Here is a 72,089-nt window from a genome sequence, read left to right on the forward strand (position 1 = left end):
AAACTGGATGAATGAAGATAATGAGACTGATATAGCTTAATTCATCCAGTTTTCCGTATCTGTTAGAGTAATTTTTATTACGGGATTATTTTAAGGAAAAAAAACACGTCATTTAACGTGTCTTTAACAGTAATGATCAGAAAATAACGTTATTTTTAGGGCGCAAAATGGCGTAAACATTGAATATCATGATTTTTGTTTCATAAAACAACATTAGTTCTGTACGTGGCAGCATCTGGTATATATTAGGGAATATATGATATACTATAAATTATGAATAATTTTCAATATTTCAATAACTATATTCATCAAATATTCATATTGGGTAGATAGCATTCTTAAAATGCGAAACTCTCCATTATAAAATAATAAAAAATCGAATTCGATAAGATTAATTGAAAAATCCAGTATGTTATGCGGGATACTTTACAAAGAATACTGTAAGACATGATTAATGAGTGCTACGCGCGTATTATTTCCTTCTATGGGCCCAGGGTCTACGCGCGAGTCGAATATTTAACTTTCTAACCTAGCTGATTGATTTGTTTTAAAATGATTACATAATTACATTTTTGACAAGTCAAATCAAAGCTTATTTTGGCATCAGCCATACAATGGCATCAACCAAAACAAAAGTCATCTCTACGACTTTTTTCTGCCGTTAATAATAATGATGACAAAATAACGTAATTTTTCGGTTACAAAATGACGTAACCATTGAATGTCATGAGTTGTCATTGAATGTTCATAAATTAACGTCAGTTTCATAAATACGAACACATTTGATGATACTCGAATATTTCGAATATATGATCCAATAAAAATTATGAATAATTTCCAAAATCTCAATATCGTATTTCTAAAATAATCATATTGGATAGAAAGCATGAATAAGGTGCGAAAATCATCATTATTAAAATCATTTAAAATTATATTCGATAAAATTAATTGAAAACCCAGTATGTGATCTGGAAATTATTAAAAAAAACAGAATTATACTAATTTACTGTGTGTAATAGAATTGTATGTGTTAGCGCTACTTATAAGATTTGCTTCTATGGTCGGACTCAAGGCCTACAAATCAAAGAGTGAACGCACTTCCCGGAAAGTGAAAGGATGTGGGTTCGATTCCCCGCAAGGGCAGTTGAATTTTATCTCTTTCCTAAATATATCTTCGCATCAGCCAGCTGTTGCAAACCTTCGTATGGAGAGCGGAGAGTGATATCATCCTCGATTGATTGTATCACCTCGAGTTGTAACCTCGAGAAAGATTGCATATACATGGTAAAATACTTATTATACAATGCCCATTATTATCTAAGAATGGATAGTTTTTGATTTACCCATGAAAAATTGTTTACTAAATGTTTATCGTATTTCTTTTTAAACGTAACAATTGCATTAGAATTCACTCCCCTCGGGTGTAAGCTATTCCATTTATTAACAACCTTATTAGAGAACAATTCTCTGCTACACCACAACCTAGAATTTCCCTTGCCAATCGATGCTGGTGGCTCCTTGTCAAAGCAGTCGATTGACTGCGTATTAATATATAATTCATGGTCCATCCGTCCCTTTGAAAATTTTGAACACTTCGATCATAACCCCCACCCCGACAGCCGCGTTCTTCCAATGTAAACATGTTCAAAATATGAAGTCTCTTCATAACTCAAGCTCCGTGTGTCATCAAAGACACACGTAGTTCTTCTATGCACCCCTTCCAACAAGTCTATGTCCGTTTGTTGGTATGATCTCCAAAACTTTGTAGCATACTCCTGTACACGACGAACTATTCCTCGAAAAAGCGGAAGAATGGCTTAGGACAACACGGAGGGACCTTTTTCAAAATGAAACCGAGCATTCAATTCTATTTTTTCACCACCGCTGAACAATGTCCAGAAATCCTGAGCTGCTCCCCAATTAGAATTCCTAAATCGGTGATCCCAGTTGCATCCAGAATAGTGAGTATTCATAAGATACAGTTCTATGACTGGGCTCAGAGCCCACGCATCCAGTTTTTAGCTATCATGACCTGGCTTACTGTCAACGTGAAACAGATTTTGAAAAAATATATATTTATTTGGGATTATTAAAATCAATCATTTTGTTACAATGACATTGATCGGGGAAAAAACTTCATGTCAACGTCTTCTCTTCTGTCTATAATATGAATAATTAGAAAATAACGTCATTTTTTGGTCAAAAATGCCATAAAACTTGAATATCATATTTTTTTAGTTCACAAAAGGGCATTAGTTCATGTTGCATATATGATGATATACGATATTCGAATATATATGATCAAGTAAGAAATAAATTAAAACCAATTTTCAAAAATTCAATACGTATTTGTAACACATTCGTGTTATATAGTTAAGGCGCAAAAATAATCATCATCAACAACATTGCCAGTATGTGAGAGACGAGAACTGAGTATAAAAAACACGATTTATATTGACCTTATCCATTTTTTTCCGTGATAAAACACGTTAAACCAACAGGTCAGAGAAAACAATACTTTCTCCCTCTTCTTTTTTTTTTTAGGGGATATAAAAAAAAAAATAGAAAATCTGGAAAAATTCCCAATCTATTTCACATCCTCCCTTCCAGTTCCCGTTTCCCACCACATACTCTATTTCTAACTCGTATCCCATCAGATGGTTGATAGCGAGTACAGAGAAAGAGAGAGCGAGAGGAACAAATCCCTCCAGCAACATCGCGTGCTTGAAGATGTGTGAACAAGTCGGATGGGAAGCAACGGGTACCGATTCCCTAAAAATATAAAAAAAATATATATTAAAAAAAAAAAATTGTGCTCCACCCACTGTTGATCATATAGCATTTTTTTTTTTTTTAATATTTTTTAAGCTCTTTTCTCTTATCCTTTGCTATTGGTGCATCAGCGATATACACGCGTGTACATTCTTTTCTCTCTGATTTTTTTTTTTTCTTTTTGCTTTTACATTTCATCTCTCTCATCCCACTCTCTTATTTAAAAAAAAAATGGTAAAAATAGAGATAGGGCAGCAGCGATTTGCGGTGACGGGAGTAAAGAAGCAATGGCAAGAGAGAGAGAGAGAGAGAGGGGATACTGTTATAATCGTAAGGCAACATGATTTGCAGATTATAGGGATAAAAAGAAACATCTGCTGATGCTAGAGATGAATGTTATTTTGAAAAGAGGAGGTGAGAACATGGAGAAGAAAAACAGCGAATACTTTTGGCTCTGTTTTTTTGCTATATTTTTGAAGTCCACGAAAAGAATGAAGATGCCTTCTTTTTTTTTATATAAAAAGGATATGAACATTACAACATTTTATTTTCTTTATATATCCTATACTCTCTATTTTTTTCTATGATGTTGAAAATGCTTTCACACGAGATATCTTTTGACAATATAATAACGGGGAATGCGGTAGAAGAAGTAAAAATAAAGTGATGTCATTTATTTCTTTGGTTTGTTAGCAACATTATCTAGAAATCATAGTTTTTTAGTAATTTTAACGACAGTCGTTAGCTGTACAGATATGATATCTACATTGATGTTGAATAAATATAAATTTGAGCTTTGATTTCAGCTGTGTTTAGCTATTGTTAGTGCTCTAAAATGAAAAAAAAAGAAGAGATATACATCATATTTTTTTGTCTAAATGTTATGGAAATTATTCATCATTATTATAAAGACGTATTTAGAATGGAAATATATTCGGAAGAATCCAAATAAAAGGGACATCTACGTTATTGCATTTCTGCATGCATGAAAAAATAATCTTTAATGTTTTTGCTCTAAATTTGTTTTCTGTGCTTTCTTTTAGACCAGCGGTTCTCAACCGGGGCTCCGTGTGCACTCCCCAGCGGCTCGGCGGCCTCTAGAGGAAAATTAAAAAAAGTAAATTAAAAGAAAATAATTATAAATATTCTTTAATAATAAAAGTAAATCAGTAACTTTAATAAATAAATAAAAAATAGGCCTACGCGGCTCCGCCATAGAAATTGTATACCAAAAAGGGCTCCGTGAATCAAGAAAAGTTAAGAACCGCTGCTCTAGACGTTCTTCGAGATCGACAGCTTTCTGTGTCATAGGTATCTATTATTTCAATAAGTTTATGCTCCAACTCTGATGCGAGTAACGTTCTAATCTCTATAAACAACGAAAGTAGCAATAAAACTTTATTTATTGTTTTTATTGTTTATGTAGGTGAGAAATGCAGTATTTATAGAAAATAAATAAAAATATATCTCCTTATTCATTTAATGAAACAAATTTTCGAAATATTTTCTTATAAAATATTTTATTTTACATACATATTTCTGTTTGCCTCTTATCATAATGAAAACGATGCAAAAACCAAGCCACTGAAGTTTTCCTATAATACATGAAGTACTTTTAAGAAATACGTATAGTTTTTGATGGCTTTTTCTTGAAAGCTTAATATGCAATATTTCAGTGAATTATGAATAATATAATATCCACATTCATTTTAATGAAAATTATGAATAATACATTATTCCTAATAATCATATTATTAATTTAATGAATAATCCCCAAACATTTCCATCGATCTAAATCCTGATCATTGAGGAATATATTTATTATTATTATTATTTTTCCAAAAGTGAAATAGGTATTTATTTCAATTACACGTTCATAATTTGTTTATATGATCAATAATACGAACATTATAAATTTTATTTTACATTCCTGATACGAAAATATTATTTATTAAAAATATACATTTCAAATTCAAAATTTCAATAAAAATTCGTTTATTGAAGAAAAATTAAAAAAATATAAATATAAAACTAAACCAAATTCCTTTTATAATTAGTTTTTAAAATCGAAAACAACTAAGTATGTATTTTTTTAGGAAATTTATAGATTGGGTCAATATTCTAACGTCCAATATTAGTATAAAAAATGGGTTTCAATATTATCGGTCGACAGCAATTGTCATAGATAACAGGTTCCGATAAATATTTAGCTATATTTTTTATGTACAGTTCAATGCGGGGTAAGATTAGGGAATGTGTGGCAATTCCATCATGAAAAATTCACTCTCAGATATTTAAAGGGAAGTTTTTTCTCCCTTGTTAATGAAAAAATAGGGAAAAAACGCCCCACCCTAAATCAAATCCGATTGCGTGCTCAGTTCATTGAGATCAAGAACAGGCTTTGAAAAGGCTTTGCTGCTTTTTTTTTGTTAAGGCATAAGTTATAACATCGCTGCAGATGTTTCTATCCCAATAATGCTCAAACAAATGGCTAATACACACAGATAAAAAATTGTCCAATATTCTTCTAATTCGAAGCTGCAATAAATTCTTATTCGCACTATATTTCTATGAAAACAATCGAAAATAATATCTAGAGAATGCCTTCATTTGAATTTGAAACAATCATTTAGAAAATATAATGATTAATTGGAGAATATATATATATATATATATATATATACAGTGGAATCCCGTTTTAACGAATACCGTTATAGCGAAAATCTCGTTTTAACGAACACTTTTCTAATCCCCCAAATACGTTTGCATAGGAACAATGCAAAAATCTGGAATTCCTTTATAACGAAGCGATTTCTCCGGTATCTTGGAGTTCACTATAACGGGATTCGACTGTATATATATATATATATATTAGCTTAATGTAATTAGCAGTGGTGAATAATTTCCGTAATTTCCGTTGTCATATTTCAAATGAGATCAAGTAGAAAAGAAATTTTAAATGATTTTTTTATGCTATTTTGTATTTAAAATTTAATGCATAAAAAGAATGGTTTCATGAATGAAAGATGGAATTATTGTATCAGAATGAACTTAAATATTAAAAAAATGAACTTAAATATTAAAAAAATGAACTTAAATATTAAAAAAATGCACTTAAATATTAAAAAAATGCACTTAAATATTAAAAAAATTCACTTAAATATTAAAAAAATTCACTTAAATATTAAAAAAATGAACTTAAATATTAAAAAAATGAACTTAAATATTAAAAAAATGCACTTAAATATTAAAAAAATTCACTTAAATATTAAAAAAATTCACTTAAATATTAAAAAAATGAACTTAAATATTAAAAAAATGAATTTGAATATTAAAAAAATAAATTACATTAAATAAATGAAATTATCAATAAATGAATTGATAAATTAAATTTACAACAACAAAATTACTCAAAAACTAAACTTTTTACCACAAAATTTCTAATTATAACCTATTTCTTTTAAGAATTAAGCAAAGATTTATATCAAACTTGATGAAAAATTCCTATCATATCAGTCGCAATCGTTTTTGGCCTTCAAAATGAACGTAAAACTGAAATTAAATATCAAATCTATTTTAAATATGAATATACAGAAAATTTGATGAATAGACTGGAATCAATATTTGTCTCCAAGATCGATGCACGTGAAAATTATTCCTCTTTCATGTAAAACGCATATTTGAAACAGCTACTATCTGAGAAACTCATCTTGATATCATTATTTCAAGGAGCTCTTCAGACCATATATAAAAATGAAGTTTCTACTCATCCTGTCATTTCAACTTCGTATAAATCTTGATGTATACAATATACGTGGGCTCTTCGAAATGCAAAGCAGATAAGAACCACATGAGGGGGAAAAAACATAGAGCACCGTGATAAAGATGTTTGCCTTTTTGTAAAATATGCGGACGGTTTCAAAAATATTACTTTTGCATTTAAAGTATCGAAGCCATAACTTCGAAGATACGATGAACTATTAGATTTTTCTTCTTTTTGCTTAGAAAGAGAGAGAGAGAGAGCGATGGGAATTTATTTTATTACTTCTTAGATGTTAGAGACGTACGAAAAATGAGAGATACGTCCGTTTTTCGTATTATTGTTATTGCTGAAATGCCGATATCATGCCATCCAGCAATTTTTGTAATCAAAAATGGGTGCGTATATACCTCTGTTACTACAACCGGAGAAGCTCGGTAATTAATTAATAAAGTACACGCCGCTTAATTAAATCACATTGAGATTTGGTGTTTCTAATAACAATAACCGAAAGCTAACTATATCCGAGTCCCTAACTATATAAAGTCCCGTTTTCAAGTATGTTGGCCATACATCCGTTTAGTTGAATGGGAAGTATAGTAAATGAGTATTGGTAAAACAGGGGAGACAACTCTGTTTCTCTTTTCCACATAATTGGTTGCAAACTGATCAATCGTTCTATTGTTTTTTTATTATATTCTAACGCAGGGCATTTTTGGACTAAAAAACTTTTTTGTTATTTAGTCATTGTGAGGTGTTAGAATGGAACTGTCTAATGTATATCAAGAATTTATTCAATGTTCATCACGTTTATTTAATATTTTAATGTACAATGAGTTTTACACATCCCTTGAGAAAAAGAAATTTGTATCTGGTCAACTGAAAGAAAGTGAAAAAGAACTGAAGGAATTTTTTTTTCGCCCTTCATATGCCTTCGCTATTGGAAAGTTATTGATAAAGTGGTTACACACGTAAATGGATAACAAGAAAACTGATTATGACATTAAGTACGGAGATGTTAACAAGGGAGAGGAAAGAGAACACCTTCTAGCCTTCTGCATATTCTTGTAGGCTGATAACAATATCTCACAGGTAAAATAAAAAGCTTGGTTAAACCTTAGCTTCAGAATTCGTCAAAAAAAACAACTTTCGACGGAAAATAAAAATTGATAACATTTTGCTAAGTCCCGATCGAATATAAACATTTTCCCCCTATGTTATGATATCAGTCTGTCCAGTTCTTTGCAAAAGCGATAACAATACCCAAATGATAACATTATCCGTGATTCTGATAGGAGGCGTCGACATCATAATAATACAAATTTATCATTCTGAATTTTTGGCTCAATATCGATTTAAATTCATCCTGAAATCTAATTTCATTTTATAATGAAAATATAAATAAATATATATGGTAGTTTTAATACAACTTTTTTAATGAATTCAATTAAAAGTAATGGGTAGTTCAAAAAACTGTTATAAGTTTTGCATAAAAATATAAATAAATTCAATTAATCTTTATAACCCTGAGTATAAATGAATGAATAAACATGGCAAATACATGGTAAAAAGAAACATTATACCAATTTCTTTTCCCAATTTTATTGTCACTTTGGAAATATCTTGCTTTTTAGAGTCATTTCAGTATAAATTTAGCATCATTAAGTTCTTTTTGTGTAAATTATTTTAGCTTCATTTCATGTAAGTATAATACTTTTTTTTCATCTAGAAAGAGTTGATTCTTTATGGTTGCCATTTCTTGAGAGCTGCTGAAATTTTACGTGCTAAGATATTTATAAGACCGCAACAAATGAAGTAAAGTAAGTAAATGAAATTTATATAAAGCATAAATTATTCAGCTTTGCCAAGCAAGAATTTATCACTTTGTGGAGAACAGTAAAATAAATTTAAACTCTTATCTTTTTTCCTTAATTGGCCATTGTAAGTACTTATAAGAAATCCACTCGAATTAATTACAATTCTGTGTTCATACTTGTTTCACTCAAAAATATGCTAACAGTCTAAATTTACATTCGCATTTGTGAAAACAAAAATATTTCAGTACGTTTTGTTATGTGTATAAACCATAGTAGGTTAATTGGGTTATTGTTGTTCATGCCTTACAGACGTAAAACCTGATCGATAGCCTGTTTTATAATATGGTGTATTACTTCAATTTGAAATATCTTTTTGGTAAATACTTTTGGTAAATAAAAATAAACATCTAAATTCAAACAAAAAAATTGGACGTATTAAGTTCAGAATTTTTAAAATAAAAATCCAGTTATTTTTACCAGATTTAAATCTAAAAAAAAATTGTATATTCTACGTGGATGACTCTATAACCTAAACTTGAGAAAAATATATTAAACTCGTTTATATATCTCACTTAACGTTAACTATATGAATTTATGTAACACATAATTATAGTGTGCAAAAACATTTTGTTTTAAAAAATTGGAGTATCTTTTCAAAAATTTTCCCCAATATATATTTTAAATATTAAATATTTATACGTATTTGTTTCATTACGTTATCTGAAAACATTCGTTGCTACATAATCTGTTACACAATTTTTATCTACTTTTCCTCTACTTGATGCATTATTCACAATAATAATTTTAATATAGTTTAAAAAAAACATAAAAAAGCTCAGATATAAAACGATAGACGCAAACAGACATCGGGTGGCAAAATTTTATTTGAAACAATTTGTACAAATCGGTATATCTTTCAACATTCGTTGTACTAGTATTTCTAAAAAGCAAGTAAATGTAGATTTTCATTACCAATATATATCATTATTAATCATATATATATATATATATGTCATTTTTCGGTGATGATATTTTCAATAATTTATTTCATCAGCTTATAATTTACATACCGCATAGAAAGAGCGTTTGCATCAAATAAAACGAGACAACTGAACGTTTCCGCTAATCACCGTGATTGGGAACGAAGATTGCTCATACAATTAGAGTAATTGTTATTATTGCTCTTATTACCATTGCTATTATTATTATTATTATTATTGCTCTTATTACCATTGCTATTATTATTATTATTGCTCTTTATTTAACAAATTAGACCCATCTCAGGAATCTAAACAACAATTGGTTCGTTTCAAAGAAAGTTAATGTCATGATAATCGTTGTTTCCAAGTTTCGAAAATGGCAATCGTTTTGTAGCTTCATGGACATAACTTCTAATAAAAATGTATTTTTATGCATCGAAATAAATGTTTGAGGCACGAACGACGGCATTTCCTATTGATAGCGTTTTATGATACACGATGAAATAAAAAAAATGCCCCATTTTTCATTGGTTTCGTTGCTTTATGGCACAAATGAAATCGAATATCGAATCATGAGCAAAACAGTCAAAAAATGTTTTGAGTAAATAATTCTATGAGCTAGTTTGAAATTCGGGTAAGTTGTTCTTTGAAGGAAAAAACAGAAACAAAATAATTGCACAAGTATTATTATAATTCACAAACAAATGCAATAATCAAACTAGATGAAGTTTCACAGATGAAGAAGATATCAAATTAAAATATTTCGAAAATATAGACACAATATCTTCGAATATCATACACAATATACATGGCAATTCTGTTCTAACAGCAATAAAACCTTGCGAAATAATTGAAATTCATTTTGATTACAGCTGTTTATCGATAACCAGCAGACTTTAGAGGACGATGGGGATTCGAGCCCCACCGTCGCAACAGTAGTTGTCACCTTAAGTTGGTTTTATGGGGTTCCCAACTTCGACGCGTAAATGCGAGCCGATCCCTCCGTTAGAAGGAGAAACAGGCCGAAACCGGTACAAATATTCAATAATTACACTTCACTCATAGTTAGAAAAATTGATGGCAGATGGCAGCACTACACTTAACATATATTAAACAGAAGTTAGGTACACAATACGTAACGCACATTCCGGCACGTACCAATTCGTTAGAACTTCGGTACAAGAATGTGTACGAGCTGCACAAACGGTTATGTAGTAGTAGTAATAGCAGACTTTAAAGAAATGAAAACAAAACATTGACTAGCGAAAAAAACCCAACAAAAAAATAAATAGTTCATTAAAATAGTCATCTCTAAAACTACTGGTATATATAAAAAAAGAAAAGTCATTCGATGATTCGTAATCAACAAATGGCGAAAGATTTTTATTCACATTATTGCTTGTGATACAATTCCGTTATTATCTCGGAAATCTTAGATATCTATTGCTCTGAACATTGAGCATCGAAACACTACATCGCATGAATCGGAAAACAAATTACTCTTATTCTATGTGTATAACAGAAATATATTCAATTTACATAATACCATATTTTGTATATATATATAATATATGCAATCCGGTATATAAATATTGTATATATTTACATAATTACATAATATCGATTCGGATGTGAACTTATTTCTCTACGTTTTTCTTAACTTTTTCTCAAAAAGTTTAATTTTAAATTTTTTCAGAAATTTAAATAATAGGTTTGAATAATTCAGTTTTTACATTTTATTGAATTCATATTTCGAATAACGATATAAGTTTTTAGTGCTTTCGTTCTGTTGAGGATTTTGTGAGTAAAAATAGTTTTTTTTAATTTTTCAGAATCATCCATTAAAATGGTAAATTTATCTTTAATGATTTTATATTGTGTTCAGGTATTTGTATAAGAAATACTCTCAAATAATTTTTATGAAACTTTGCGTATTATGAGCTGTAATGATTATTGCTATTTTATTCATGGTATGGAATGATATCATTTCAATTTTCAATGATTTCCTTTGAATATCATATTTGATTATTAGAGATCAAGTATGTCTTTGTAAGGAATGTAAGTAAGATGAATGCAAAAAATATTAAAATAATAAAACAAATCCAGGAATTATATTAATTTTAGCTATGTAATAAGATGATGTTGATTGCATAGTTTATCGTCTCACTTGCTTAAATAAGAAACTGATGGCAAATTCTGATTATTCGCGACGACATTCTTACGGGAATATGGTCGGGTGTAATATTTACTCACAACAGAATTTTCTGGCCTTGAAAAATTCGTGCCCTCGTGCCCATGTTAAGAGTGGACGGAAGAAATTTAAATCCATGTCTATATGTAAAATTGAGTTATTGCTTTTTCTATATACAGGATGTCCTGTAAGTGTTAATGCGTCCATTATCTTATCAGCCGTTTTTCGTAGAGGTATGGTTCAAATTTAAAAAAATGTTCAACATGTGTTCAAAAAGTTATTCTGCAGCAGTTTTTTGTGAGAGAGAAATTCAGTAAAAAAAAGTGAAAATTCAGTGTGTTACAAAATAAAAAAATCTAAGTTTTTATACGGTCCCCCTGTGTTTTACTTCCAATCAGGAAGTTATTGCCCTGTTTCTTCTGAGTCCAAAAAAGGAGATAAATTGTTTTCAACTGCAATATTCACAGTGATATTTGAATTAAAAAATCTGAGAAAAATTGAGAAAAGACAGCATAAATGAGAAAAAGGAGCGTGTTTTCCGTTACTTTTGAATTAAAATATCTCAGTTAATATTGCAAATGAAAGCATGACATTTTTTTATTAGGCTCAGAAGAGACAGGAAAAAAACTTTTTAATTGGAAGTTAGAGGACAGGGGAATCGTTTAAAAATTCAGAATTTTTATTGTCACTCTCAAAACTGGTGCAGGATAATTTTTGAATGCCTTTTTAGCATTTTTTAATGTGGAATCACACCTCTACGACGGACCGATGACGAGATAAAAGGCGAAATAGTACTTACAGAGCACCCTGTATATATATATACTGGACAGAACTCTTTCGAATGACTACGCTTTTGTTTGTGGACGTTTCAAGATTGGTGATCTACTAATGAGACAAAAGTTCTGCTGTTAATTGAATTACATATTTTCTAAATTTATTTTAGAAAGAAGAAAAATTATAAATTTACTTCGCACAGGCTATCATGAATTGATTGCACAGCGGATATCTTTGCAACAGCCGACTATACAAACAGGCTTTCAATAGTAACGAATCAATTTCAATTCAGTATGGACATTTTTGCTAACTCTCTGTGGCGTTATATACCACATAACGTGATTTGTTTTGTTTATGAATTGATAAAGGAAGGTAACTGGAAAAGAATATCTTCCGTAAGATGAGAATACAGAGCGTGAGTTGGAATACAGGCTTCCGCCCTGGAAAGTTGTGTTTTGTGAGAGGTGCAGTAAAATAAAGACGTTTCATTCAGTTTCTCTGGTTATCATGTGAAATATTGTTAGAGATCCCACCAACAGTTAGTGACCAGAAGTGTTCCACCTTCTAGCCGAAAAAAGGACTTGGCTATACTTTCACAATTTCCAAAAAGTGTGCGGTTACTCGAAATGTCTTAAATTTCCCCAGTAGTCACTCAAGTTACAAGTACAAGTACAACGCCACAACAGGCAAATTGCCCAACGAGGTGGCTGACTTAAGACCCTCATAGATCCCCTAGCCATTTCCCCCCCCCCCGGAACCCCCAATGAATCGGTACATGCGGGAATGTGCGTGTACGTGTAGTGCAACCTGACGTAAAGTTTTTTTTTGTTTCTGTGTAATGCTTGTTATGTGTAGTGCTGCCATCTGCCATCAGTTTTTCTAACTATGAGTGAAGTGTTATGATTGAATGATTTATCGTTGTAGGACTGTTGCTCTCTGTGGCGAGACTTTTTAACGGGGAGATCGGCTCGCATTTGCGCCTTGAAGTTGGGAACCACAGAAAACCAACTTCAGCCGACCGCCACTGTGGGGTTCGAACCCGGATCCTCGCATCGCGAGTCCGTCACTATAACCGTATAGTCGTATACATAAAAAAAAAATAGAAAAAAAATTAACTTTTCATTTAGATTCCGTGTGCTAAAAAATGTGAATGCTGCTGTGAAAAGTCATTTACAAAAATTGCATATTTTTAAACGCGATACCAACGGAGATATTTGACTTTTCAAGTTTTCTCAGCTTTTGTCGCCAATGATTGAGAGGGTGGTACACAAATAGTTACCAAAACATAGTAAACTTTATACATTTAATATTCTGTTAAATACTGCATTTAGAAATATGCAAATGACTTTTCAGAGCAGGATCCAAATTGTGTAATGGGAAGTTCAAGCACATGGTGACTGTATAAAAATTTTATTTTTTGTTTTCTAAAACAGATTTTATGATTGTTAGTAACTGCAAGTCATTTTAAAACTTTTTGTTATAGAAAGTATGTTTCTGAAGTCAACCTTTGTAGAGATATCTCCTGTGCAAAATACTTTGAACATCCTGTGTACATTTTGTATGTACCTAAAAACATTTTTAAAAAACCGAATAATATAATAATCATATATTTGAAAATGAGCAATTTCACTGCTTATGTATTTCTGGCAATTTATTTATGTACGAGTACGTAACTACGTAAAACTAGTAACAAAATAAATTATATTTTCTTATGAATATTTTCACCTTTTCTTTTCAGACGAAAAAAAAATTATGTAAAATTATTAATGGACTATATTAATTTTATATTATTCGTTATTAATTTATTTGAAACATATGTGTTTGTTTCAAATTTTTTATAAGCTTTTAAATATACCACATGCTATTCTGAATTATTGACTAGTGATGCTCACACAAAGACATTTTCTTATTTTTATTTATAAATATCATTTACTCCAGCACTGAATCTAATAATGAATGATCACAAACCGCTTTCTTGAATACTGTTTCTGCTTTAGTGTATAATAAATGTTGAATATTAGGAAAAAGTCATTCGAAATATTATCGAAATTGACGCTGCGAAACTAGCAATATTCTCGAGTAAGTTAAATTGGGTAATTTCTTTTATGGCGATTGCTCTTTGGGACGAAAAATGAGTGATTTCCGGTAAATTCTACCTCGAGGAAATATTTGAAGAGCGGCTCATTATCACTACTATACCGAACGCCGATGGTCTTTGGGGAAAGTTATTCATGGCAATTGCGGGAAATAAGATTCGACATTATTCCAAATTTAACAGAGGAACATAACGTAGCACTTCATACAATTTTTTTAAATAATTTATTTCAGAATTTTTCAGTTTCGAAAATGGATTTTCTCTGAGACGAAAACACCACAAAGGACTATTACTATAATGTAACGATTTATCACATCAATCTGATCTTTGCATATTTTGAAGATTTGTGAATCGAGGCACTAAAAGAATTCCTTTTAAACCACTTCCGAATTACAAACCAGATACCGCCATTGAAAACTGTAAAGTGGACCACTAAATAGTGCTATTTCTATCAAAGACATCATTATTATTGATGCACGTCCACAATTTTGTTGAGACTTTTGTTGATAAAGAGATGCATTGATCTTCGTTTAAACAGAAATTCGGTGTATTTAATTCTAGTAATTAGGTTCATTAGAAGTTAGTTGAAATAGGTATTTGACTATCACAGAGGTATTTCGCGAATAATATGTTTCGTTTGCCTCATTTGTATGTTACCAAATATTTTTACTTACAAAAAATATTTAAAGATGTTACCACTTTTAAATTTAAAATGTCACCATTTCCATTAAAAATGTCACCATTTCCATTAAAAATGTCAAATCGTAATTTTAGAGATTTTAACTGTTCAAATTAGTAATACTTTATAGTTAAATTATTCAGTATTTTTACGATTTGAATTAGAAGAATTTGTCAATTTACGTTATAAACATTTAACGATTTAAATTATCGATATTTCTCGATTTAAATTATCAATATACAGTATATTTATCGATTTAAATTATTAATAATTCACAGTTTAGTTATTAATAATTCACAGTTTAGTTATTAATAATTCACAGTTTAGTTATTAATAATTCATAGTTTAGTTATTAATAATTCACGATACAAGCTAATGCTATTTCGCAGTTTAAATTTTCACTATTTCAGGACATGAATTATCAATGAGTTTCACGATTTAAATTACGAATATTTCATCGTTTAAATTATTAAGAGTCACGAAATAAATTACGAATATTTCATCGTTTAAATTATTGATGAGTCACGAAATAAATTACTAATATTTCGTAGATTAAGTTTTTATTATTTCACGGTTTATTGCAATGGGATTTTTATTCAAGGAATTTCTCAAATTACGTAGTTTAAATTTCTAACTCTGGCTATTGCTCGATTCCAAGTCATATATAGATCAAAACTGTTCAGTAATAATCTCCATGTCACAATACTGTAACCAATGAAAGAGAAGCCGCCACGGGACATATAATGATCATTAGACACGTAATGGTTGATTGATGAACAAGGTTTGATCTGGAATAATATTATCAATTTTTAAAATTGAAATAAACGATTAACAACCATTTCTTTCACCAGGTTCAAACATAAAATCGTTGTTTAAAAATGTCTGTTTTTGTCAATCAAGACTATCTCACATCACGCACATGACTTGAACCCGGGTAGAAATTTGAAACTAATAAATACATTTGTGCTCGACGTGTATTATCTACTACAATTATTTACACTGAAAAAATTGTTTCTATAAGAAAACTTAATGAAAATGAGAGGAGCGACGAGCTTGTATAAATTTCTATAGAAAAGAAGAAAAGCCTACGAACTCACACGCTGTTATGATTAAAAATATGCGAAATGTTTGCGGTAGAACATTATGCTCTAGGCAGCAACGATCTTAGATGGAATAAAATTTCTTAAGAAAATAGTGTGGCGAATAGAATCTTTTCTTCACTTTTGTACAGTCACCGACTACGCAATTACGTTCTCTTATGTACAGCTGCACTGAAGGCTTACGAATGTCTGGTAGGTAAAAAGTAGCTATTGAGAAAAATTCTAAGATATTCTAAATGCACTCTTTTTCGTTTTAAATAGGAGAAATAGCCATTTTTTGTGTTTTCTTTCTACAAATACTATATTTTAATATTTTCATTTACAATTATATATAGAAGACTCTAGTCATCTATGTATATTGCTTTTAGAAATAGGATTGAAAATATGAAAAGGGAAAATTTATATTTCTCTCTTTCATTACAATTATTGCTTTCATAAAATATAGAAAAAAAATGCACGAGATTTCAATTATTTCAGCTTGATTTTCTCGTATTTTTTATACAAATTATTTCGTTTTGTCCCTTTTTTCCCCCCAAATAATTATTCGAGTAAATTATTGCTCGGGAATTGTTTGAAAGCATCTTCATGTTTCATGGAAACTAATTTCTTTGGTGCCGACTTTCAGTGCCGAATCGTAGAACAGCGTAGAGACCATCTTTTCGGGTCTCTACGTTGTCCCTAGCATGAGTCTCGGTTCTGGTTTCAGTGGCGTTGGCGATAGTGGCAAAGCCAAAGCTCCGGCTATGCCGGGATCCTTGAAACAGGACGACTCGTAATGTTTGTTGAGGTAGGATTTGAGTGCGAAGGACTTGTGGCATCGGGTGCAAGTGTAATGCTTGAAAGCCGAGTGCGTCTGCATGTGGGCTCTCAAGTTGGACCTATCGGCGAAGGCCTTGCCGCAGTGCGCGCAGCCGAACGGTTTCTCACCGGTGTGGGACCTCATGTGGCCCTGGAGTAGCCAGGGTCTCGAGAACGCTTTCCCGCAGAGGTTGCACTTGTGACTTAGGTTGTGCGTGAGGAGGTGCATGGACAGCGCCGGCATGCTCACGTACACCTTGCCACATGTCGGGCACTTCTTGGCCTGTTGGGAGTCCGGGCTTCGGTGAGTCTGCTTATGCCGCGACAGGTTCGAAGAAGTAGCGTAGTGCTTCCCGCAGTCCCCACAGGTGTATCTTTGTCGATCTCTTGTCTGTTCCGGGATCCCTAGTGCGTTCCGTCTCCTGGACCTCCCGTCGGAAACGAAAAATGCGTCGTATGTGTAGTTCACAGTCACGCCACCGCTGTAAATGCGTAATGGATGTTCGTTCCTCGGGGATCTGGATCTACTTCTTTCGATGGGTCTGTTGTGTAGATGGACTGCATTACCAGGCGGACCGGTAGAAACTGGTGTCGGAGGTCTCGTTGGAATCCTTGGGCTCAAACTGTTCTCGGATACTCGACTGGAAATGGAAGAGGAATCGTCTATATAATTGTCGACGTGACGGTCGTCGTTCTTGATGATGCGACTATTGCTTAGGTCGAGTTCTTTATCCGTGAAGTCTGGGCTACTGGACCTGAACGGGAAGCTCTCGCAACTGATATAGTTCGTTGATGTCACGCTGTCGTTCGTATAGCCTGGGAAAAAATTGCAAAAGAAAAATACAGCATGATTATATACTTATTATACTAAGAGAGTTATGCATTTAGTATGGACAAGACTGCATAGCGGATTTCTTATGTTACAGAAACAATTTTAATAAAATCCAAGTGTGCTGCAATAAAGTTAAAGAGAATAAATAATTTCTAGATCTTAGATATGGAATATGTTTTTTCCTGTTTATTTTTCAGGGAAATCAGCGGAAATAGAATCCAAAAATTCGTTAGTGAGGGCTCTAGAAAATCCCGGCCAATGATTCCGATTCGGGATTCACAAAGCTAAGGACATATTACCATAATTAGAGAAACAACGTCGGTAAACCTAAAATAAGAAGAGAACAGTTCACTTCTTAATTTGAGTTTACCGACGTTGTTTCTCCAGTATATTGTCTCACCCAAACGGCAATTTATTTCTACATATCTCCATCCTTGTTTTACACATAGCAATACACCCATTGGCTTACAGACTTCACTTCGTATGAAGTAGACTCGTCCTCTCAACCCCGCACGTGGGCTTTATTTTTTCAGTTGCCGCGTCCAAGTCTATTAACCGTTTGTTTCAAAATAATTATTCCGATGAGGAAAATGAATTGGAGTATTTGGAACCCCATATCTCTTTATTACGCGTAATTTACAAAGTGTCTCAAAAGAGAAAGATTTTATGTTTTTCCGACCTTCAAACCAAGAGATTTTCTGGATATTAATGTCGAAATAAACTTCTGAAAGAAGTTCAAGGTTTCAAGTTTTCTGGTATATTGGATAGCACGCTTGTTTAAATGCCAGTGAACCCGGGTTCGGTTCCCGGTCGAGACAAACAACTTTTCTTTCCAAAGTTTATCTTGCCACTAAATCCAGAAAATCTCCTTCTTTGAAGAATCGACTCAAAAATTTGACTCTGAGAAAATTACTGGTCGAGGAGGAATGTGAAATTTAGGAGAGCTAAGCAGTCGCAAGTGGTCTGGAGGGAAACACGTTATCGAAGACAACGCTGCAGTCCTTTACACCGGCCAAGACACTGATATGTGTCTACAAGATTGGAGAGCCAGTGAAGAGAATGAAGCAAACAGTTTGAACGAAGACAACTTCTCTCTCTCTCTCTCTCTCTCTTTGGATACGTTTGTTTAAATTCCTTTCGAATAAAAAATAATCACTCAAATGCACTTTAGTATCTATGGACCTCACGTGTGTCCTCGAGTCTGCACGTGCGCAGTTATTAAAGAGTTATTTAAGTCACAATATTAGACTGTGGACAAACATTTTTTTTTCATACATTTCCGTGTGGAAGTTCTTATAGAGTTTTCAATTTTCACAATGTATCTACTGTTTTTTAGATTTTCTCAAAACCGACTTCATGAACAATCACTAAAGCTGAACATGGCCGTATAATTTCAAATACTTTAATTCATAAGTCAGCGCGTAAATTTTTTAGTAGATTTGGGCGTGTATGCGGTCTTTCCCATGATACCGTATACCAAAATGACTTGTTAAAAAAATCTATATCTGTTTATAAAAATGTGTTTTTGTACATAATTTTATGGGATATACAATATTGATAACATTGACAGAAAATGGGGTGAAAAAATGAAACCGATAAAATTCAAAGGAAACATCTTTTCACGTGATTTTGAATACGTATTCCGTTTGATCCAGCCACTTTACGAGTGGAGACGAGTTTCGTGGAATGATGAGATGGACAATTAGGGTTGGGAACAAATATGTGTCTGTCTGTATGTGCCTCGTCTTTTTCCCCCAAGGAGTGTCACAACTCCCACTCTCTCTCTATTTCTCTCTCTCTCTTTTGAATACCGTGTATTCTCCCAGCCACACAGTTGGGAACCATTACATACGTACATTTCAAACTCCCTCTCCCAATCGGTTTTAATGGCGAAGTAGAGATTAGAATGGTGGATTACTCATAACAAATGATGTGAACGGATGGTGGTGGTGTTGGTTCGGTAAGTGGCACTCACACACACACACACACACACAGAGAGAGAGAGAGAAAGAAAAAAATCGACGCAAAATCGTGTTTAGGAATCGAGTTTTTGAAAAACAGGGCACGCATATTATACTTGGGAATGGGTTTTTACAGGAGACGGAGGGTGGAAAGTATTTTTGTATTGTAGGTTGAAAGAGGTATTCATAGATCTATGGATCGTTTTGGAAGGAGACGATAATGGTACCTGTGCATCGTACAGATTCCGATGTGATTTATCGTGAGTTTGACTCGATGGCGAGAAAGGGACGAATTTTACGATCGGCTCTCTCTCTCTCTCTTTCTCCCTTAATATTTCGGGGGATTGTCCATCAAGTTTTCTGGTGCACATGAATAGGGCAAGTCTTTAACTAGTCAAAGACACAAATCATGTAGATGCAGTCTTAATATTTAGAGTCAATCAAGTTTTTTGTGCGTTTTATATGTATGAAGAGAGAGTTAAGTGCTTCTCCAAAAAAAATGGAAATGCTGTGACTGAAAATAGTAGCGTGGAGTAAAAGTGAATTAACACCTTCATGTAGAAACTTGGACCCAACGATCACTCAAATGCGAAACAATTGAAACACAAAAAGCCGTTTAAGGCTAATATCCCGTAAGCTCATTCTCGTCACTGTAAAATGGTCTGATATAGCTTAGATGGCTGGCTAATCTAAAAGCATGTGGCCGGGACGCGCGATGGTAATAATGATATATTTTTCACTGAGAAAAGGGCTATATTTGCTTTGAAATGGTTGTTTGGTGTTTTAATTTTTTTCGTATTTTGAGCGATAACCGTTGGATTTTATTTTCCACGCTGTTAGAACAGTATTTTCCTTATAACATCCCACTGAGTAACGTGCAAAATTTGGATAAAATTGGTAAATATAGGCCTATTCTATTCCAAACTCACATTAAAAAATTCAAATTTGCTCAGAGAGAGGATATACTTGAAAGTTTTCATGAGAAAATCAGGTGTTTTTCTGGTAAATTCATATAATGTAGAAATTTTAATATTTTTCTGATAACATTAATTCCATTAATTTCGGTAGTTATCTTCTCTTTCAATCACCATGATCGTTGTTCAAGCGAATACGTTTTTATAAAATATTGCTTTCTAAAAAATATCTAAAGAAAGTAGCCTAAATTCCGAAAACAAAAATTCTTAAAACTCATAAAATTGATAAATCAAGTACAATATTGGAACTTTATTGTCTATAAAATCGGTATTTTAAGTCAACACCGGTTTATGAACACGTTTGTTCTCAAACAGAGACATGACATTAATTCATCAAAGGTTATTATGTTAGGGATATATAGATTTGCATGCACACCTCGTAAATATTGGGGAACATTTCGATAAACTGGGTATGCCAGAAAGTTGTATATTATGAGTAGCTCCAACAGTAAATTTGTGATGTCAAAGTTACGTCTATTTGAGAGGTGTTGCCATCTCTGTCTTACACATTGGAAGTGAAAGCTGCAGATGCCTAAATTGTCATGTTTATGATAGAATAATCTCGAAGGTCTGCTTGCTCTCTTTCATGGTATATATTATCTTATTATCTATTATCTCATCACTTTGGGGACCAGATAATAATCTTTCATAAACCTACGACTTACTTTAGAACAAAAAGTGATTATAGATTAGTGTAAATTATAAATTTGCGTATACAGTAAATTCTCTCTGTTCGATGCAGCCAATAAAATCAAAAGTACATTGCTGCGAATTTCACTAAATTCGTATTTATAAAAAAACCATGTTAAATACTACCACGACGATAAGAACTGATAATATACCAACATGTGACAGATTTTGAGAATTTTTTTATTGCCATCACAGGATAAAATTTATACGCAATATTAGAATTCAATTTGAAAAAAATTCAGTTTTTTTTTAAATTTCTGAACAAATCCTGTTTCAGGAAAATTTCTTGGATTTTTCAACTTGATAAAAAAGAATTTATCCATCAGTGAATTTCAAGATGTCAATCTTATTGGTCACTTGTGCTATTAGATTGTCGTCACCACAATTTTTCGACAGAAATTAATTGGTCGTGTAATATGAGAACACATGTACATATATTTTATTTTACATGCTGGTTGGATATGTGAACTTTTCTTCTAATATCGGCTTTAAAGACGCATTGCTGTATAAATATGTCTTCGTTCGTATACTCGGAAATTTCAGACGGAATTTCTATAACGAAGGGTGTCCCATAATTTTGTACAAAATAGTATAAAATAATACAAAAATTCATAAAAATTGAAGGTATATATATTGGTACATATGAATGCGGTTTGCAAAAAAAGTTTTTCTAGTGAATCTCTCTTTTTTTTTGAAGGGGAAAAAATTAGCTCAAACTTTTGTCTATGGAAGCAGTGTTGTTCCAAAATATAATTTTGAATGATATAAGGTGCCGCACGAAAACAACCAACATTTAGAGCTGAACCTTCCTTCAATCTCTTGTGTGTCTAGGACGTTCATAAAGTTTCAGCCGGAGATTCCGCGTTGGGAAAGTGGGGCGGGAGGGTTAGACAACTTCGCTACTATAATAATGGAATTACTTTTTTAGCAATGTAGAACGCAAAAAATCCAAAAAATGTTAGCTAAAAATATACTCGGTAACTTCACCACTAGTGCAACATTCACCAATGTGGACATCACAATTATAAACCTATGTATGAGCAGAGTAACAGAAAAATTCAGAAACGAGCTGCCGATCGTACATCCTGCTTTTTATAGGTCTCTGATTTACATATTTCCAGTGATTTCCTTTCGTTTTACCTCAACTACGAATCACTGCAGCTGAAGCTTTACGAACATTTTGGACACAGAAGAGATACAAAAAAGGTTTAGATCTAAAATTCTGGAATTGCTCTCGTGCAGCGCACGAAAAAAAACTAAAACGAAATTTTTTCTATACTAATCTCAATTCCCTTTCGAGTGAATACATTTTTCGTGAATAGCATTCCAAAGTCTAGTTCGTTTAGTTTTTAAGAATTTTTAAACTATTTACGAATTTGCGGGACACTGTGTACAACAGCGCTAAACATAACATCTTTGAATTTCTCTCCGTCTCATTAGCATGCTGCTGCTGGCGGAAATATGTTCCACATAACCATCGTCTCAGTACTCCAGATTCACATGAATACAAAATCTACTAAACTTAAGTTGTTATTATTATTATTGAATCTGAAAACCATCAGATATAGACGAGCATTGAAAGCTTTACAGCTATTAATTGGATTAGTCACCGCAGGTTGATTAATTTCGAATTAAATATTACATAGCAACTCAATTCCGTAAATTGTATCGAATGTATTATCGAACATGAGGAAGAGTTATCTGTGTTAAAAGTACTCAACGGATGTTAATGTCCCGAATCCGTACATTTCTGATATCGTACATCGATGTTATGGGGAACTGTAACTAATGGGATAAGGTAATGATCGGGCGTGGTGTTTATTGCGTCAACCTCCTCTTCGTGAGTATGTACGTGATGAAAGTTAGATGCATTTAATTTACTTTAAGGGCCGTATATAAATGGACAGGCCTAATACTTGACTATGGAACAATACGTAGTTTCACGTGCTGGAGCAAGGGTGTTGAACCTTTAGGAGAGTGCGGTCCACTTCAGTGATTTGAAAACGTGTCGCGTCCCACTTAACTGAGGGATCTTTAAATGTGCCGTAGGCCACTCGAGTCACTTAAACGATCTGGAACTGTGCCGCAGGCCACTTTAATCATCTAAAACTGTATCATGGGTCACTCGATCCATTTTTGACCGCTCTTGATGTTCTTGACCAAATTGCACAATCAGCATTAATTTAGCATGTAGTTCTTTGTAATTAATATAACTTTCAAACAAATTAATTAATATAAATTAATTAACTTAGTTTGATAAAAAATAATCAGTAGTTATGATTTTGACAATTTGGATCTTATGATTAAGAAAAAACTGGAATTTTTTTTTGAAAAATTTATTTCCGTTCATGAAAAAGAAAATTCAGAAAATCAAGATAAAAATTCTTAAAATTTCTTCTTTGAAAAGTCATGAGAAATAAAATTTTTCAAAATGCTTTGACACACATTACACTTTTTTTAAATTCACAAAAATGTTAATTTCATCCAAAAATTATGCACGAAAATTACTCAATTTTTTCTTTAAACAAAGCGTTTCTAAAATACAACGTCAGTCAAAAATGGATGATTCTGAAAATGTGTGAAGGGCACTTAAACGACTTTGAAACTGCCGCGGGCCACTTGAGTGAATTGGAACAGCACATCATTTCATTTTAGTGATCTAAATGTGTTGCTTACGAATTTAGGTTTGAGGTCACAGGCCACATCAGATGACTTCGAGAACCACATTTGGCCCGCGGGTCATGGGTTGAGAATGTATGTGCCAGAGGAACCTTACAACATATCTGAAAGTTTGTAGACATTATAATGCTCTGCCCTGCATTTCCGTGCCCAATTCGACCTGTGGAGTCATCATATGAAGCTCGTGCTTTCAAAACTCATATAAATATAAATTAATGAAAAATCTGAATATTTTAACACGTGAGATATAATCATTTCAAATATATATTCTCATACCTTTTTTTCATATTTTAAGAACTTTAAAATGGTTTAAAAACTTTCACGAGCATCAATGTTGATTACAGATTGAATGTCAAATTGTGATCATTTGTATTACATTTTCAACTGTGTCTGATTCTACAAAAAATGCTGATTCTTATCGTTTTTTGAATAATTATGTTATTAAACATTGAAGTTTAATAGCATGCAATATGCAAGAGTACAATTCCTTTGGTCCTGCTGGAAGGATTTTCCAGTCCCTTTGGGTCACAGAGTGTGTGTTTTGTGTAGCTTTACTGTTGTTTTGTAACGTGTATTTATTTGCGTAGTCATGTCTGCGTATGTATGATGGACGCCGTTTGCAACGTTTTTTTTTTTTTAAAAGCCTTTCATGAAAAAATTTAGTAAGTGGGAAAACACATTAAACGGGAAATCTCGATAAGAGTTAGTATAGGTAGAGACTACGAAAATGAGTCGTGCTTTGAAACATTCTAAGCTGGAGCGTTATAAGTGGGATCCGTTTTATATTCTAGTATGTTCAATTAAAATACAATTATTTTGTGCGTAAAAACGGGATGTATGGTCTTAGTATAAAAATGTATATTGATAAGTTTATCATATATTGTTCTGATACAGGCACGGCTTCCAAAACAGCTGGACTCTCCAGGACTCAACTAAGAGCCAAGCCTAGGCTATAGACGTAACCAACAGAAAGACTAAGCATTCCTGTTATAAAAGTTGGAACACATTAACAAATGTTTTAATGTACAAATGTTTTAATGTACAAATGTTTTAATGTACAAATGTTTTAATGTACAAATGTTTTAATGTACAAATGTTTTAATGTACAAATGTTTTAATATGCAAATGTTTTAATTATGCACAAAAATATATAAAAAGATCCCGCAGAATTAATATTGGTCACTCAAAAAAAAGTGTAAATATTAAAATTTTCTACTCTCGCAATAGAAGCCAAGAACGAATTTAGAAATTCCTCAACCATACAGTGTTAGAATGATGTCATTCGAACAACACTTGATCCTACCGGCAAAGAAAGAGAAAAATAGGAATAAAGAGCTAGTTTCTAGAGAAAAACTGGAGAAAAGAAAGAAAAAGAGTTCACTGTATAGATATCGCCAACATGTACGACAGGCGATAAGTGGCTGACTGTTATAATTTTTAATAACTTTTTGCGTCTTTAATCATTTTATTTCACTGCTATTTTTTTTTTCTTTCGTTTGTTTCTGGGTGAGATGAATGTACCTCAAATATTTTCATAATTTTTTGAAAGCGACACCTTGGGACCTTTTCCTTGTAAGTAAGATAATACGAGAGAGAGAGAGAGAAGCCATAGACAGACAGTCTTCAAAATCTAAAATAATCATATTATAGAAATGCGACAGCTGTTTGGAGTAACATGAACAATTTCTCTTCATATTCGTTTCAAGTTACATATTCATAGACTTTTACATTGCATTGTAATTACTCATCGATACTTCGTGTTCATCAGTACACATCCACGGGATCCACTCTTGATGAATTTGTTTCATTATTATGTGCTATTTCATCATGTTAAATAAAGTTTCAAAAAAAAAGTGTTTCAAATTCACAGAACTTTCATCAACTCACGCTGATCACTTCCACTATGAAGGAGACAAACTTATGAGAATTATGGTATACGCGTTGAAGAGTAATGTATATTGCTGTTTGAATGATTACCAAAAACGATCCCCTTCATGAGTTAATTCTTACAGAAATCACCATTAAGGTCAATATAGGATTAGATTTAATTACATCTGAAAGTATTCACACGTGCTGACACCACAATAGCTGCCAATCTGTGCATGACAAGGAAAGATAACTCTAGAGATATCTCCACACGTCTTTGTGATGTAACTGTGAATAACACTCTCATAAATAACTAAATGAATATTCACTTAACCAGATTGCTGATCCTCGAGCTAAATTAAAATTTACCAAACCAGTAATTACTAACACACAAGGTAAATCATATTCCGTATATCAATGCAGTAATAATCACCGCACTTGTTAATCGCGGCGTGGCTCGTCCAAAAAACCAAACCTCTCTCTCTCTCTCTCGCCAATAATGTTTCCTAAAAAGCATTTCCATGCATTTTTCATTTCTGCATTTGTAGAAGGTTTCGCGTCCTCTCTCTCTCTCTCTCTCTCTCTCTCTCTTTCTAGCCACCAAACCTCCTCGACCTTTCCACCAATGATATGACGATAGCGTAGGAAAAGAACAGTGGTGGGTAAGGCGGGAACGCGGCAATATTTCAAACGCATTAGCAAGAAGCAATTTGTCTAGCTGTTCGGAAAGAATGCAACAGTACGCTCAGGGGAACAGGCCACACATTTATGTCGAATGCTCAATGGTTCTTGAGCGATAAGAGTGAAAGTAGTCAGAGGAGGAGCATTAGAGGGTAGGGGTGGGATGCTTGTATGTTATAGCTAGTTGGATGGTGTCTGGTGTAGGGTGGCAGTTTGGCAGCAGAGTAATAGAGAGCAAGGTAGACGTGGTAGAAAAGAGAGGGTGTGACCGAGTTCGATTCCTAGATCCGATGGTCTTGTGGGACATTTTTCACGCTTTCCAAATCATAGCACTTCAGTTGGCACTGAAAAATTCTCGTTGGCAAAAGCTTTTTTTCCCCTCTCCCTCTCTCTTTCGTTCTGCTAATCAGAACTGAGGGAAGTTCCATGTTGCAGAGCGTCGAAAATTATGGGTGCCAAGTCCCAAGGAAATTCCAGTCCTATGGACACGTTGATATTCCTGCGGTAAAAAGTTACGATGTGTACTTCTACACTCTGTATCTTTTTTTATATATTTTTATTCTTCTTTCTTTTTCCCTACATTGAATTCTATTTCTTTTTTCTGCCTCCCCCTCGCTTCATCATTATGACCATTTACAGCAACTTGTACTTGTTGGAATGTGCACAAAATACCACCGATTGATGGTTTGTTTCATTTATTCATCTTTTTTATTTTTTTGTGTTCATGATATCCATTTGTATCGTGGAAAATATTTTTGTACCCACGAATCAATAAAATAATAGCACGACTAGAGTGTCATTTTTTCACACGTATTCGATATGTAGTGGTATGTACGTACGTCTATGCCGTATATATTCTGAATAAAACCTACGAGCTGGAAAATGTTGGTGAATTTTGCCATAGAAAAACATCAAAGAAAATTTCAAAAATATTTGCCTTGGGGAGCAAAGGTAGTTTTGGCAATATTCGTAAAATCTAAAAACTTTTTTAAAGTCTGTAATTAGAATATAATTCATTGCTGAATCCTCCAAAGTTTTTCGTTGGGTTCCTCGCTGTTCAAAAATATTCCAACACTTCATTCTCAAATCTCTGCTGTGTAAAAATTACCCAGAGTTCCGTTAGATGTGTTTAAGAACAAAGCAGGAATTTCAATGAAAATGTATCAACTATGACATAGCGAAGTTTGAAATCCACACATAACACAACAGGTAAAACTACCCGCCGAGTTGTTTACTTACAAATTCGCTAGAAAACGTCAGTACTTCTTGGAAAAGACATAACGGGCATTCCTCAAAAAACAAACTTCAGGTTAGATACAAAGCACATACATAGCACACTCCAACATGCATCAATTCATCAATTAGAATTTTCTCAGAAGAATATTTACGAGGTGCGTGTACGGTTCAGTATTAGTTGTAACCATGACATAGCCTTGGTGGTCCTCGTTAGTCAATTCCCTCGGTATTCGATCAAAAGAAGTCCTCGTGCTAACTGCAAAAACACTGGTCTAGAAAGCCATGAAAATTATATCCATGTGTTTTATATTTTCTCTAATATTTATTATTATTATTCGTGGAACTCCACATTGATGTCTGATGCATCGAAGAACTCCAATTAATGCTATGCTCTGTACCCGTGTTCTTCAAAAACGCTGGTCTATGGAACATTTCGACAAATTCTTAAAGCAACTACATGATTAGGAAGCTGCATTGTTGAGGGGTGAGTAAGATATTTTGAAAATGTCTATTCATGGGAGACAAATTTGTTCAGTCTTGTTAATAATGAAAACCAAACAGAGGAATCGAATGGAGTTTTTTGCAGCGCTTTATATCTCAGAAACAGCGCTAAAGCTTTGAATAAAAAAATTTTTAAACAAAAACACAAGAATGTTCGACTACTAAAAAAACTGCACCGTTAACCATATTCCATATATCGGGGTAGCGTAGTTGAACCTATAACAGCTTATATCACTATAGATCATAGTTTCCCAACCTTTTTTGTCCCACATCGCCCCCTTCTTTAGAAATTTTTTTCTCCCATCGCCCCCAACGCAATCTAGTCCATAGGATCCTATGTTATACCCGTAGCTTCTACCGCCCTCCCTGGAGCATTCCATCACCCTCAAGGGGACGCTAACACCCACGTTGGGAATCACTGTTCTAGATCATAACTCTGCTAATTAATTACAGAAATGCATATTGAAGCAGTGCTGTAATTAATTAGATAGGGATAATGACGATCTCGGTCATTTCACATCATCAAATGATGATGAAAATTAATGAGAAATCAGAATTTGAAAATGGCTGAAAGTACATTTAACCACGGGAGTTACCAGAACCACCACCTCGAACTAAATCAAAAAACATGGAACAATGAAAGTGGGGATATTCATGCAACATGAATAAAATGATGATAATTAGAATGATAAACTATGTTGAACATTGATGAATGAATTCGAATTTTCCTTGTTTTTCCAGTCTGATATTTTTCTATAGAAAAAAAAGCGCGCATAAATAGTTGAATCCCGTTTTAACGAATACCGTTATAGCGAAAATCTCGTTTTAACGAACAATTTTCTAATATCCCAGATACATTTACATAGGAAATGAAAATACATTTTTAAAACACCTGGAATTCCTTTATAACGAAAATTCGTTATAACGAAATGATTTCTACGGTCTCTTGGAGTTCGTCATAATGGGATTCAACTGTATTGATAAAAATTTAAAAAATTTTGCTCTGGGTTCCTGCTGCCACCTATTAAATAAAAGCAAAACTAATCAAAAACTAAACTCAAATAAAATCGACTGTTGGTTTTTATACCTGTGTGCAGCTGGAAAATGAACATTACATGGTATGATATATCACATATTGTTAACGATGTAAATCTTTTGTGCCATATATAATACCAATTAATAAATTTTTACGTTTCTTGCAAATTTATTTTATGATATGGTATAATAAAAAAATAAAGAAAGCGTATGTTACCATAAACCATGTACTATATATTTGTATGTTGCACACCATTCACGACGAACAATCACTTTTACTTGAAAAGTTATACAAATTTGTGTTTATTTCATGGAAGGCAGCAAGTCTATATGCACAATCTGGTTTTTTTCCCTCATGTGTAAAAATATCTACCTAAAAGCATAGTAACCGGTATTTATGACGCATAAAACTTACACCGATATTCATCATGAAAATGAAAAAAATATGGAAGCATCCCATATGTATATACGTATATGTATATACGGTGGGCATTTACATACTGCCCACCGTTTCAAATAACAAATAATGTATTTTTTATTTGAAGAATTATAACAAACAGTTTTGTTTTTAATTCATAGGTAGCAGCCGAGGTCCTTGCCAAACGATGTTTGTTTCTCGCACAATAAAATATAATAAGTTAGAAGGTTATGAAATTTTCCTCCTATATTGCTTTTTATATCGCCAATTAAAAAAAAATTATTTCTCATGTTTTTGCCGGTCAGCGAAAAATAGTTATCTTAACCTCACCTCACCGGTCCGCAAGTTGAAATAGGTTGAAGGACACTTGCATATATTACTGAAGATATGCATGCCGTTTGCAATGATGTATCACAGTCTCAGATACCTGTTGCTGGCCATTTTTGAAGAGTCGATAAATACTGTGATATACTGATATTACATTATATGCATAACTCGGACTGCTATCGCAATGTTTCATGTTGGATTATTCTGAAGAGATTGGTGTGCTATAGAATTCATGGAAGTGACAGATAAAAATCCCCTTTTACATTGAACATGCCCGACATTGTTACGAGCACTGCAGCACAACTTGTATATCGAACGAAAAAATATCACGCATTAGTTTTTTGTACAATGAACCAAGCACGTATTTATAGTGCAAGGATCATAAAAAAAAAACCAATAAAATAATTTCTGCTATAGAAGCAGTGGAGTGTTGTCGATCAACGAGCTTTAACAACAGCCACTAACCATAATTTGGAAACAATCTCAGTCCATGGAACACATATTTTTCTGAGCTATTTCTTCAGCAAGGTATCATTTTACGCTCATGTGTGGATTCAAACAGAAAATTCCAATTAACTTGATACAAAAATTATAGTTCATCGCGAAAATGATAATATGTAAATCGTGGAATGAAATATATAATAAGTGCAAAATGGAAAGCTGAGATCAGAATTTATTTCTGGAGAAACGACTCTTTTTTTTTTTTTTTTAAACAAGGTCATGCCCCGATCGGACTAAACGCTCGAATGCGCGACATGAAAATACGCAAGCGAAAATGGTTTCGCCTTAAACGTCACGGGGTGCTAAACACTTTAATGGCGCATTAGACAGAATCTCACCTCTTCCAATCGGTTTTATTATGGCTATTTGATTTATTGAAGGGAAGAAGACATCCGCAAAAACCATGTTGAGCAGAGAATCCGCTTCACCGTGGTGTCATAAATGGACAGCGTAACCCTCAATTACTGAAAATTATTTTTAAGCGACTGGATGCAGGCACATCGCATTATCCCGAAAGAAATAGCACCATTATGTTGCTATTTCTACAATAATTATCCATACAACACAGTGTTGCAGGAAGACATGTTACACGTAATGGAAGCGGTATCGGCTAGCCATTGAAATTTTGCATCATGTATTAATTAGTAGACGATTTTACTGGTTTTAAACCGACAGTTGATGCGTGGAAAAATACTATATAAAATATACAATGCAAAAATAAGTATACGATCTACACTGCAGAAAAGGTCCCTTCAGATAAACTAAATTGGCGAGCTTATTTGATGATGTTTAACCTTACTAAAGATTGACATTGACGTATGATGAGAACTATTGCTATTGGTCTTTGTATACAGGGTGTCCCGTAAGTCCTAATCCGGCCTTTATCTCATCAACCCTTCGCCTTAGACGTATGGTTTCAGTGTGAAAAATGCTCAGAATGTGTTCAAAAGTCGCCCTGTACTACCAGTGTGGAAATTTGGGAGTGAAAATACATTCTGGCATAAAATCAAAAATCTAAATTTTTATACGGTCCACCTGTCCTCTAAGTTTCAATTGAAAAATTGTTGCACTGAGACCAACAAAACAAATTCCACGTTTTTAAGTCAAATATTTGCTGTGATATTGAATCCAAAAATCTGAGAAAAGTTGGAAAGACAGCATAAACTAACGGACAGCTCTTCTTTCCCCATTTATGCCGTTCTTCCCCAACTTCCCTCTGATTTTTTGAATTCAAATATCTCAGCGAACCCCCCGCCCCCCCCCCCCAAGCACATGGGATTTCTTTCGTTGGGCTCAGAAGAGACAAAACAACAACTTTTCAATTAGAAATTAAAATACTGGGAGATCGAATAAAAATTTAGATTTTTATTTTGTGTAACACCGTGTTTTTACTTTCAAAAATTGATGCAGGATAAAAATTTGGGCATTTCACCTGTGTTGTGGCCTTGTATTCATATTTTTGTTTGTGTATTTGCATTTCTGAACACATTTTGAGCATTTTTTAAACAGAAACCATACCTCTATAACAAACGGGGGTGTGATGAGATATACTCCGAATTAGGGACTTACAGAACACCCTGCATAATGTAGTTTAGAAACATGGAATTTTTTTGTTGGCATCTAGAGAGACAGGGCAACAACTTTCTAATTCAAACTTGGAGCAAAAGGGACCGTATAAAAATTTAATTTTTTTTATTTTGTTACACACTGTATTTTCATACTCAAAACTGGTACAGGGTGATTTTTGAACACCTGCTGAACATTTTCCAAACGGGAATCATATCTCTACGATGGACGGCTGATGAGGTAAAGGCCGGGCTAGCACTTACAGGACATCCTGTATATCAAGCCTCCTTCTCCCTGTTGAACTACCGACTTATTTATAGTTATTTTTTGGACTAAGTAACTGGATCTTGATTCTTGTGATTTTCACAGCAGAAAGTTTGGCTCAACATGAACTATTATCATTCTGATAGATTTCATGACCAAGTACATGAAAAAACATAATTAAAAAAATAATAATCTACCAATTGACGTTGGAAAAAGTGGAGTTTGCACTAAAGCATCACGATGAAATGATAAATTTTGTGATAAATTAAAAAAAAATAAGTTTGAATTTTCATTCTCAGGTCACGCTGCATCACGAAAAAAACGCGTCATGATAAAATGAGACACAAACAATGCATTATTTGTGTTTTTTTCGATTTGTGTTTCATAAAACAATGCTATGTTAATATATATGAACACCTTCGTAGCTCAGACTACATATAACCGATACTGAATACCAAACCAAGTATCTGCTAACATCGATCGCAGAAAAGTCCCGATCACTCTTTCGTGAATCTTGCTTTCATTTCTGAACTCGTGAGGGGTATTAACATTGTCTTTTACACATCTTCACAAGAAGAAATGAAATCAGGCAAGGAGGTGGGTGAATACAGAGACCGAGTTGCCTTAACAGGAGCCCATCACGTCTAATCCATCGGCCCACTGTTTATTCCGCTGTGCGGTTATGTGGTTATAGTGATGGACACGTATCACGAGGACCCGGGTTCGAACCCCATCGGCAGGACAGTTGGTGGTAAGCTGAAGCAACACTATCTACAGCAGAAGGCCTCCATGCTAAGCTTGTGACGTCACTGAAGAAGATCATGTCACCTACAGCCATTGGATATTGCAGGCCGACGCATACACCATCTTCACCCCATTTTGCAGCGTATGCAATCGCTACAGGTGAGATGGGCTTCTTCAACGACGTCACAAGCATCGCGTGGATGTCTATAGATGGGTTTTGGCTAAAGTGAGTTTTCTGTGGTTCCTACGAGGAACGAAAGCGACTCAATTTCCTCGTTAAGAAGTCACTACAGAGAGCAGCAGGCCCGCAATGGTACAGATATCCATCCAATCATCACACTTCTCTCATAGTTCGAAAAATAGATGACAGCATTAACAAAAAATCACGCATAACACTAGATATGCACTCAAACTTTAAGCTACACACACGCGCGCATTTCCGAAGCAACTGTCTGGTAGTAAATTGTCCATGGCGATAGACTGGATCTGTGCTATACACCAATCATGCCGCTTTATATGTATTTTGAGATTTTGTTTTTGTGGCACAGCGGCATCTGTGAGTGAAATTGCGAACTATTCTTTATTCTATCAAAAAAATTCTACGTTATTAAAACGTATTAAAATGCAAGCCAATTTTTTTCACGTGGATTTTTTTTTATTAACTTTTTTAAGTGTGCCGTGGGATTTCTTCCCCCTGTATATGTGTTGAGGTAAATTCGGAAAACCAGTTCAACAGTTGTAACCTAGGATTTACCGACGAGAGCTAGTAAATGTCCAAAAAACGCTCTGGAACGTCTTTATTTCGATCTTTTTCTTGACCAATTATCAAAACCAAACGGAGAGAGTCCATTTCGTTCCATCGGTGAATCAGCCAGAACGCATTTTTGCGGATCTATTACGAATTAACTCATTTACGATCAAGGACGTACTATTGCGTTCGAACACCAGTGGAATAAATTCAAACAAGTTCTCTTTGTTTTCTTACCTCTGTCCTCATCATTGCGAAAAGCTTTTGTTGCAACCCTGTAATATATTTTCCTCTCGGTTTTTTTTTGTATACCCCGATGGTGATTTTTTTCCACATACGATGTATCTTATAAGGCGAAAGAGAGAAGAGTGAAAGAGAATAGGTGTAGGGTGAAGGGGAAAAGTGAAATCTAATTTTGCACCTACATTCCTATCAACTTATCTATTACAATGTTTTATGCTTTGATTTGGTTTTTTTTTTCCCCTTCTGTTCTACTTTTTTTTCCAACCTGCTGTCAGGTTAGGACATAGTTACCATATTTATCGCCGATTCATCAAATATAGGGAGAATTCGAATTTCTTGCCAATCGTTTGCAAGAGAAGGTGTTGATCATCAATGCTTAATTGGTAATGATGACTATTTATGTATTGATTATAGTTATTAGTTGAGTACGCATTCTCTGAATGGTGGGTTCCACGTGTTCCAAATATTTTATTATTTCTAAATTAATAATAAAGATGCTTATAAACATTTTCGTTTCGAGCTTCTACCAGTTAACTTCGGTAAATCCTAGATTTCACCGACTAAAACTTAGGAATTACCGCAAACTTCAGACTTTTACTATGACGTATTGGCATTACACATATCTCGATCGTATAGAAATAACTGTGACATAACCTAAAAAATAACAAGACTGTTAAGATATTGCCTTTGTCCTCAACTACACTTTTTTTTACGTCAATTGATTGATTTTTTTATTAATTTTTAATAAATGCATCATGGACTTCTACCCTACCCTGTATCTATTACGGCAAATTCCCGAAGAAAATGAAAACCATCGGATATTACCAAATAAAATTGGTAAAATTTCAATGAACGCTCCTGAACGATCTTAGTTTGGTCTTTTACTCAACCAAGTAGCAAAACGAGTAAGTGAAAGCCCATTGCGTTTTATCAGTGATTGAACCATCACGCGTTTTTACGAAAATGTCAATTATTAATCACTAATTTTTTATAAATGATTATCATAAATTTTAATACTATTAATTAATCATATCTGTTTATCGCACTTACTAATAGATAATGCATTTTCTGAATTGTACAGCTCATATGTTTAAAAAATTTTATTATCTATAAATTAATAATAATGCTTATAAACCCTACCGTTAAAAATTCTAAGCCAGTTCGCTTCGATAAATCCAATAAAACATAGGATTCTCATCAATCATCAGGCTTTTATCTTGACTTATCTAGGTTATACCACTCTTGATCGTATAAAAATATCCGTGAAAAACCCTGAAAAATGATTCAATATTCTGGGATAAAGCTTTTGGCGGAGAATTTCGATAAGGGTCAAATTTTCAGTTTGTGTAACACGCACCACCTGTGCAGAAAAGTAACACGTGACATCAATGTAACAGCTTATTAAAATGAAAGGCGTGATTATCGTGCAATCGGATGCTAAGTGAGTCACAAATTCATGCACTGGAAGTTCGCAGAGAATATTACCATATTTTTTTACACCATGAGCCACCATAATTTTTTTTTCCCTGTTGCCGACCATTTTTTAAACATTTCGCGTCATGATGGAACCCTTAACAAACTTTCTTTCAGGCCGGAACCCATGAAAAGTACGACTTAAACTGCTTGAGTTTATGTTGATGAACAACTCAATTTTTTATTCCACCCTCCTCGTAATTCCTGACTAATAAGGCGGAATTTATTCTCCACGGTGGGAATTACGGTCCCGAAGCAAACGCTAATATTGCCGTTATGAGGGCATTAAGCAAATTTACAGCTCCGTACCGCTCCTGTTACAGATCTTTTCGTACAAAATATGATTTTATTTGAACTCTCTACCGAGACGCAGAGAGAGCTACTAAAATTAGTGCTACGGTGTATGCCGGAGCATTTCTAAAACTTCTCTCTCCGAGGCCTTTTCTCCCGTCTCAGACTCTAAAAGTCTACACACACACCCACACACAATCGTGTATAGATATCTTCTTCTCCAGAGCCCTGTTTAAACAGTTTGTTTCGGTGGTGAAAAGTGTGCGGTGGCAAGTGTTTGTTCAAGGTCTTGCAGCATTCTATGTCCACAAACTCTACTCCTAAAGGTGTAAAACTGTAATAAAACAGAGGTAGTAAAGAACGTGGAAGCAGAGAAGGAGTTGGAGGAATATGAAGATACAAGAGGGTTCAGAGGGTTCTATGTTTGTGGGTTGCGTGGACCTCTTTCCAGCCTTCTTCCCTTCAGACTTTGTATATGTTTGAAGAGTTTCACATCTCTCTCATATATATTCTTCTACTAGGTGGTTGCTCTTTCCCCTGGTTCTCGGTGTACATTACTTCAATGCCAAACTGGAAGGGATATAGCTACAGTCAAAATAAAAGGATAAATGTTATCTAAGTTAATAAAATAAAATCCCCTGCAATAACTTTGTCTCACTTTGTTAGTCTGGATGTTGCAGTGAATTTTGTTGAAACTCAAAGTCACTAGTTTCGCGAGAACTTCGTGACTTCGAATTCTTTACTGCTGTTCATAAGAATTCAGTTTTACTGGATTCCAATAAGAATTTCCAACCTATTTGTTGTTCACATATTTCTTCTATCAGGCAGATTGAGGTAAATCTAGCAACGTGATGTCCACAATAAAACTACTGTCAATGCCCAGAAGTGAAGTTTATAATTTTCTCAACGCTATTAACCTATAACTCCGTTTCTGAATTTTCCCTTTATTTTAGAGCAACGTAGTGGAAAGATGTCTGAGTGACTGACTGGTACATGACATCAGCTAATTTCTACCAATTCTTTTTAGCAAATTACATGAAATCTATGAAAGCCTAAATTTTTGAGGGGGGGAATGTGTTGAACATTGGGCAGCTAAAATGACTACTACTCAAAAAAACCAAAATGGCAGTTTAATCTAATTTAACCATTCTATCCCCTTTTATTGCCCCTCCCATGTGATGTGGCTACTTTTGTGGACATTGCTAGAACTGGAGAAATCATCACTGCTCAGTATCTTTAGTGTTCCACCTAAAATACATTACTGCGATACATTCCAAACAGATGACGAGATACTGTAGTACATAGCCTTTCAAGCAACTAGAGCAGTGGTACATCCAAACACTACATATTTGAAGTAGTACAGACGTCACAGTAAGGCTTTCATTTCAGAGGATGTGAAAATGTGAGTAGAACTAATAAATCCTCTTCCTACCATTAGATAGCTCCGACCGTTTGCTACGCAGTGAAATGATCACCAGCAATAGTGAAAACCCCGATGCCTCACACGATGTAAGCAATAAATCCCTTCAACCTACTTTCCATACAAATGAATCCAATATAAAATAACGAAAGTCAGCCGGGTTAAGAAATAGAATATACACCGTTATGCTTCAAAGCTGTGTTTTCAGAATCTCGGTACGCTAACCATGTCACTTGAAACGCTATCGATTGAGGAAAAACGTTCCCGGCCAGATTCACTCTCAGCACATATTCACTAGAACTCGATAAGAAATCGTTCCTTCATATAAATATTCTTCCAATATTTTTACCACTCGAGGATTCAGCGCAGCGTAAAAGACCTGTCCCGACACCACAAAATCACCTGAAAGATCTCACCGTTCAGTAAACCGCACGAATTGTGTGTCAACACTGACGCAGCAAATTGGAAAAGGCTTAGCGGCACATCGGATTATGTGTTCTGGGGTGCTTGTATAACAATACCCTGAAGGGATATGAGGGGAAAACCGAAAGGCACCTTATTAGACATAGACACGTTCGTAGATGCTTGTTAGAGGGGCATTAGAGGGGGTTCTGCTACTCCTCCTCCTCCTACTCCTCTTACTCCTCCCGCTACACCTTTTTGTGCCTACCATGGCTACATGTGCTCACACATGCGAACATGTCTTGCTTCATCACATTTTCTGTGTGTATAGCTCTCTCTTTTCCTTGTAACCTCCTTTTCTCTCTCTTTTCTGATCCTTTTAATCAAGGCTGCCATGCGTTGCTTTTGGCGCTCTTTTCCCAGGATCTATAATATTTACTGCTTCACTCAGCTGTTGCTTTCTACTCTTCTTAAGCTCTTTTCGCCCAAACACACACACATAACATACATACAGCAAGCAAGCAAGCAGCCTTTCATCCTCCTTTCCACGCTCAGAGCTTTCATCTTTCTTTTTTGGCTTTCCTCTCTCTCTCTCTCTTCGCCTCATAAAGCCGTGGAATATAATTGCTGTTCATTACTGGGCCATCAAACAAAAGTGACGTCTCAATTTCAGGGTTTCGGGGGTTCAGACTTGTTGTTTCCAAAACAGCGAGTGCTGTCACTATTGATACCGGTTTTATTGGCATGTTTCAGAGATGGCACCTACATGGTTTTGAATATTATATCGGCTCATTCCGCGTATTTGTCAAAAATGGCAATAAAACAATTATTATAATTTTCTTGGTCTTTTTTTTTGTGTCAATAAAATGATTATTTTGTACATGATCATTCTTTTGCATTTATTGATTATTTTCTGGATTTTTAAATATACTTTCTCTAACGTTCAATGTACAAATTTGTGAGTTAGTAAATGAAACCCATTGATTGAAATTCATTTCATAGTGATGCCTGCCAAGTAAATATTGGTTTTTCTTCTTTAAAGACACTATATTTTCCTGCTATAGTTCGCGCCTATGAAAATTTCTCTACTTTCACAAAAAAATTAATAGCATACCTTCAGCGGAATATAACTCGTATCTGGGAATTTCATTTATCAACAATGACATTTGAGCATGGTTTGAAATGCATGGCTTTCAATACGTGCAATGGGTTCTTCAGACGTCCATTACTGCAGCCAGTTTGAAGATAAAAATCTAGAGTTGATTTTGCGCATATAATTTGAGGTCCTATTCTTTTTCATTTTATATTTGGAATTTGCTGGTAGATGTCCAAATTATCGCCAACAACTCTTTGTTTCAGAGGGTGTATGTCTGTGATTCCGTGATTTCGCTAATTTGTTAAAATGTTTTGCCTACATTCCTTTGATTTTACCTTGAAATTTGCAATCCGAATTTTTTTCCTACGGTAGATTGAGTGACGAAAAATGTAGCTAAATATTTGAATGTAATATTACTCCAATATATTTATTTTATGGCCGATTTTTTAACCCTCTGTGTGGCTTTTTAATAATCCTGCTGTACTCTTTAAGGCGCTGTCTTAACAACACAATTCGAAATAGATTTTTTTCATGATTTTTCCGGCTTTCTACATACGTGTCATCAACTATGAAAAAAATTTTCAGCTCAAAAAATTAATTCTGTAATTAAGAGTTAAGAAATGGAAAGGATTTTTTTGCGTCATGCATAACATCTCTTAGAAAAATTATTTTTTTAAATATTTATTTCTATTTCAGCCTTTCAGGAAAAAAAAATGTGACCGATACTCATTGTGTGCGGGGACCTGGGTTCAAATCCCTATACCGCCACAATGGTGGTCGGCTGAAGTTGGTCTTCTGTGGTTCCCAACTTCACGGAACGAACGTGTGTCCATCTTCCCGTTATAAAGTGTCGCCAAAGAGAGCAACATGCCTACAGCGGTACATATATTCAGACATCACACTTCACACAGAATTTGTAATATTGATGGCACCCCAAAGAGATTCACACACAGCACTATAGACACACTCAAAACCGTTAGGTACCGATACCCGCACTAGCGGTGCAAGTCAATCGGTAGTAAATTGCCCATGGTGATAGACCGGAGTTGCACTCGGTTTGAAAGAGAAAAAGAAAAAAAACTATGCAGAGAGAATAGCAATATATGCTGCTTTACTATTCGCACTAAGAACTTCCGATGTTTTTCTATATACATTAATCAACGGATTTTATTCATAAAAAATGGTGAATGGTTAGAAAAAAAATCTAAGAAAGCTTGTACTTTTTAGGATGTTCTGCTCGATAATCTTTATACGGCCTATTTAAAAATTGTTGGAGTTGGCTACGATTTTAATGTAAGCACATTGTTGGACACATGAGCTATAAACTTTAACACTACAAGAGTAAAATCTGGGGAATTAGGAGAGCATAACAGCAGCCGGTGATCATCGTTCCAAATATGACCAATCTGATCTTGGAGAATAATTGACGAATATCCCGATAGGAATGGGATGGAACATCACGTCAGATGAAATTTTGAGTCTCCTACTTGAAGGATGGTGAGCTTTGCAACGCGCTTAGTTACGTAGTGGTTCACCGCACTGAAAACAAACCACTTCTCACTATTTGATGTCATTTTACCTGCCTCATTGTCGTCTTGCTGTCAGTGTAAAAATTAAACAAAATTTGAAACGATACTTTTCTTGTAACATAAAATTCTATATCTTCGATCAGCCACTATATCTTCGATACTGTGGTCATAGGAAAAAACTGTGGAACACGACTGCAATCATTTGTAAACATCCTGTGCTGCAGAATACAATGATTCCGAACGCATAAAAAAAGTGAGAGCACAGAATCTCGCTGATTCACTCAGGCTAATCTCCTCGATGCAAAGCTCGGAGCCATCGCACATCAAATCAACATGTTTCCTCTCACCGAATCGAAGTCAAGTTCGCACCAAATGGCATTATAATCATCGAGCCCGTCCCGATTAGAATCCATCATTTTTATTAAAACGGTTTGCAACTTTCGCTAAGGTTCAGTCCACCGCTCATTATCGAATAATGAGCTCGACTCATTACTATTGGGGGGGGAGGAAGAAGGTTGTTGGCAGCACCGGCGAAGATAAAAGTGATTGAATGCTGGCTGATGAATGTGAAATCTGTATTATCTCCCATAATTATATGGTTGCTGCTGCAGCAGAAAGCTCTTGAAAGTACTCGCACGATGGCAATAAATAATATCCTTTGTTAATGACAGCTGAACGTTTCCGACTCGAGAGCCTTCCAAGTAGGTATCGTCCTGTTTCTCTCTCTGCCTGTGTCTTTTCTCCAAACGAAAAGATTTTCACCATATTTCGTTCACTAAAGAGATGCGAGATGATGTGTCTTAGAGGAAGTATCCTTCCGAGAAAGAGGCAGGAAACGTATGTACCTAACCTCCCTCCATTTTCTCTCTATAAAATCCGCTTTTGAAAATTCAGTTTTCCGCAAACATTTCAAATGTTCAACTCGGCAAAAGGTAACTAACGATTTTCGTAAGTGGAATCAACGAATGGGAGGCGAACGGGAAATGAATACTTTCAGCTCCAATTCAAAAGTTAAGCGTTAAAAGTGCAAAGATAGCAAACTACACAATATATATTCATATATATATATACCCGCTTGTGTGTGTCGTGTACGTTAGCACATATTTCCACGAGGAGGTAATTATTTTGGATACCGTATGAAAAGAGCGCGTCTTATCTCGTTCTCTGAGAAGATTAGCGGTCGTCTAAGTATTTGATTGTATTGAGCTCATTCGCGAAATCGATGTGGAAACAATATTTATTGAATATGCAGTGTGGAAACTTATAGTATCCGACTACGTTGAAAACGTAATTTTAGAAGGAAATTATCCATTTGCATTTTTGTATTCAATATGAAAGCCCTATTTTTGTGATTCTATACCAGACCTTGTTCTCTATATGATGCTCAGAACCGAAATTATGTCCACTTTAGTATTGCGTTTTTACGTACAACTGATGTGCGAATAATAAATTAAAACTTGTTTACTTTTACGAAGAATGACATTTTTGACATTTTACTTGAGTTTGAAACATGATTTTCAAACATCTGCTCATTGAATCATTAAAAGATTTTGATATGATAGTTTGCTACATCATTTGATCATTTTTGTCGCACCACGGTCATTTTCTGCACACGAGGGCTAATTTTTTATAGAGCGGGATCTACAATTTATTGCCGATTCCGAACGGCAGGCTTGTTTTTTCATACTCATCGAAAGATTGGTGCGCTAATCCCTCGATGGGGGACTCCCTGCGGTAGCAGTTTTTTCTGTGGTCATGTCGCCGTTTCTGTTGCAACCCTGTGCAGGAACGTTTTCTGACAAGGACGAACCGGGTCTATCGTACATAGTTGTTGTCTAATTACAGCGTTTTATACACGCTATGTAGAATGAAATTTAAAAACTTTTCATGTACATTAACAGATTTGAGTAACTCATGTGAGCATACTACCCAATCCTTCCGATTTTGGTTCATAACAAAACATTTCATTCATAAGAATTTTTTGTAACTGTGTTTCGATTATTGCATGAATTTGGCTTAAAATTTGACATAAAAATGACTTTTTCATATAAAATGGCATGGGTAGTACAAACTTTGTTGTTATTTTCACCATTTTGGTTCACTTTCTATCAACAAATTTTATTAAATCTCACTCCAGTTCCATTTTATGGAAAAGTGCTGTCGAACGTAGTTGGATACCTTTCTTTGAGTCCGTTTCCCTCAAATAAATCTTAAACCGTCGACTAAATAGAAACATGCTTTTAGGTACAAAAAGCATTTAAAAAACGTGCATCTCAGATGATCTCTTACATTTTATTAAGGGCCGCATACGGAATTTAATTTTTAATACGTTCCTCCTGTCCTCTATCTACTAATTGAAAAGTTGTTGCCCCATATTTCCTGAGCTCAATAAAAAAGCCTATGTTTTTGAATGCCATATTCGCTCAGATATTTGAATTTAAAAATCACTGTAAATGAAAGATCTGTATAAACTAATGGAGAAATTTATTTCACATGTTGTTCTCTCCCCCCCCCACCCCTTTTTTTTTAGTGATTTTGAGTTCAAATATCTGAAGTTCAATATTGCACTTGAAAGCATGGAATTTTTTTGGTGGGTTCAGAAAAGACAGGGCAATAACTTTCCCATCTGAAATTAGAGGACAGGAGGACTGCAGGACAAATTAAATTTCGTACCTCGGTACATATGTAACCATTATTAAAATGAATGCACATCTTAAAATGAAAAAAAACGTTATTTAAATACTTTTTCTAATTGAAAGTATGGTTTGTACAGTCAACGGTTTACGAGTGATTTGAGGTGAAACGGACTTAAGCTCTCAGCCTGTATATAACGATATATACTCCTAGTAACCGTACAATACGTTAACATTTAATCAACACTGTCGTAAATGTATCTTTTTTAACCCTCCCATGCATTATATATTTTTTAAATAATTTATTGAATAAATACCAAGTCAGGATGCAGTACCAATTATGTTGTTAAGCCTCTGACGTTTAAAATAGTTTATGAAACAAATTTAGCGTCTTCATAAGAGAATTCCATGTAAACATAACGCTAATTCAGCTTGAATAATTATTATGAGGGATAAATTATGTCTGCGTTTACAGGGCAGCGTGTATGAGAAAGTTAATATATGAAACATTAGTGCGCGCACGGAGAAATAAAATTACGTAATTACGTGAATTTACGTAGCCTATATTTAAGAAAACCTTTTATAAAGAGCAAATTAAAGTGAGGAAATTAATCATTCAATTAATGATTTAATTAAATTATTTTTATTACGTTTAAAATAATTCTCTGCTTCAAATTTTAGGTTTTTGAAAAGTGAGATTCGTTAAAGTAAAATTGAATATAGACTAACTAAATTTTCTTTGAAATAATATCGCGTATTTAGCGGTAACTAGAAATATGTGTCATTAAATTTGATACTTAAAAGATTCTATCCCATGTAATTAGGTGCAGATCGTGGAATAATCATTTCAGCTAGAATATCTAAACTCTAGAACCATATAATTTTGAATCATTAACGACATTTATTAATTTTTTGAACACATTTTTCAAACTTCCTCTACTTTCCAAACATTCCCGTTATCTCATTCTCCTATCAAACATGAATACTACATCAAATAAATATTTTCTGTTTTTCACTGAGCTCTTGATCAAGTTAACTTACTGAAGTATGCTCAGTGAGCATTATTGATAATTATCTTTGTGTATTATGATATCATTGCATATATTATGGTGTCTCAAGGAATTTTCCTCTAATAGGGTTGTTAATAAATGGAATAGCTTACCCCCGGATGTAGTAAATGGTAACACAATTGAAACGTTTAAAACGAAATACGATAAACACGTTGGGATAAATCGAGAAGCTATCCATACTTAGAATAAGACAGCCATAAGTATTCTTTATGGGCATTGTATGATATTTTATCATGTGTATATATTGATTATAGTTTTTGTTAATTGCATTTTTAATTGGGTTGCTATATATTTTTTGGAAATATGACATCCATATTTTTTGGGCATCTTTTTCTCAGTCACCTCGTTGGGCATTTTGCCTGTCGTGGCCTTGTATTTGTATCTAAAAATGTTTTTTTTCTAAATTTCATAAACTTCAAATACCCTACAACAACATAAATAAACAAATTTTCAGAAAAAAAAAACTGAGTTTGCTCATATTCCTATAACTTGATACTTAAAAGAGCTTCGTAAGTAAAAATGCTTATCTTGATGTACTCTATAAAATATTGTTATAACGAACACACAATATCCAACAAGAGTCCCAGGTTTAACATGGTTTCCTACCAAAAAGATCTATGAATAGGAGAAAGGTGGGAGAGAAATTGTATAGCGTTCGTTACGTCGAACTCGATAAGTATCTACGAACCTTGTTATAAGTTTTCCCTGCACGAGCTGTGCACGTGTTCGTGCATAGATACCAGCGCGTGGCCTTTTGAACGGACACGTGCGAACGACAACGAGCATTACACGTATTCAGTTCGGTTGTTTAATCTGTGTGTTTTACATTTATCACGTTCGCGTGGGTTTTCGTGTCACATCCAACCAGCAGAGAGAGCATCTCTACGAATCGAAACTGATTCTGTAGCTTTTGTGCGTTTTGTTCCACTTCATTCACTGAGAGTTGGCTTCTTAGCAATAAAAACTGTATTGCTAAAAAACAAACTACCGATGAGAGTCCAGTTTGTCACTGCAGTTTTTAACATATAACCCCTCGAATTCTTTATTTAGTTGGAAAGAAAACATAATTTCTCACACATTCATTCGTGGTGTCTAAAGTAAAATCAAACCAGTAGAAAATGCCGTTTTCTTCATACAATAATTGAACGAAAATTATGAATATTTAACGAATAGATTTGTTAAATTGTTCTTATGAACCACGTGATCCAATTGTGATTGGAGTGATCATTTTATATGTAATGATATGTCTCTGATGATGCTTTGAATAAGTAAAAATGTAATCGGGAATTTACTTCATGATACTGGCACATTAAAATTTCTCGTGGGGGAAAAAATTATTATATAATTTTACAACGATCAATTAATAATTATAACTATTAATATTAAAAGTCAAATGATCATAATTATTCACCATTACATCCCCTGAATTTAGTTTATAATACCACGTGAACATTTGTTCAATTATCATTTGAATAACGTTAGCTTTACTATCCCGATCAAAATATCATTATAATATATGAATAGTTATTTTCACAATCCTTAAACATTAAATTTTTGTTATCTTACCACAAACAATATGACTCAACATTATTGTACAATATATGGAGTTCGAATTATGTAATCATTTCCCTCTGCTAATTTTTATCTTATGCCTTCTAGCAATTTTTATCGAATTTTAATGTTCTTTAAGAATGTAAAATTTTGTTTCTGGATTCAATGAAAATCATTGATTGATATTAATATTAACCATACAAAAAAAACTTATCTGATACTTGTGATGAAAAATAAAATATTAACAATCTTGAATTAATTATTCCAATTTCACGCACTAAACTGGATTAAGTATCATGCAAAATTCATTCTCTGCCTGACGACTTGCAATTTTATGCTTTTATGAGAAAATCAATCCGGGACGTTGCAAGGCTAGGAAAACACATAAGTGATTGCATTTATGTTCGAATCCGGATTTATTTGTTTCGTGCGCTAATCACCAGGTGCTGCAACGCAGATGAAACCACTGAATAATAGTAATTGATAAATTTCAAATTATTCAAATATATTTCAGACGAAATGAATTTTTCGGTGTTTAAAGTTTACTGTAAGTATCATCTCTTTTTGTAATAGAATATTTCATTCGCAGATCTTGACGTCTTTCTCTAGTGTATGCTTTTGAAACAACTATATTGAATGCTACCTGTTGAAAATGTTGTCAATGCAGGAAAAACTGGCTTGATTAAAGTTATTTTAGGCATCAAAGTATGTGTCCCATTACGAGTTTAATTAATATTGATGATTTGATAATAATAAATTCCACTTACCATTCGTGTAATGGACGGCCAAGCACTGCGACGAAGTTGGTGAAGCTGGGGACGGTGGTGCTGGTGAAGCCTCAGTCGGACTCGAAGGCTCTCGGTAAGGCCATCTTCCACCATGTTCAACTGGATGTTTCGCTTTCTTGACTAGGAAGGATTTTGGCATCACTGCATTTACTTATTGCCGGTTTACAATGGACAGAGTTGATAGAAAACTTTCTGCAGCCTATTTCGTCATCATAAGTATCGGTAAGTGAAGTATATTGAACATATTTTCATGAAAATTGTGAGATAAGTCATTGATGAGTAACCCGAAACCATTAAGTTCTTTTTCAAAGAAAAGTTTTTTTTAGGGAGTAATATTTTTCGATTCGTTTCAAAAATTGTGTTCCGAAAACCAAAATAATGCTGATAATTTCGTTCTTGACTTTAATGTTTTCTTTAAAAAAAAAAGTTGTCCGATTGAAATAAGTTCATAGTTTAACATTATAGATAATGCCACCGATGTCGTTGAATCGAGAAGTGTTGCATGACGTGCTGCAGGTGTCAGAAAATCTTGTGGTGTCCATCACCCTTATATAGCAACGGGAGGGTGTGGAAAATTTGTCTAGCGCCTACGGCAGCACCACCTGACACACGCACACACACTCGAGGTTCCAGGCGCCAAAGTTTGTTTTGCTTCTTGTTCTTCTTCTCCTCCTCTTGAAAAGCTCTGGACGGTTTTTCGGTTTTTCTCCGACACCAGCGCGTAAACGTCAAACAAGATGATATGCGCAACAGCTACAGGGAGGAGGTGGCTGCAAACTGACGGAAGGCAAAAGCCTTCTTTTAGCAAGTCCTAACCCTCCTATTTTGACGTCATGTTTGTTGTCCACGCCCCCGGCATAGTTTCTACCGCCATCTGTTGAGTTCCTTGAGAACTGCGTCGGATTTTTATTCGTCCTGGAGCGCGGGAGATGCGCAACCAGTGCCTTTTCGTGTGAATGAAAACAAAGCTTTGTTAGGGGCGATTGGAAAAGGTGCGGGTGAAAGAAAGAGGGAGATGAGATGAGATGAGGGAGAGCATCACGTCGCCTCGCATTTCCTGCACCGAAGTATGTGGACGGGAATCGCGCCATCTGCCGACATTCTGACTAACCAGAAGTTTTATTTCATGACAGCTATAGTTTTTCCGTGTGACTGGAAACAAATGTATCGATTTACAAGTGCATTATATATATGAATTCTTTCGTGCTTTTTTTGTTTTTTTCCGGCTCGTGTTTATAGGAAACACGTGCGTGAAATCTATGAGACAGAGAAAAAAAACGAGCCAATACTGCCTTGTTTGCGACTTCTTTGCATAGTTATTTATATTGCTGTGAATACAGCATTAAGGGTTCTACCAACACCATCTATAGCATAGTGTCCCAAACTTTTTGTTCCATCGCCCCCTTCTTCAAAATTTTTCTTCTCTTATCGATGATGGGTTGAGAGAAATGTCGGTAACGGGATGAGTCTGGTGGCAGAGTTCTAGCTTTCATTTATTTTTATTCATGTCCACAAATTATTTCTCTTCTCTAAGGTATTTTTTTGCCTTTCCTAAAATTATTTCTCCTCATTTATTTATTTATTTTTGTTGATTCGCTATTTATTTCTTATTTTCTTCTGTTTTTGCCGGTTCACAAATTATTCTCATATACACGGCACCTATTTTTTGCTGGTTCGCGAAATTCTTTAACCACTTTCACTCAACCGCACTTGTAAAAACAAAAAGGTGAGTAACATTGATGTAGAGGATTCAGTAAAAAAAGAAGGGAGAACATTCCGGTCAGCACACACAGTTATACAAAAGGAAAAAACAGTATCTGAAACACAGTCAGTAAGTGACATAATTCCACTGAATTTGAGAAAGTAATTTAGCACTTATAAATGCCGGTGATATTAAATAAAAAATTGAAAATATGAATATTAATCAACTCGTAAACTGTTTTAAAGATAGGGAAGTCTATGAACAGCTCGATATTGAGTTCAGTTAGAAGAGGGATTTCTGTGTAGATAAATCTACACGGAGGTTCGAAAAATGTCCGCTATGTGACGGATGATCGAAAACGTATTGCTTGAATCTGTTGGGAAGCACGTTAGTGGCATTCGCTATATGAGCGTTGTCATGAAACAGTCTTTAATCGTTTTCTGGAACAAAACTTATATATCCTCCATGGTGAGTGTGCAAGGAAAAAGGAATTATAAATACATAGACAAATCAAATCTTGACTATACACCGCAACACCCGAGAAAAGTACAGGCAGAATAAGCATGTCCATGTACCAGATAAAAAAAATGTTGTGTCGAGATAGAACCACTTTATACCAGTGAAACGTTTCCGTTAAGACGACGTTGACAACCCATGTTCCGTAATAGCTAAGAAGAACATCAATGAAGCTACTGAAAGTGACTGAACATTAATACCAAAGACGACAAAAAGCACAAAGTGAACGATCAAAAATCGCAATACGAGTTTGAAATTTTTGGTTGAAAATTCGACTATTTTGATTTATTTTATTATTATTGATTTTGATTTATGATTATTTTATCTTTCTCGATGATATTGCATTTTTTTGTCGTTGTTACCTTATTTACGGAATTATTGAAAAATTCAAGTTTCAAAATAAAGGGACTCGGATTTGTCCATCCTTAGGGGAACGCTTCGATACCTTCAAAGTCGGGATGAATCTGGTGAAGTCGAGAAGTAGGTGGATAACGCTCGTGATCCCTCGGTTGGTTTAGAATAGCCCGCCAAAAGCGTTGCAAGATTTAGCAATATGCAGTAGCACTGACTGTGATGAGGGAAGGCATCAAGTCAATCGGAAGGAGTTATACAAATACAAATACAAATACAACGCCACAACAGGCAAAATGCCCAACGAGGTGGCTGATAAAAAGATGCCCATAAAAATATGGTTGTCATATGTTTCAAAAATACAGCAACCCAATTAAAAATGCAATTAACACAAATTACAAACACTATATACACATGAAAAAATATTATACAATGCCCATAAAGAATACTTATGGTTGTCTTATTCTAAGAATGGATAGCTTCTCGATTTACCCCAACATGTTTATCGTATTTCTTTTTAAACGTGTCAATTGTGTTACAATTTACTACCTCCGGGGGTAAGCTATTCCATTTATTAACAACCCTATTGGAGAAAAATTCCCTGCGACACCATAACCTTGCATTGTCCCTCACCAATCGATACTGGTGTCCCCTTGTAAAAGCAGTCGATTGGCGGTGTACTAAAAGTTCATGGTCCATCCTATCCATCCCATTGAAAATTTTGAACACTTCGATCATATCTCCTCGACACCTGCGTTCATCCAATGTAAACATATTCAAAAAATGAAGTCTTTCTTCATAACTCAAGCCCTGTGTGCCAATAAGGACACGCGTAGCTCTTCTCTGCACCCCTTCAACCAAGTCTATGTCCCTCTGTAGGTATGGTCTCCAAAACCTTACAGCATACTCCAGTCCAGGACGAACTAAGCCTCGAAAAAGAGGAAGAATGACTTTAGGAGAACGCGAAGAGACCTTTTTGAAAATGAGACCAAGCATTCTATTCGATTTTTTGACAACCGCTGAACAATGTTCAGAAAACTTAAGTCGCTCGTCAATGAGAATTCCCAAATCGGTGACTCTAGTTGCATCCGGGATAGTGACACCATTCAACTCGTAAGAGAACCGTGGGTTGTTCGAACCAAAATGAGCGACCATGCACTTATCTACGCTAAACGTCATGCTCCATTCATTTGCCCATGTTGCAATCTTGTTTAAGTTGGTCTGGAGCAACTCCCTATCGCTTTCATTCCCGATTACCCCCATTAGCTTCACATCATCTGCGAATTTGCTAGTAATTCCATCGATACCCTGATCGAGTTTATCGATAAAAAGTGAAAAAAGTATGGGGCCAAGGACACTTCCCTGAGGAACTCCACTTGTGACGTCTGTCCAACCAGAGAATTCCCCGTTCACCATAACTCGTTGCGACCTATCTCTTAACCACGATTCTATCCAATTCAGCAAGTTGCCCCCTATTCCAATCTCGTGTAAACGCTTCAAGAGTTTGCCATGTTGGACCCGATCGAATGCCTTCTGGAAATCAAGGTAAACAACGTCGACATTTTTGCTCTTACCCAAAGCCTTAGTCACGTAATCATAGAAGCAAAGGAGGTTAGTTACACATGACTTCCCCGTCCTGAACCCATGCTGATTATCCGACAATACATTATTCTCGTCTATCCACTATCCATCCCGCTTATGCTGCGCACTTCATCGCAATATATATAATTTATATTTCTTACGTCGATATAAAGTGTTTCTTAAATTTTTAAAATACTTAAAATTTTTTGAATAGTATAAAACTTCAAAAATAATTCATTTTTTATAACAACAGTAAATACTAGTATATTTCAAGATATACAGGAACTGGATGTGTGAAGATATTTATTATTTGAGATGTTAATTTTTTAAGGAAGGAAAAAACTCATCTCTGCCTCTACCGGGAGTCGAACCCGGGTCCCTCGATTGCCGGACGAGTGCTCTGACCACTAAGAGTCAGAACCACTTAGTGGTCAGAGCACTCGACCGGCAATCGAGGGACCCGGGTTCGACTCCCGGTAGAGGCAGAGATGAGTTTTTTCCTTCCTTTAAAAAAAAAATTAACATCTCAAATAATAAATATCTTCACAACATCCAGTTCCTGTATATCTTGTATTAACAAGTGGAGAGCGACATTCATGTCATACTAGTATATTTGATTGTGGTTTCAAAAAAATTATTCTCACACGATAGGAAATATTCTTTTGGTTCGAACAAAAAATATATTTCAAACTTTTGCCGATAAAGGGTGCTGCATGAAAGCAAATCTGCGTGGATGGACTTGAACCGTTCTTCATTCTCTTCACTAACCGAAACTCTCGCAAAGCGTCGTCTGGCGAATCGCGGCTGAGGTAAAACAACTTTATCAATAGTGTTTTGATAAAGTATATAAAAGACAATCCACCAATGTGAAAATCACAATCAAAATCTTATGTAAGCGGCAGTAACAGAAAAATCCAGAAATGGCCTGTTAATCGTACACCCTCCTTTTTACAGGACTCTGATTTGCATATTCACAATGACATAATTTCATGCAGCACCTTCTATATTCACAAAGTTTTGAACTAGTTTCTTTTCTGTATCAAACAAAACCCCCCTCCGTGAAAAAAAAAAAAAAAACTTTTTCGTAAACCTCATGCATATGTACTAATTCCTTCAATTTTTATGAATTTTTAAACTGTTTACGAATTTATGGGGCATCCTATCATTATATATGATGTTATATGTGCAAACATATACATTTAATAAAAAATATTTGATTTACTTTTGTAATAAAGTCGAACGTTTCTTACATATAGGGTATCCTGTAAGTGCTAATGTGGCGTCAATCTCATCAACTGTCCGTTGTATAGGTATAGTTGTAATTTTTTGAAAAAATGCTCAAAAGACGTTCAAAAAGTACCAGGTACCGTCAAACCGAAAGATTTTAGAGTTAAAATACAGTGTGTCACAAAATAAAAAAAATAACTACATCTGATACTTCCAATGAAAAGGTTTTTGCCCTGTCTCTCCTGAGGCCCGCAAAAAGAATTCCAAGTTTCTAAGTCCAATATTCACTGTGATATTGGGATTCGAAAATTGGAGAAATGGTGGGAAAGGACAGCATAAATAACGGACAGGAGCGTTGTCCGTCAGTTTTTGCTGTTCTTCCAAAACTTTTCTCCGATTTTGAATTCAAAAAATATCTCGTCGAATATTACACTTAGAAACGGAATTTTCTGGTGCTGAATTCAAATATGAATGCAAAAAATCTCCACCACATACAGTTTCTTCCGTATGCATGATGTCCATTTTTTGGAATAAACATACACTATGATAAACTTACACATCTTGAAAATGAAGTTAATCAGCATATTCTTAATAAGAAATAATATATGTATTACGGTCGTTCTCTCTTTTATCATATCCATACATCATTATATATGAAATACCAAAAAAAAATTATTTTTCTCATTTACATACATGTAATATCCATAGAGTGCACTTCTGCACTGCCCATGCATATACACAAAAGTAAATTTATACCAATTTTTCCAGTATTTTCTAGTAGGAAGTGTTATACATTATGTTGCATCAAAACAAGCAGTAATCACTCATTATTGATGGGTTCCAACTGCCTCGATTCCTTGAAAACCTCTCCATTGCAGATGTGAATGATTGTCATGCAGCACGTCCTATGTTAAAACAAAATCATTTGATAATTTCCTTATTTGAGGACTCACAAATATTTCTTCTTTTATAAGAAGTGTTGGAATAAAATCTCATTTCATTCGGAAAAAATTTTCTTTCTCGGACGGATTTGTCCATAGCCTTCGTAATGTTTTCCATCAGGTCCAGGGTCATACGCACGATCGATTAAGGATGGATCACAAAAGATTTTGGGGGAGAGGGGGTTCACAATGATTTTCCTCCTAAAAATAACGTAATATAATTAATTATTAACCTCAAAAACATTTAAATTAACAGAAATTGATTAAAATACCTTAGTAAAGGTGTTTTATTACTCTCTTTCGTATTTAGTCTTTCAATATTTCATGTTTTAAGAAAATAATTTTAACTTTTTATGGTCTTAGGAGAGGTATAAGCCATCGTGTTCTGCACCCCCCCACCCTCCCGTGTGCACCTCTGATTGGCCTCAATTTAATGTGACGTAATGGGAACAAAACATATATCAAAACTTATTTGGAATAGTAAATGCATCTGCGACGTAGACTTAGCTTCATGTTTTGACTAAAGAATTGTACATAAACATAATAATTAATTAATTAGCATAATAATTAATTAATTAACATAATTAATTAATTAATATAAACCCTCAATTAAGAAAATTGGTTGCAATTAGAGATAAAATCTGTGTGGTCATTCTACAAGTTTTTAAATAGCAAAAATTTTAGAAATATGACTTGTAGTGTCATTTCGCACGTATAGCATAAATATGTAAATTTTCAAAGTTATTCAAAATGAAATATCATAAAACAAAAAAAAAACAAGACGTGGTGACTATTTTTTAAGGTCAGATCTGGAATCAGCACCCAAACATTAATTAAGAACAGCTAAATTTTCCGTGTTAGGAAAACCTTGTAGACTAATGTTGTTATCTCTTTTTTTTGGAAATTTTCAATCTCTACTCCTTCCTAACTAAATTCCTGATCTACATCAGAGACAAAAATCTAATTCACACAGAAAATAACTTAATTCACTAGCGCAAAAGACAGTGCATAGAGATAGAGATGGGTAAGATGAGTGAATATATACGCGCAGAGAGAGATAAAGGTGAAAAGGAAAAAGAGAAAGCGAAGAGGGAGATAAACGATTAAAGACAATGGATTATCTCACAAAGCCCACGGGAATAGGGAACTAGATCAATTTGCGGGACTGCTAATCCGCTTTCGTCAGCTGATCGTTGTTAATTAAATTCGGTGTATTAATTAGAAGGACGCCCTTACTCGCCTAGCACCGTCCGATGGTCGGGAGTTAGCAAGAGAACCGTTACATTCATAAGATGTATTGATTCCTATTGATCAATAGGATGTTGGAAATATTTTTCCATTCAATTTTTTCCATTCGTTTTCTTTTTATTTGGATTCCCATTTTCTCTGTTCTCCATTCCTTTATTTTTATTGGAGAAACAATCGGAAACTGTGTCTAAATTAGAATATTTATCTTACTAAAGCTGTATATTACAAACTTCAGTCCTCAAACGGATTCCTTTCGTTCTTAGAAAATCCAATAGGAAAATCCAACTGTATTATTTTATGAGATAATTGTCATTTGCTGTTTATGTACGCTTGAGTAAACAATATTATACTCTGAAATCGAATTTCATGCCTTATTATTGATGTATGTGTTATGGTAAATGGGATGAATTGATTATATATTTTGTATAATAAACAATTATTATGTGCATACTTACCAATCGTCTTGGAAAGTTTGATAAATTTGTTACTTTTGCCGGTGAACATGCATAATACCCGTCGTTGGTGAATTTAATAAATACAAAAAAAATTATCATTTTTACCTGAGATATTATGGATAATTTCCCAAGCATCGTTGGTAAATTTGATAAATGCTTGGAATTTATCTTCTTTATCTGTGATCATGAATTTGATAAATATTTTAAACAATCCACGTTAATGAATAAAGTCAGACCCCGATGTAATTACCGTACGTGGCCTATCGGCCATTACACGAAATGAGACAGGACAGTGCGAGGAGGTGTGAACTATATTATAAATACCGTATAAACAAACCCATTATTTCAATTTGGAAAAGCTCTGATATGTACAGATTAAATTTGTGTAAATCTGCTGATTAAGTTGTGAATATGATATTTTATTTTTTAATTACAGCCGACGTAGCATTGGAATCATGGATAATGCTATCACTCTGGTATTTTTATCACTTTTGTAAAGAACAGAAGAGCCAATATCATGACATGGGAAAAATTCGTTTATAGTTTTCAAGATTTTGGTTTATGTTATCAATTTTTTTTGTTGAATTTTTTCTCGCATATTTTGAAGCTAATGTTGAACACAGACTCTTTTTTTTCCTATAAGTTATCATTGCCAACCTACAAGACTATGTAAGAGGTCAGAAAGCTATCTTGTTGATAAAAATCACTACTTAGTTCACAATCGAGAAGTGAGACCCGCTTTGACTTTCATACGTGTAGCAGTGCTTTTGCAATAGATTTCCGAGATTGAAATAATGTATGGTAAAAAAAATCTCTTTCTCCGGTTTTTGGTCAGTTTTCCTCTTCTTACCACATTCACAGTTCTTAGACCTGTGAATGTGGTAAGTGGAGAAAAGGTAGAAGATCTAATTTCTTAAGATCTATTTCTAAAGAAACTAAAGATCTAATTTCAGTTTATCGTTCAACAAAATACGCATATTACAATCAACACCTCCACGACTTCAGGATGGAATCTATCTTTGCTGCAATGCTCTATTTTCGTGGAAACGATTGATTTTTCAAATGCGGTCTGGGGGAAATTCCTGCGCACCTCTAACGGATATGTACGACTTGACCCGGACAAAAACTGCCCAAATAGTAGTAATGCGTCCAATCAAATACTCGATTTATTTCGTATGATTATGGAATGCCCGTTATTCAATTTCCAACGTTCTTTTTTGTACATCTAAATTCTTTCCTTAAAACAAACACTAACCGACAATTTTTTTATCGGTTAGTTTGGCAGAAGATTTTCATAAGGGAATCTATGGAATGTACGGTACATTAAAAAAACGATTGTAATTCGTGGTGTGCATTAGACAGTTCCCATTCTGACTTCTCACAACTTTTAAATTAGAAAAAGTTTCTAGCTGGAAAAAGTATGTTTGAGCTAAAAAAACACTCAAAAGCAAAACTCACCCTTTTTTCTGGTACAAGTACTACTCATGCTTAATAATCATCTTCCAAAAAAAATCTGTTATAACACTCTAATCCGAAGCCGCCCCCCCCCCCATAAATAATGGCGGCCGCAATTGGGTCTATAGCATTTTAAAATTTCTTCAGACAATCGGAGTCGCATATATTTAGGACCTTCAAATCACACCAAGTTCACTTAAGAAACATTTCCCACTGATTGTCTTGAAGTATGTTGACATTACGATCCAAGAAGATCGAATTTTAATTTATCGCATATTACAATCAACACCTCCACGACCTCAGGATGGAAAACTATCTCTGCTTCAATGCTCTATTTTCGTGGAAACAATTGATCTTTCAAATGCGGTCTGGGAGAAATTCCTGCTCACCTCTAACGGATATGTACGACTTGACAGGACAAAAATTGCAATAATTATAGTAATGCGTCTAATGAAATATACGATCCATTCCATATGCTTATGGAATATTCGTTATTCAATTTACAACGTACGGCATATCTAAATTCTTGCTTTAAACCCAATACTAACCGACAAAATTTTTACCTCATGTAACAAAGTTCTCCGAGCTTCGAATTAGAAACCTGTAGTTTTTCTGCACTGACAAGATCAAATTTCTGAACCTTTTAAATTGAGCTGTTCTTTATTGTCTATCAACTTGTGTCCTGTATTTGCGCCAACCATTCACACGGGTTTGGTGCCATAAGCGAAATAAAAATGATTGATTGATTGATGGTAAATAAACATCTTGATGGAAAATAAAATATAAATCACCAAAGTTTCTATAAGCAAACTTCTTTATCAATTTATAATGCTTCCTGGAAGAACATCACGTAAGCACACAGAGAGGAAACCTTTTAAGAAAACCTTCCACGGAATCAATTTAATTTTGCATAATAAACGACGCTTCAGAAATCTTATTCATAAAAGGAAAGACACAGCAATAAAAATTTCTAATGGACGGATTGAGAAATCTGGAAACGTTTCACGTCAATCCTATGGCATTTCCATTTTCAGAGTCCTTAAAAACAGTCGTTTGAACGCACGGATACTTTTTAAAAAGTGCTCAGACATCTTGGAGATGGCAAATTAGGCAAAAATAATTGATTGTAACAATTAGCCACGAGAGATATGGGGAGGGGGGGGAAGAAAATTTTCTAGTAAAAGTGCTTGTGTTTCTTCTCTCGCTACTTGTTTGAGAAAGGTTTTATCATACACAAAACTCTCAACGTCTCAAATTCCCTCATTTAAATGGATAAAAGAGACAGTGAGAGGGAGAAGCGCGCTAAAGGAAATATTCTCTTCCGCTTCTGTCTGACAGCGCTTAATCATTTATTCATCGCGCTTCCGTTTTCCCAAGCGAAAAAAAAAGAAAGAAATTAAAAGAATAAAGAAATGAATAAAAAAAAAAGAGAATGAAAATGAATGAAAGGAATGATTCTCCTCGCGAAAAGCTGCTGATGATAATTTTATAGTCTGCATTTAATTACCTTCGTTTTAAAACCTTTTAGTGTGTTTCACCGGAACGACTGACTCCTCAAGGGAAAGCCTTTACAAGACACAGTCCGAAGTATTCGATGGTATGTGTGTGTGTGTGTATATATATATCTAGTTTTTCCGCGGGAAAATACCCGATAGCTGAACTTAATGCAAGGAAGCACTTAAGCTTTAAATCGCGGATGATTTAAATCCTGTCATCGCAAGCTAAGCATCGGAGATTAATGGAAAAGGTTTTGAGAAGTCCTAATGGACGGAGATACCTCGAAGAGTTTGGGTTTCTGATTTTAAATGACCAGTGATAAATTAGCCGTTTCAACTCTTATATTGATTTCTCTGGAATGGTATAGGGGGGATGGAAAAGTTCTCGTCGTTTCTCCCCCACCTCTTCAACAAGACCAAGTTATGATGGCTCCTACCAGCCCCTCTAACGCTAGAGTTTCTCGCTACATCCTTTTGAAATGCTCAACCTCTCGCTCGAGGAGCACTTGACTCGCCTCCTTATGGGCCCCAGCAGCATCATCGTGATTCATTAAGTTTGTCAACTTGGCACATATTTCAATGACGAGAATCGTTGACGTGAAGCACGTGAATAGCGTTTCCTGGGAGGTCATTTTCACGGACTTGCGTAGACCAGAAGAGTTGACCGATGAATATCATCATTCGTAGGGCATAAAATGACTTTTTAATTATTTCGAGCGTGATTCTTTGAATGGATATTGAATGCGTTATTTGTACGGTACACTCTCAACTACCCGGCCTAGTTTAATAACAATATAATACATTTATCAATTACAATATTACTTTTTCACATTTGTGTAATCATATATTAATAAACAATAAAGTAAGTTTAAATAATTTTTAATTTTTGTAAGAATTCAGCCTATGTTTTATACGTTTACGTTTTGTTCATTTTGAAAATGTACGTATTTGTACTGTACAGTAGTGCTTACCAACGTTTGGGGTGTAGTGTACCTCCCCCCCCCCTCTCCTCCATAAGTGAAAATCAAGGCACCACGAACTCACTGTAACGAAATTTCATTTCCATAAATCCCAAAATGTGTTGCTTTTTATAATTTGTTTGTTTTTAATAATGGTATGTCTCGGGTTAATAATAAATGTTTTTGATAATTTATAAAACGTTGAAGCAATAAATTAGAATTTCACAGCGCTAAACGTATGATTAATGCGATAATAGTAAATAAAAATGATCCTACTGACCCCTTACAAAGTACTCACAGACCTACGGGGGGTCCGTTTAAAAACATGGCTGTATAGTATATATTATTTTATGTTTTCTGCAAGTCACAGACATTATAAAGTTCATCTTGATTTATGTAATTCAAGATATTAATATTTTCGGACTTCCTTTTTCTGTTGTAATTTTTGAAACAATACAGTTCCAAAGTGCATGACAAAGTACTCATATTTATTAAGTACTTGCCTATACTTCGAGGTCAGAAATTATAAGATAAGAGTGAGTTTTGGTATGGAAAGAGACGTTTCTGATGGTATGGGGGGGGGGGGGTAGGAAGTGAGTATTTATAGAACTCCGGCATATATTCGGATATTCTGTTATCCGGTCCGCCCTTCCACCACATTAGTCCGGGTAGGCCGGAGTCTACTGTAATTTATTACACGAGAAAAAATTTCATTAGAAAATTAAAATTAAAAATCTATTTGTGTATGCAACATTATACTCGTAACAAAACCAATTATTAACAATTAAATCCTCATATTCTCATGTCTGATTAGCTATACGAAATCTTTTTTGTTCCTCCATTTAAATTCAATCAAAATACTCTTAAACCCAAAATATTCTCAAGAAAAACATGTCGTTGATTGTTTCTCTTCATGTCGCGTGACATCTTCTTCAATGCTCGGGAAAACTCACCTACAACTTCCAACACGAAAAGAAACAGTCACGAAAAACTATTTTGCACGTTCACCACTCGTTTTACAAGCTGAAGCAATTAAATAATTCCGTGTTGAAGACTTTGAAGCTAAGCTGTTAAACTGTTTCCTCAAGCTGAATTCATCTTGATGATCACGCGGATAATGTTTTTAATTTGTGAGCGAGCTTGAAGCAAAACTAAGTACTCGCTTTTCGAGTCTCTGTTACTTAATTATAGATATTTCGCAAAATTATGCAATGATGTAAGGTCCTGAAGTAATGGTAAGAATTTTATAAAGATAACACACTCCAAAATACAAATTTTTATATAGAATCCAACGCAAGGACGTAAATGTTACATTTAGAGTGAAGTGAATTCGAAGTTAGGTGTAAGATGGAAGAAAAAGACCCACAAAATAATTTTTTAAGAAATTTTTTGAAACTACTCTCACAATGTGTTACATACAGTGTTTTTTTTTTCACCTGTAGAGACCCTCTCTGCTCAACTTGACGTATTTGAAGGCTCCGAAGTTCTCCGTGTTCGTGCTTTGTGAATACATTCATGCTGTGCACAATCTAACATTTACAAATCCTACCCAAAGTTCCAAGGATGAATATGAACTACATCAGGCAGGCAATTTTGAAGAATGTAAGCCATACAGTACATTCTGACAGTGAAAGGATAGATACCCTGTAAATAAGACATCAGGAATAAGAAATTTTAAGTAAGTAATGTGATAAATAAGGAATTTGAAGGATTAAAGAGTTTTTAAAAATGCTGTATGTAATTTTAAAGGATAATGAGAAGAGATATAAATAATTTTAAGGAGTATTGTGTGTAAATATTAAACTTTAAGGAATGCTGAGATAAGTAATTCTAAGGAATACCGTAGATGAGATATTTTAAGGAATGCTGAAAATAAGTAATTTTAAGGAATCCTGTGAATAAGATTTTTCAAGAAATGCTAAAAATTAGAAACTTCAAGAAAGGCTAAAAATTAAAAACTTCAAGGAATGCTACAAATTAGAAACTTCAAGAAATGCTCAAAATGAGAAGTGAAAAGAAATGCTAAAAATGAGAATTGTCAAGAAATGCTCAAAATAAGAAGTGTCAAAAAATGCTAAAAATGAGGAGTGTCAAGAAATGCTAAAAATGAGATGTGTCAAGAAATGCTAAAAATAAGAAATTTTAAGAAATGCTGAAAATAAGAAATTTCACGAATCCCCAAGGAATGCAGTAAATAAATTTCAAGGAATGCTGTGAGCAACAAATTTCAGGGAATAGTGTTCATTTCTTAAGAAAATTTAATAAATACTGAATATAGATAATTTTAACGAATGCTGTAAATTTGATGCCTTCTACTGACTTTTTTGGACTGAACACCACTGTTCAACCCTGTTTTGTACCCAGCAGCATATTCATGTTCATGGACCCAATATCACTTTAACTAAATAATACCTCAACGGGTAGCTAGAACATAAATGTATCACAATGCATTTCTGTTCAAACATACAATTACAAAGGCTACAACAAGCAACTTTTCCAACTAGGTGGCTGAAAAATTATACCCGTAAAATATGGATTTCAAATATCACTAAAATACCCATGTTTTAGGGATGTATGTTTTAAAGTCCACTCTATTACATTTTAAAATTTTCACTAGTTCAGGATCATCATATACATTTGTATAACGTCTCATAAAACCCAATAAGTTTCAAACAATACAGTCGATGAAATTAAAATCTGAACTTCAGGTGATCCGAAATATTCATCAGACATCCAGCCAACAGGAACATTACATAACTGTAGGTCATGGATAATAAAAAAAAGTACCCATACTAATATATAAATGTCTTAAATTTTTTTTTACTCTTCTTACTGAACTACAGTGACATAATTCTTTATGGAAACGACGTCCACATGCAAGTTAATGGGTTCTACTCCGATAACGTCTATACATTTTAGTCACTCACGAATTCGTGTTTCCATTAAATTAAATGGAATTTAAGTTCACATCGTTACGGAGAGAAATACATATAAAAGAAAATTTTCTTTTTCCCCCTTGTCATCTAAATTTTCTTTTCTTTTTTATTCTTTCTTATGTCGAAACTGTTCGGTTTATGAATTCAATCGTAAAACGATATCCATGCGCACGCATACATATTTCGCAAAATGTGCATATTCAAGCCAAGGTTTTTATGATGGAGAATAATTTTTTGCCTTGGCAAATTTAGCGTTGAGAATAAAAATTCAGGCTTTACTTCTCCGTGTATATATATATATATATATATATACTGACCTCTTCTATTTTTTTTTTAATATTTTCTCGAAAGAGATTTCTGGAAGTTCATCAAATAAAACCATCGGAAAACTTGAATGTCGGTTCAATTTTTTTTTCCTTTTGTACTCTCTTTACTTATTCTTTATAACTTATATATAGGATCTCGATCTTTTTCCGAATTAGGTAGTAAAAATAATAGTACCTAGTTACCTCGAAATGGCCTTAGGAGCAGTTGAGGAAAAAAGGAGTTCAGAATATAGAGATATAAAGAAAGCACAAAAAATAAACGCGTTTTTTTTCAACAGTCTAAGTAACTTTATGGAGTTTTGGGAATTTTTATATCTCATGAAAAAGACTTCTTAGATGGGGCCTTATATTGACTTTAAAAGAAACAAGAAAAAATTGCGTTTTTTTTTTTTTTTTTCTTATGTCTTCCTTGAAATTTTTCTTTTCATTCCGCGGTATCCATGGGCATCTACTTGCTATACCACCCTACACTGATAGCACTGAAAAGTGAAATGGTAGCAGTAAAGATTCCCAACGCCTCACAAAACAGAAAAGCCTCACTATAGGTTTTTCTTTTATCCTTGAAAGACACTACATAAACTTGGTGTATATGTGCGTGCGATAAAGTACAGATCGTCTCCACGCTTTTAAAACAATTGTTAATGGTCTATATCTTGTTTCTCAACATGTTTTTGTGGTGTTGCACTTTTTTTTTGTTGCTTTCATTCCTGCTTGCTTTACTTTTTAAAAAAAAATGAGACGGAAATAAAAGTTTTTTATTGACCAATGATCCTACTGGTTTTGTTTACGTCCTTTATTTATTTTTTCTTGTGGTTGGTGGAATCCGCAATGGAATTATTATCACCCTGAGGGAGGGTGTTCTTTTCTATTTCAATGGTTGGCGGTGATATCTTTTCATGCTAAAATATGTTTATAACACCTTGGAATACATCTGTGAGTTTTCATACAGAGATTAAATTTTAGCGTCTTTGATTTCTTGAGTAGATACTATTTTTTGCCTAGGTTTTGCAGACAAATATCGATGAGTCGAACGTGTAGCTGCCGGCAAAAAAGTAATTATCGTTAGTTCGAATTATTGGAATTCTTGATTTCAGAGCGGAAAAGAAAGATTTCTTAAAATAACAGTGCTGTGGAGACTTTTTGCAACAGTGTGTGATGGTAAGACATTTTTAGCATTTCTATTATTTTTTATTTATAGCGTGAAACTGCACGGGAGATGTTCTGTAACCTACCTCATTTCCTTCAGATTTCATAATTGATAATTGAAATTTTCGAAGCGAAATATGCGCTGCTGCGAGGATTGTACCTCCCCGTGTATTATCTCAGAAAATAAAGATAATCATAAAATAAAAAAAAATAAAATAAAGAATTTAATATTAGTTTTATTTTGATATCGGTATTCACAATGTTGGAAGAATACAAGTGCACCACTGTTTTCTCTACCCGTATCCATACGTCCAACCCGATTTTTCGACACTTCTCGCAATATTTTTGTTGTGATCAACAACATTTATTCAGCGTTGAATTGTTGATAGTATTGCAATATTTGTTAAAATTAATGGAGAATTTATGAATCAAGGATACTTTATTAGAACTGATCATCCAGTACAAGGTGATTGATGATTATAAGTACTGTGGTCTACTACTCTATATAATACTACTCTATATAATACTACTCTATATAATACTACTCTATATAATACTACTCTATATAATACTACTCTATATAATACTACTCTATATAATACTACTCTATATAATACTACTCTATATAATACTACTCTATATAATACTACTCTATATAATACTACTCTATAGCTTTTATCAAACAAACCAGCATCGTTGATTTATGAATAGCCATTTCGTATGAGTAATATGACAATGTAAAATAACTTTATCCGTAATGTTGAAAAATCAACAACCATGCACAGTAAAAACCGCGAAAAATGTGTGATAAAACAATTTCCACACATCCCGAGTATAGAAAAACAATAGTTGAATATACGCAAAGTCATTGACTGCAAACACGTTTCCAATGAGAAATAAAAATAAAATAAAATAACAGTACGTTTCAAGGGAAATGAAAACCTTCAGTTGCCCTTCAAATGCTCGCTGTATTACATTGGAATATTTGCCTTAGTTTCACAAAATCTGTGTCTACGGGATTCAAAGCATGGGTACTCATTATACAGGACTAACACTGCTCCAAGCCTAATCGGTCTAACAAATGAAATGGCTTGAAATTCAGTAGATAGACTAATAAAAACATTGAGTACTATTAACTGTGCTTCAATGGAAAAGTCAGCTTACCGTAATATGTCTCATGGTATGTTCGTCCCAGTTCTTGGTACAATCTGCTTCGAAATAGTCATGTTAGGGACAGTGTGAAGACAGATCTTGGACTGTACGCAATGGGTAATATCAGGTAATATCAGCGAGGCAACCAAACAGAAGCGACTTATGTCTGGCAAGTAATGTCAATATAGCTACGGTACTAATCAGAGCCGCTCGTTAGGGAGTTTCATCTTGCATAGAAAAATACATCATCCACACATTCCTGTAACACCTTTCTGAAATTGGGATATTTTGTTTATTTTTATAGCCCGAATTATTGGAACTGTTTTAGCCTATTTTGCCGGGAATTCGAAGAGAGCTTTTAAATGCGCTTTGCGTTATTATAATATTATGCAGGCTCGAAAAGAATAATAATTCCTTCTATCTATGATTATCGAAATTGTTTTTCTATATATTGAGAAATTTTTAATAAAATCTAGAAACATGAGAATCTAGAGACGTGGAGAAGAGACACGAGAACCTTTCTAAACGTGAAAACCATATTTTTCTTTAACAAAATTCCATGCCATTCCATATGTTAGATCATGAATCGCAGGCGACTTGGAGTAGTATAGGCTTTATATATATTATCTTATAAATTCTTAATCAGTTCATAAATTCATAAAAAAATTTTCTATAGAGGATACTCTGCAAAACAAATCACTTTAAATGCAAATCAGAATCCGCTCAGAACAGCTCAATGTTCCTGTTACAGTCACTTCCATACGGTTTTCATTGGGATGATGACGTGGTGGATGAAGCACTACTGGTGAAGTTGTTTTACTTCAGTCATGAATCGCCGGATGAAGCTTTACGAACGTTTCGGACACAGCAGAAATTAAAAAAAAAATTCATGCCTCCAATCTATACTGACGGACTGGTTGCCTTGGAACGTTGTTTCAAAGACTTAAACTCATCTCATCAGTAGTGGTGCTAAATTCAATTTTATAACCGAATACACTTCCTTCTGATTGTTTCCAATTGCCCAACTCAATTTCCAATCATGAAGTTCTAGCATCGTATTCTTCATTCATTATTTATATATGAGTATGTTCCTGAAATGCTATATAGGTTTTAGTTTTTATCATTGTATTCTAATTGAATACTTGTTCAGTGTATAGATGCAGAATTAATTTCGATGTGGGCATTTATCTCTTCCCTCATATTTCTTCCCTTGAAGCTATTTGAAATTATTCAATGAAACACTTCGTGTTCATCACCATGATTTTTCTTACTATCATGCTGCATTTCATCATAGATAATTAACTTTTACAAAAAAATAAGAAAAAAAATTCGATACCGAAACACCCCCCCCCCCCCTTGTGAAAATAACTTTTCCGTAAATAGAATTGAAATACACTAATTCCTTCAATTTTTATAAATTTTCAAACTATTTGCAAATTTACGGGACCCCTATCTGCATTTTCATTCTTTTACGTGTTGAAATTCAATTCATATCTGACAGTTACATAATTTTTTTGGTCTTAGGTGGTGAATGGAAAACCCTAAATACGCTATCAGATCCTAAACAAATCATAGCATTCAGTCAATATTGACATACACACACACAATACAATTGCCCGTAGAAAATGCAGTTCCGAAAAATCATGGACGTCCGTAAAGAGAGAGAGAGGAGGTGGGGGGTGGGATGAGGAGAAACCGGATCAGCAGGAGAGGGAAAAGACAGGAAAAAAATAATGATTAGTAGCCAGGACGGGAGCATCATCTAAGGACAAATGAACAGAAAAAAAAATGAAACAAACACCAAAAAAAGGGAGAGAAGAAACAAGAAAACGAAGACGAGCGAAAAGGGAGAGAGAGAGAGAGAGCCGATGCTGGTCTAATGGCCGCGTGGGAAAGATTCAGGCTGGATGATCTCACACCTAATGCGTTTTTGATGGAATAGGTTGGTCGGTCACATATCAATTGACGACAATGTCAAGCCACCAACAAAGAAGAAACAAAAAAAAAAAATAGAAAAGAATGTTTTTTTTTCTATCCACGCCATTTCTACCACAAAAAATATATAGAGAGAAAGGATAAGAGATGGCCGCGAAGAGAGAAAATATAGAAATATTCATGGTGGTATGCGAGAGAAAAATAAAGATTCGCCACTGTGTGTCTCAGTTGTTTTTTATTTTAATTCAGCATGTTGATGATGATGACAATTCTGAAGTTACGAAATATGTAATTTTCACGTCCGTCTTGGTTACAGAGTCAAAAAGAGGGTTTTATTTTTATAGATACTGCAATAATACCGTATACGCTTCAGTGGCGTATATAGGCAGATGTTTCTGCAATTCATATTCTCTTACGAAATTTTGATTTTTATGATTATTACGAAATTTTTATTAGCATCCATTTGTTTAATATTTTTCACGTAGGAATATACAATGTATATCCATGATTTTTTTTTTCCGCAGTTATTTTTTTTTTATGAATTTTTATGTTTTACAAAGAATTTTATGCAAAAATGTCACGGGGTTCGGATGCTCGTAGTGATATTTTATGACTTCGTTCTTTTTCATAAGGGTATACAAATGACATTTTAAGGTATCCGACGGCGTTGAAAACTCATTGCGTAAGACAATATGAAATATTTTATATTTGATTTTATTTATTTTTAATGAAAGCCCTATTCTTTGTGATTCCAAAACAGGCCTTGTTTTTCTTATATGACGCTTAGAATCAAAGTTCCAGTGTCCTCTTCGGTGTTGCGTTTTTACAATCCTCGGAGGCACCCGAGTTCCTATGGGACAATACACCTTGAGATAGAAGTTTACAGAGATATTCCGGTCAATCAACAGACAAACAAATACCATTAATAAGTTTATTTTTGCCATTATTAAGTTTTTCATTTATAAAAATTTTGCATTTATATATATATATAAAGAGATAGGTAGATGAAAAAGTGTTATTAAAAAAAGTTTTGGAAGATTTAAATAAATTAAAAATTCTTTAAAAAAATGGTACATTTGAATGAAATTTATGAAAAAGTTAGTTATATTCAACGAAGAGAGATTTTTCTTGCTACGGGAAATAAAAATAGATTTTTCCGATAGAGAGCACTGCGCCGAAATAAATCAATTGAAATACGCAAAAAATCGGAGTCCTATAAAATGCAAGTTGTACGATTACCAACTCATTTCTGAACTTTCCTGTTACTAGCGCTTATATAAGGTTTTTATTAAGATGTTCACATTGGTGGATAAAGCACCCACATTGATGAGGTTGTTTTACCTCAGCCATGAATCACCGACTGAATCTTTACAAAAGTCTCGGACACAGAAGAGATTGAAAAAATATTCCGATCCAATCACTCCTCATTTGCATTCGTGTAACTTCCCCTCTATCGACACAAATTTGAAGTTTTCACTCTATACAAAAAATAAATATGTCTTCGTGAGAATAACTTTATCACAAACCACATTCAAATATAACTATTTTTTCGATTTTTATGAAATTTTAAACTATTTACGACTTGAGGCACCCTGTATATGAGCTAGTCTTTGGTCATTTGGAATTAGAAACGAACCCTTGTTCAACTTTGTGGATTGAGCAGAGTCAATGATGTCAAAAATGGATTAGTTATATACACAAGCACTGAAAGACCGTATTCATATCACCCGTATTATCAAGATCAAATCCACATAATTTCAAGAATCTCCGATTACTCATGTATATACAGAAAAAATATATCTGTACATACATGAGTGACGACACTGTACTTGTTTTGATGTAAAATATTGAAAGTATGTTTTGGCTTGAGTCGGATCTAAGTAAAAACCACGAGACCGATTGCCAATTCCGCGATTTCAGTTATTCATAATGTAAAATTATGTTCCTGAATTAACATGCTCTTGAATTCAACACTATCTAGATTATTTACGGTTTAAAAAAAAGCCGGTTTAATTTTCAGTCTGTATTGCGAGTCACTGGTCCACAGATGCGTCACCATCAAACAAGACTTGTCCACATCCAGTCAACTGCAATCATTTCATTATTGTGATCAATACCGAGAACGGGGGTGAGAAAGAGATAGAGGGATTATAGATGTACAACAAAAAGTACAAAGTCAGAATATCAGATGATTTGCGTGACGACGTCCAGGACTCTCTCTCACACACACACAAGATCCTGCTCATTTTATTTTATTTTTAGCAATTGTTCTCGCTACAACTGATCCAAAGAGATTCAACAGAGGATGATGCTCTGAAAACTAGATGAGAGAATAGGGAGAGAAGAAGGGAAAAAAAACCTATTCCAGCATGAAGGGAAGCAGTACTGTATAAGAGAGGGTTTTGGGACATTATCCCGTAGCCTTAGGAAATAGTTGGTAGGAAAAAGGATGCAACAAGGACCATGGATGGAAAGAGAGTAGGAACAAAAAAAAAGTAGTAGGCTTATCATCATCTATCCTCAGTGATGATTAGCGAACCCGTGTTGCCACCACACGCAAACTAAATCAAAGCTTCAGTCCTGGAAAAGTGTACTGAAGGTATAGAAGGGTGTGTGTGTGTGTGTGTGAGCGAATGGATGTTCCAGGACGATACCAAAGTGATAAGGAGGAATAAAAGTGACGTCACCCCCCCCCGGATGCTAGAGGATGGGAGGAAACAGTTGTGGATGAGGAAAGGCTCATCTAATCCCTGTTTTTTTTTCGTCTGCCAGTGAAGTGCTAAGAGTGCCCTGTTGCTCGATTATGAAGCGTGACTTGGTCGGCTTATACTTATCTAATATATTCACGATGCATGCCGCCCCCCCCTCACATAATCGGCTATAGCGGCTGTACTCTTCTCTTGATTTCGTATTCATTCCCAAAAGAGCTTTGTCTTCCATTTGATTTACATTTGCGAGTTGGTGTCCCTTTTATAGGAAAGGAGCGGGATCCGTCCCGTGATACTGTTGGTAGAAACGATTCGGAAGAAATGTGAGTCTTTGGAACATCGTGTATGCATATTTTATACCGGTATAAGTTTTAATCAAAGTGATATTAAATGTCATCGTTCCGTTGGGAGAATTTCCATAGTTAACGACTGAAGGTAATTCTCATTTCTCAAGGGAGAGGGTTCCTGAAAAAAAAACACTGGATATCGTAAATTTACCGAAATTATTTCGCTTTTGTGCTGCACAAACAAGAGTTTTGAAACCTTGAAATTTTCAATGTATATTTTTTACTCTTTTTACCTGAATATGTAATTTGAAACTGGATTATTCTTTACGCTTAGTCATTGTTGTAAAATTTAGATTCATGTAAGATTGCTTCAGTTCACCTATAAAGAGAGCCACTGCTTTAAATCAGTTTCCTGCAGGTTCTTTACAAAATAAAACTTGTTTATATTTGATTTCTTATTGCTTCTCATATGGTCACCCATAGACGTATGGGAAAATTCTACTGGATATAGGAATCCATTCAGTTCTCACAAAACCCACTGGTTGTGTGTTACGGGATTTATTCAAATCACTCATAATGAATTGCTGGTGCTTAATAAAATCCTTATACATCTTATTGACTTTTGAACCAATGATTTTAGAGACACACTTTCAATTAGAAAAATATTCAAATAATATACCCATTTTACAGACGTCATTCCTTTTACTGGGAACCATATATGTACTGAGATAATAAATTAAAATCTTACATGGTTCCCTTGTCCTCTGGCTTTCACCTTAAAAAACTAGTTGCCCCGTCTATAACGTAACCCAATAAAAATATCCCATGAATCTAAGTGCAATATGCACAGAGATATTGTTAATTCAAAGTTACGGGGGCGCATATCAGAATTCACAAAATTTTAATAAACTGCAAAAGAATGTTCCGAATTTTTTTTTAGAATTTGCCCGTCGACGTGTGCTGATTTCACACCGTATACCACCGAGTCTCTACCGACCATTGCCGATTTTAGCCATTGTCCTGGATGAAGGGCTGAACGGTGTTAAATTACAAATGTGCATATACGACAACAAAACACCAAAAAAAAAAAATAATAATACAAATCAAAAAATAATAATAAAAATATTTAAAAAAAATGCATCAGCAATAAATTTACAGAATTTACGTAGCTGCTCTCAAATATGGCCGCCACGTGAACAGATTCGGCCTGGTTATATGCTTTTTAGACATGTCTCAACGTTGCAGACCTTTCCAGGTTCCGGCAAAGGTGACTTTGTGTTGCGGACTGCCAGTTGAGCTTTTTCTGTCATGTCTCGACGTTCCTCGATATATGCTGTTCTGGCAGATGTATCTTTTGCTGAGACAGAAATAATAGAAGACGCTAGTATATCTTCAATTGCCCATACTGGGTAGAAAAAAGAAGAAAAATCATGACACAAGATCAATTAGAAGACAATTATCAATAAGATACATTATAAGAATGAAAAAAAATTAAAGATTTCCTTAGAGAAATTTTATGCAATGCATCAGGAAAAATACTTAGAATACCCAATTTAATAGCAATCAGAATAAGAAACATGTTAAAACGACTTTTGAATAGATTATGTAAAGCTGAGTATAAAAATGAAAATTTTATATTGAGAATAATGTATGGAATGTGTGATTCAATATGTAATTGATGTCATAGTTCACTAAGATATGTTTTGGAATAGAATATGGATGGTTGTAATGCTTTAGTTTTAAACAACTGCTTAAATGTATTTTTGAAATTGTGAAACATATATATTGATATGAAAGATCCAATTTATTATAAGGAATTGGAATTGGCATGTAGTAACACATGCAAAACAAAATACAAATATATAGAATGATGTATTTAGAAAATGATCTCTGTTTCTGATGAAAATAGCTTAAATATAACTAAGTAATTGAAGATGCATGTACATGATCATGCGGTGCTATCGAGAAAACTGATAAATTGTTAAATTTAAGAATAGACTAGGTCTCGTCTTAAATTCACGAGAGACAGTGTGAATAATTAAAATGCAATTAGAATTTTATATTGAGTGAATATAACGTGCACAAATTGCATAACTATAAGGTTATCATAATTTCATATTGAGTGATTGTATTATATGCAATAAAAAAGAGTATATGTAATTGTAACAAATATTTCTCGAAACATATGTGAAATCTTTTTTTGGATCTCTTTGGTTAAGTTGTCTCAGATAATACCAGAATGTACTCTGACTCGAATTTGATTTCGGATTTGGGAACAGTTTCACTTTCATTGATACACAATCTGTAGCTTATATGATGACAATTAATATTGAGTGATTGTACAGTGAATAATTAAGAGTAACAGGAGTGAAAAACAGGACACGCAATTGCAACGAATATATTAATGAATATATATATCTATATATATCTATGGCATATATATATATATTCTATAATGAATATATATATATATGCCAGAACTTCGGCTTTGAATTTAATTTGGAATTTAAGAATATATTAGCTTAATTAAATAAATGAGATGTGTGCAAAACCATAGCTTAATATCAGGGGACTGTAACATTATTATGCGTATTCCTAAGTAATGGGAAGTGTTTGAATGACATGGTGCAAAACCTAAATAGCATCCATTGATTTCATATAAAGAATCTTAACTTTATGGGACAATTTACTCACAATTGCACTAAACTTTATTTAAATACACACATGCAAGCTGAAGTGTATGTAAATAATTTTACTGTAAGTAGTTTGTGATGAGTGATTTGTGTTCACTTCCTAATCGTAGGAAGCGTTTGCAAATAAGTTGAATAACAGTGTATATATTTGTATTGCTGTGTTGCCCGGGGGTTCCAAGAACACACGTCATGATATGTGTTAGCCTATGAACTGTAGGAAGCGTTTGTAAATATGCTGAATAACAGTGTATATGTTTGTTATTGCTATGTCACCCCTGGGATTTGGGAGAACACCGCATATTTTACAGTTCCCTATTCTATTAGTTGGCAAATTCTAAAATAATGATAGATGACTGATGATGGGCAAGAAAGGAAAAAAGAAAAGAAAGACATACCTTATGATGATGATTGGCCAGTTAATTTAACTGATACAATAAATGAACATGCTGAACTGGCTCTCGAGGCATTTGATCAATGGAATAGTCGCATG

The 72,089-nt window shown here is 34.2% G+C and overlaps 1 protein-coding gene across 1 annotated transcript; it reads right to left on the bottom strand.

Moving 5' to 3' along the window:
* Positions 1–16,587: 16,587 nt before the first annotated feature.
* Positions 16,588–47,240, bottom strand: LOC149078646 (transcriptional repressor scratch 1-like). The gene is made up of 2 exons (XM_089240502.1): positions 46,465–47,240; positions 16,588–17,782 (listed from the first exon to the last, which is right to left on the bottom strand). Exons 1-2 carry the CDS (start codon positions 46,622–46,624, stop codon positions 16,836–16,838), a joined length of 1,107 nt encoding a protein of 368 aa, XP_089096628.1. The 5' UTR covers positions 46,625–47,240; the 3' UTR covers positions 16,588–16,835.
* Between the last annotated feature and the right edge of the window lie 24,849 nt (positions 47,241–72,089).

This window comes from Pholcus phalangioides, unplaced genomic scaffold, assembly GCF_987345545.1.
Source record: "Pholcus phalangioides strain wild (caught in Gottingen) unplaced genomic scaffold, Ppha-v1.0 ptg000013l_1, whole genome shotgun sequence".
NCBI classification, from domain to species: domain Eukaryota; kingdom Metazoa; phylum Arthropoda; class Arachnida; order Araneae; family Pholcidae; genus Pholcus; species Pholcus phalangioides.

Bases quoted from the DNA above. Each gene is read 5' to 3' on its own strand.
- LOC149078646 (XM_089240502.1), bottom strand. From the start codon at position 46,624: ATGCCAAAATCCTTCCTAGTCAAGAAAGCGAAACATCCAGTTGAACAT. The intron at 17,783-46,464 runs GTAAGTGGAATT...ATTTTTTCCCAG, and splicing joins GGCCGTCCATTACACGAATG to GCTATACGAACGACAGCGTG.